The 72,089-nt window shown below is 39.8% G+C and overlaps 2 protein-coding genes and 1 pseudogene across 2 annotated transcripts; all 3 read left to right on the top strand.

The window, feature by feature from the left end:
• Nucleotides 1-20,184: 20,184 nt before the first annotated feature.
• On the top strand, nt 20,185-20,740 carry LOC100015722 (calmodulin-alpha-like). The gene has a single exon (XM_016429284.2). The coding sequence runs from the start codon at nt 20,249-20,251 to the stop codon at nt 20,696-20,698; it is 450 nt and encodes a 149-aa protein (XP_016284770.1). The 5' UTR covers nt 20,185-20,248; the 3' UTR covers nt 20,699-20,740.
• A 20,049-nt stretch (nt 20,741-40,789) lies between these two features.
• LOC100015679 (26S proteasome non-ATPase regulatory subunit 5-like) lies at nt 40,790-41,721 on the top strand (annotated as a pseudogene).
• A 2,416-nt stretch (nt 41,722-44,137) lies between these two features.
• Nucleotides 44,138-66,118, top strand: TMIGD1 (transmembrane and immunoglobulin domain containing 1). The gene is made up of 7 exons (XM_007485727.2): nt 44,138-44,344; nt 50,523-50,625; nt 51,891-52,166; nt 57,135-57,413; nt 64,544-64,647; nt 65,053-65,093; nt 65,995-66,118. The coding sequence occupies exons 2-7, from the start codon at nt 50,544-50,546 to the stop codon at nt 65,996-65,998; spliced, it is 786 nt and encodes a 261-aa protein (XP_007485789.1). The 5' UTR covers nt 44,138-44,344; nt 50,523-50,543; the 3' UTR covers nt 65,999-66,118.
• Nucleotides 66,119-72,089: the final 5,971 nt, after the last annotated feature.

Genomic DNA, 72,089 nt, shown 5'->3' with positions numbered 1-72,089 from the left:
GAAGACTCAGGGAATATATCATCACTGTATTCATTTGCTTAAGGGCCATCACATGGAAGAGAAACAGACTTATTCTATGTGGTCGCAGAGGATGGGGTGAATTATGGGAGGACATTGGAAAAGGGCAGATTCAGTCATAATTTAGATAAATAATTTTAAAAGCTAGAGCTTCCAGAAACCTCTTTATCCCAGGGAGATCACTTCAGCCCTGGAACTCACACCTTGGAAATACCCTGTGGCCCTGAGGTCCCTTCCTCTGATGGAGAAGGCTCATCCAAGAACCTCCATTTAAGAAGGTCACCCAGGCCAACTATTTCCATGGGAGAGGGGAGTGAAGGGAGGAAAAGAGAAAAATCTGAATCCTAAAATGTCAGAAAACAACTGTCAAAAATTTTTTCTACAAAAGATTAATTTTTTAAAAATCAAATTAACACAAGAGTGATATGCTAAAACTTACATTCCCAGAACAAGAAGGGGACACAAACTTTCTATTAGCATGCCATACCATGGCATGTGAAACAAAGAAGAATCTCAAAGGAATAGACTATATTAATGCCTGCACTCTAAGGTATTCTCACAACTTGAGCTGCCAAAATCTGTTGGCTTTGAGGAGCCCATGTTATCTGATAAAATATTACATAAAAGGACCAGAAATCTTTGCAAAATTATACATTTGTTTACAAAAGTTTAGATTTGTTTTCTTCCTTTGCTTTTTTTTGGCGGATGGAGGTGGGCAGGCAAAGGGGAGCAGTAAAGGAAGTAGGCAGACCAGTGATTTCATATTCTTAGGTGGGGAGCTCTCCACAGCAACTCATCCATAATTTATGGTCTCAAAAACTTGTCTGGGAATCACACTACCAAAAGAATATTTTACAGTTAGGAAAAAAATAACAAAATTCATTTAGAGGAACAAAAGAGCTAGATGAAGAAGGAATAGCGCTTTCACACTTCATACTATAGCAGAAAAGTAGCAATCATCAAACCATTTGGTACTTGTTAAAAATAGAAAAGTAGATTGATGGAATAGACTAGACAAGGGAGAATAAAAAATTCCCTTGATTCAGTATTTGATAAATCCTTAAAACAGAAAGTAACCAAGAAGTTGCTAAAAATCACCAGGAAAACTGGAAAGCAATGTCAGAAATTAGGCTTAGGTCAAACCTTACACCATATATCCCATAATTAATTCAAAATGGATAATTTACTTGAATATTAATGATCATAGTGTAAAAATAGAAGAGAAGCAGATTATGTGCTTTTTACAATTATGGGTAGAGATGAATTTCTTAAGTAATATAGAAATTCTCTCTCCAAAATATAGAGGATAATTATAGAAAAGATTATTTTTGATCATGTGAAATAGAAATGCTTTTGCACAGATAAAAGTTAGGCATCAAAGATAAAAAGGGAAACAGTCAACTGGGGGAAAATCATTGTATCAGATATTTGATAAGGATTTTATATCCAAGATATGCTGTTAACTAACAGCAATAGACTGAAAGCAATTTCCCACTGGCAAAGTAGGGAAAGGATACAAATAGTTCTCAAAAGAATTGCAAACTGGAGATATAGTAAGGTGGCTTTGTGGACTGAGAGTCAAACCTACAGATGGGAGGTTCTGAGTTCAAATCTGAATTCAGACACTTCCTTGTGACCCTGGGCTTGCTTAACCCCCATCGCCTAGCCCTTACCCCTCTTTTGCCTTGGAACCAACATACAATATTGATTCTAAGAAGGAAGGTAAGGGTTTAATAAACATTTTTTTAAGAATTGCAAACTATTAGCAACCATGAAAAATGCTACAAATCAAAACTAATAAGAGAAATGCAAATAAATACGATGCTGAGATTTTTACTTCATACCCAGCAAATTGGCTAGGATGACAAAAGATGACAGTAGTGTATGTTAGAGGGGCTATAGAAAAACAGACACACGAAGAGTCACATAATGACCAAAACAACTGAACAACAACTTCATTGTTCATTCAACAAAATTCTACATTTTTTGCCTTATTTTGCTGTTCTTTTTTTTTAAGAGATTGCAAGGGGGGGCAATCTTGAATTATACCCAAAGAGTTATAAAAGTATGTATATCCCAAGGTGATCAGGGAAAAAGGAAAAGGACCTACACATTCCAAAATATTTATAGTAGTTCTCTTTGTGGTGGCAAAACAACAACAACAAACAGCAACTGGAAATTGCACAGATGCTCATCAATTGGGTAATGGCTAAACAAGTTGTGGTATATGATTGTGATTCTTACTGCATAGTAAGAAATGACAATAAGATTAATTTTAAAAATGGTAAAACCTACATGAAATTATGAAGAATGAAATTAGCAGAACCAAGAGAACATTATATGCAGCATCAGGAATATCGTTTGAAATTAACTGTGAATGTCCACCTCCAGACAAAGAACTGAAGAATAGAAACATTCATGATATAGTTCATATATATGGATATTTTTTTTAATTTGTGGCAAATAATACCTTCTCTAATGCAGGGAGAAAAAGGAGAGAGGGAGATACCCAGGAACTTTAATATAACAAATTCATTTTAAAAAATCACAACAGCCATCCCAACCTTCAGCAAACACTGTCGTGATCGTTCAGCAGCCATCAACCTGGAGGTAAGACCAGCAAAAACATTACGACTTGCTGAAGGCTTGGATGATGGTTAGCATTTCTTCATAGCATTTTTAAATTAAGGTATAGACAGTGATTTTGAAAGGTGTAATATTATTAAACATTAGACTACAGTATAGTATAGAAATAATTTTTTTTAACCCTTACCTTCCATCTTGGAGTCAATACTGTGTATTGGCTCCAAGGCAGAAGAGTGGTGAGGGCTAGGCAATGGGGGTCAAGTGATTTGCCCAGGGTCACACAGCTGGGAAGTGTCTGAGGCCAGATTTGAACCTAGGATGTCCGGTCTCTAGGGCTGGTTCTCAATCCACTGAGCTACCCAGCTGCCCCCTATAGAAATGATTTTTGTAGATAATGGGAAAACAAAAAATTCCTGTGATTTGCTTTATTATGCTATTTACTTTATTGTGGTGGTCTAGAACCAAACCCTCAATATCTCCAAGGGATGCCTGGACTGTATGTACTCTTTATGTTTTCTCCCCTGGATAAAATATAAACACCTCAAGGGTTTTTGTTTTTTTTATAAAGAAAGGAATCTCCCTTTCTTTATATCCCCAGCACCTAGTGGAGTGCCTAGAATCTAGTGAGTGCTTAGTTTTTTTTTTAATATATTTTATTTGATCATTTCCAAGCATTATTCGTTAAAGACATAGATCATTTTCTTTTCCTCCCCCCACCCCCCATAGCCGACGCATAAGTCCACTGGGCATTAGATGTTTTCTTGATTTGAACCCATTGCTTTGTTGATAGTATTTGCATTAGAGTGTTCATTTAGAGTCTATCCTCTGTCATGTCCCCTCAACCTCTGTATTCAGGCAGTTGCTTTTTCTCGATGTTTCCACTCCCATAGTTTATCCTTTGCTTATGAATGGTGTTTTTTTCTCCTGGATCCCTGCAAGTTGTTCAGGGACATTCCACCGCCACTAATGGAGAAGTCCATTATGTTTGATTATACCACAGTGTATTAGTCTCTGTGTACAATGTTCTCCTGGTTCTGCTCCTCTCGCTCTGCATCACTTCCTGGAGGTTGTTCCAGTCTAGTGAGTGCTTAGTAAAGGCTTGTTACTTTACCTTTTTCATAAATAAAGATGGAAAAGCAAAGCTTTGTTGTCATTGCTCAAATAAGAAATATTAACCACTTCCTTGAGTCTTAGTTAATATATACTTTATTATATGGATGCACCCATGATCAAAACAGTGGCATCTCATTGATTACATCATTGTATGCCGTTGAGACATCCAGGATGTACAGATCAGCAGAGCCATGAGAGGAGCTGAATGCTGGACAGACCACCAATTGGTTAGAGCGACTCTTCAAATGTACATTGCGCCTCGCCATCCAAAACGCGCCCAGACAGTTCGCGCATTTTACAACGTGAGTCATCTTAGAGATCCATCTTATTTGCAAACATTCCAGTCCTGCCTGGATGACAAGCTGTCTGCCAAGGGACCACTCACTGGAAGCTCAACTGAGAAATGGAACCAGTTCAGAGACGCAGTGAAGGAAACATCAAAGACAGTCCTAGGCCCCAAACAACGCAACCACCAGGACTGGTTCGACAAGAACAACACTGCTATTGAAGACCTATTGAACAAAAAGAACAAAGTTATGGAGTGGCAAAATAACCCAAACTCTGCTCCTAAAAAAGACAGATTCAAGTCTCTCCAAGCCACGGTGCAGTGTGAGATCAGGAAGATGCAAGACCAATGGTGGGGGAAAAAGGCAGAAGAAATCCAGCGCTTTGCTGATACAAAAAACTACAAACAATTTTTCAGTGCCCTCAAGACTGTCTATGGGCCATTAAAACCCATCACCACTCCCTTGCTATCCTCTGATGGTGACACTCTCATAAAAGATAAAAAAGGCATCAGCAACAGGTGGAAAGAAGACTTCAGTCGGCTTCTCAACCGACTCTCTTCAGTCGACCAAAGTGCCCTTGACCAGATCCCCCAAAACCACACCTTTGAACAACTTGACGTCCCTCCTTCAATAGAGGAAGTCCAAAAAGCCATTAAACAAATGAGTGCAGGCAAGGCACCCGGTAAAGTCAGGATCCCAACCGAGGTGTACAAGGCCTTAAATGGAAAGGCGCTCCAGGCATTCCACATAGTGCTGACCAGCATATGGGAAGAGGAAGGCATGCCCCCAGAACTCAGAGATGCCTCCATCATAGCCCTATACAAGAACAAAGTCACACGAACAGCCTGTGACAACTACAGAGGCATCTCACTACTCTCCACTGCTGGAAAGATCCTCGCCCATGTTATACTCAACAGACTCCTGTCATCTGTTTCAGAGCAGAACCTGCCTGAATCACAATGTGGCTTCCGACCAGATTGCAGCACCATCGACATGGTCTTCACCGTGAGGCAAATGCAGGAAAAATGCCTTGAGCAGAACCCGAGTCTCTACATTGTCTCCATAGACCTGACAAAGGTGTTCCACACAGTGAACAGGGACGCATTGTGGGTGATCCTTAACAAGCTCAGTTGCCCAGCAAAATTCGTCAAACTGATCCAGCTCTTTCATGTGGACATGACAGGGGAAGTCCTATCTGGTGGAGAGACTTCTGATCACTTTAACATCTCCAATGTCGTGAAACAAGGCTGCATCCTTGCTCCAGTGCTATTCAACCTATACTTCACCCAAGTATTACAACATGTTGTGATGGATCTAGACCTGGGCATCTACATCAAATACCGATTGGATGGATCACTATTCGACCTTCGCCGCCTGACTGCAAAAACAAAGACAACAGAGAGACTCATCCTGGAAGCTCTCTTCGCAGATGACTGTGCTCTCATGGCCCACCAAGAAAATCATCTCCATTGTGGACAGGTTCTCTACAGCAACAAAACTGTTTGGCCTGACTATCAGCCTCAGCAAAACAGAGGTGCTGTTCCAACCTGCACCAGGCAGGCCAATGAACCATCCATGCATTACAATCGACGGCACACAGCTTTCTAACGTCAACACTTTCAAGTACCTGGGCAGCACCATCGCCAACAACGGGTTCCTAGACCATGAGATTAATGCCAGGATCCAAAAGGCCAGCCAGGCACTCGGGAGGCTGCGCTGCAAAGTCCTCCAACACAGAGGTGTAAGCACTGTGATGAAGCTCAAAGCATATAACGCCGTGGTCCTCAGCTTGCTCCTGTACGGTTGTGAGACATGGACACTGTACCAGAAGCACATGAAGCAGTTGGAGCAATTCCACCAACGCTCTCACCGGTCAATCATGAGGATCCGATGGCAGGACCGAATCACCAACCAGGAAGTCCTCGACAGAGCCAACTCCACCAGCATCGAAGTCATGGTCCTCCAAACCCAGCTACGATGGTCTGAACACATCATCCGCATGGACCCACAGCGAATACCAAGACAGGTATTCTATGGTGAACTGTCAGCTGGACTCAGGAAACAAGGCCGACCAAAGAAAAGATTCAAGGATCAGCTAAAGTCCAACTTGAAGTGTGCTGGCATTACACCAAAGCAACTAGAACTCGCTGCCTCTGTCAGAAGCAGCTGGCAAACCCACATTCACCATGCCACCACCACCTTTGAAGATGAGCGACGTCGACGTCTTGCTGCTGCGCATGAACGCCGACACCAGGCCACAACCACACCTCCCGTAACAACTGGTGTCCCAGGCCCCATGTGCCACAAACTCTGTGCCTCAGTCTTTGGACTTCAAAGCCACATGAGCGTACATCAATAGATGATAATGCACAAAGACAATTGTCATTCTCGGTCACCGAGAGACAATCACTATACTATACTTTATTATATAATATATATATTATATATAGGAGAATATAATTTCTTGGGTTTACCAACTGATTGAACTGAAATACACCCCAACAGATAGGTACTAGAGGATGACAGGCACAAGGTGGGAATGGTGACCAGTATACTGGCCTAATCCCTAATTTCCTGTGTATTCCACTCCCCAAACTAATCTTCTTTTTTAAAAAGTGCTTTGCTTGGCTACTCTCAGCAATACAATGATCTGGGAACAATGAAGGACATATGACAGGGAATGCTCTCCACCTCAAGAGGAAGAACTGTTTGTTGGGCCAAGCTGGGCCAGAGCAGTCCAAGATGGCCAACTTGGGGGATCGGGTGTCTGATGAGGAGGAGGTATGGATAGATGCTAAGTTCATCACTCATGCTCCCCCAGGAGAATTTAATGAAGTGTTTAATGCTGTCCAGTTACTGCTTAACAATGACAATCTTCTCAGGAGGAGGAGGAGGAGGAGGAAGAGGAGGAGGAGGAGGAGGAGGAGGAGGAGGAGGAGGAGGAGGAGGAGGAGGAGGAGAAGAAGAAGGAGAAGAAGAAGAAGAAGGAGAAGAAGAAGAAGAAGAAGAAGAAGAAGAAGAAGAAGAAGAAGAAGAAGAAGAAGAAGAAGAAGAAGAAGAAGAAGAAGAAGAAGAAGAAGAAGAAGAAGAAGAAGAAGAAGAAGAAGAAGAAGAAGAAGAAGAAGAAGAAGAAGAAGAAGAAGAAGAAGAAGAAGAAGAAGAAGAAGAAGAAGAAGAAGAAGAAGAAAGAGGAGGAGGAGGAGAAGAAGGAGAAGAAGAAAGAGAAGAAGGAGGAGGAGGAGGAAGAGGAGGAGGAGGAGGAGGAAGAGGAGGAGAAGGAGAAGGAGAAGGAGAAGGAGAGAAAGAAAGAGAGAAAGAGAGAAAGAAAGAGAGAAAGAGAAAGAAAGAAAGAAAGAAAGAAAGAAAGAAAAGAAAGAAAGAAAGAAAGAAAGAAAGAAAGAAAGAAAGAAAGAAAGAAAGGAAAGGAAAGGAAAGGAAAGGAAAGGAAAGGAAAGGAAAGGAAAGGAAAGGAAAGGAAAGGAAAGGAAAGGAAAGGAAAGGAAAGGAAAGGAAAGGAAAGGAAAGGAAAGGAAAGGAAAGGAAAGGAAAGGAAAGGAAAGGAAAGGAAAGGAAAGGAAAGGAAAGGAAAGGAAAGGAAAGGAAAGGAAAGGAAAGGAAAAGGAAAGGAAAGGAAAGGAAAGGAAAGGAAAGGAAAGGAAAGGAAAGGAAAAATAAAAGATTCAAAGTATGGCCTTTTATAAGTAAGTGGTTTATAGACAAGTGCAGTATTTTGCTAGGGCTTTCAAAGTTAACAGGTTTTCTAGCCTCTTGGAATAATACTATTGAACCAATAGCATTGTCTTAATGTGTGTGTGTGTGTGTGTGTGTGTGTGTGTGTGTGTGTGTGTGGTCCTTGCCATGTAACTTCCTATTGTGATTGTATCTACTTGTAGGATTTTTTTAAAAAATTCAGTTATTTTTAACATTGTAAAAAGAAAGAGAAAGAGATATGTCCTGGAATTTATATACTGGTTAGAAAATTCCCTAGCCATGAAAGCCCCTCTCACAAACAGGCAGGCAATGTTTTCAATACTTAACCTACCCTTACCTTTAATAGCCCTTCTGGTATACCAGTGTTTTTGTTTTTGTTTTTAAACCCTTACCTTCCATCTTGGAGTCAATACTGTGTACTGGCTCCAAGGCAGAAGAGTGGTAAGGGCTAGGCAATGGGGGTCAAGTGACTTGCCCAGGGTCACACAGCTGGGAAGAGTCTGAGGCCAGATTTGAACCTAGGACCTCCCATCTCTAGGCCTGGCTTTCAATCCACTGAGCTACCCAGCTGCCCCCACCAGTGGTTTTTACTGATCAATGGATAGCTAAAGATGCTATGCTACAAAATATATCTGCATACATCCTTTCTCTTCTTAATGCTGATTGCCACTTGATGGCATCCTGATAACTGTAGATTTCTAAATATTTGGAATAGGGTTTTAAGTCCCTTTGGTGGAAAGGGAGTTTTCTGGAAATTCCATGATAATCAGTTTCTCTGGGAAAAATTTGGGGGTTTTGTGTTGTTTATTTTTTAATCTAAAGACTTGAACCACATTCCCTCCAAGTGAACTTGTTTGCTTTCTTCCTTTCCCCAATGTAACATGGTTGTTACAGGTATCTGCATTTTTAGGATGTAGTTACCCACTATATATTTCTTTTATATTCAAGAACTGCTGACATAATCTGGATATAGAATAAATATTAAAACTTGAAAAATGCAGATGCCTAAGGAATAATAATAGGCATATTGTGCTTTAATGCTTTGTGGCAGGTGACTAGAGTTTGTACTGTAAGTGTATGAATCAGACAAGTGCATAAATCACAAAGAAACAAAAAAGATTTGCACCAAAGTGAGAAGAATAACTTCTAAGTGGTGTCTTTCTATTGTTACTGTTTCTTAATGTACTTAAAGGGAACACCGGCAATTCACTCTAAATAGTTTGTAAAACTTGTTTGACATTCTTCTCCAGTCCTGCCTGCCAAGAACTCAAGTCAGACAGTGATGCAGCAGCCCTTCCATGAGGGTGAGTGAAGGTACGTGTTCCAAAGCTCTCCAAACACAGAGCCGCCATGGATTTGTTATAGTTAGTATCAGACCTGTGTATGGTGACTTTATTCTACATTGTTTACACATAGGTGACAAGGTCTTAACAATGGGTCATTTTTTAAAAAGAAAAAAAAACAAGGGCTGTCTTTCTCTCTCCAAACACACATCGAAGAGGAGGAGGTTTGTGCTGAAAGTGGCATCGTTTTTGTTTAGTAATATGGTTAAGTAAGAGTGTTTCCAAAGTGTCCCATTTCTTATGTAAACTTTTTTTCCAAAATAAAATATATTTGTATTATTTGCTATTCATAATATTCATCCATATTACAAAATTCTCTGTACCTACTAGTAGAAATACAACTGTTTTGTTCTTAAAAAAAAAAAGAACTGTTTGTTGGGGTTGGCTTTCATGAAAATCAGTGTATTTTGGGGGTTTTATTTTGGGGTTTGGGTTATGTACGAGTGTGCTCTTCCAACGATGACCAATATGGAAATGTGTTTTATAGGCCAATAAAAAAACATGTATGTGTGACAATGTCTTCCTCCTGCCACATTGATGATCCATTATCTCTCTGCAGAGAAGGGGAAAATATGTGTCACTGTTAGTCCTTTGGAGTCTCCACAATTGGTCATTTCACTGAGCAGAGTCAATCTATCTTTTCATCGCATGTCATCATAACATGATGAACATGAACCTGTGTGCCAGGGGTATAAAGGGCAACAGAGAGCACCCATCTAAGACCCAACTCCTTCTTTAAAGACTTATTAGCTATTGACTTCTCTACTAGCAGCAACGCAATGATCCAGGACAATTTGGAGAGATTTATGAGAAAGATGCTATCCATATCCAGAGGAAGAACTGTGGGAGCAGAAATGCAGACAAAAAACAACTGCTTGATCACATGGGTTGATGGGGATATGATTGGGGATGTAGACTCTAAACCATCACCCTGATGCAAATAGCAATACTATGGAAATAGGTCTTGATCAATGACACAAGTAAAACCCAGTGGAATTATGTGTCGACTGGGAGGGGGGAAGGGGAGGAAAAGAACATGTAATCATGTAAAAGAATAAATATTCTAAATTAATTAATTAAATAAAAATTTTCAATTAAAAAAAGACTTATTCCTCAGACACTTCCCAGCCGTGTGACCCTGGGCAAGTCACTTGACCCCCATTGCCTAGCCCTTACCCCTCTTCTGCCTTGGAGCCAATACACAGTATTGACTTCAAGATGGAAGGTAAGGGTTAAAAAAAAAAAAAGACTTGTTACTTAACTGGGTGCAGAAGAGATTGTCACCATCATTTTCTATGACCATAGTGATTACTGATGTAGCATATGTGGCAAAATGATGAGCAGGAATCCATATTAGGTAACAGGAAACTTCCCACAAATAATAAATTACCAAAGACTGAAATGTAGGTATATTTTGGCCCCCATATGAAATGAAGACTTCTAAGCAGTAGCCCTTCATCTAACAAATGATTCCTTCTTCTCTCTATAATACTCAAGCTACCCTCAAATTATGATAATAAAAGATGTTGCCAATTCTTTAAAAAAAATTTTTCCCCAGATTACATGTTGGTACAATTTTCAATAATTTTTTCTGACATTTTGTGATCCATGTTTTCTCCATCTTTCCCACCCCTCTCCCTTTCCCAAGATGGCAGATAATATGACATAGGTTGTACATATGGGATATATGATACATATTTCCATGTTTGTGTTATAACAGAAGATACATATTGCTTACACTAGAGAAAAATTCTCAGAGGAAATAAAAGTGAAGCATAGCATGCTTCAATCTATTTTCAGACTTCATCAGTTCCTTCTATATCAGTAGATAGTTATTTTTATTAAAAGTCCCTTGGAGGGGGCAGCTGGGTAGCTCAGTGGATTGAGAGCCAGGCCTAGAGACGGGAGGTCCTGGGTTCAAATCTGGCCTCAGCCACTTCCTAGCTGTGTGACCCTGGGCAAGTCACTTGACCCCCATTGCCTTGCCCTTACCACTCTTCTGCCTTGGAGCCAATACACAGTATTGACTCCAAGATGGAAGGTAAGGGTTTAAAAAAAAAAAGTCCCTTGGAGTTCTCTTGGATCCTCCTGTTGATGTTAATAGTTAAGCCATTCATAGTTGATAATTTTACTTTATTTGCTGTTTCTCCCGGTTCTGCTCACTTCACTTGGCAGCACTTCATGTAAGCCTTTCCAGGTTTTGTGATCATCTTGTTTGTCATTTCTTATGGAGCCACAGTATTCCATTACAATCATATGCCACAACTTGTCCAGCCATTCCCCAATTGATGGACCTCTCTTCAGTTTTCTAGTTCTTTGCTATCATAAATAGCTGCTCTAAATATTTTTGTGCAAGTAGGTCCTTTTCCCTGTCTTTGATCTCTTTGGAATACAGATCAAGTAGTGGTATTGCTGCATCAAGGTGTATGCGGTTTTATGGCCTTTTGGGTTCAGTTCCAAATTGCTCTCCAGAATATTTGTATCAGTTCACAGCTCCACTCACAGTGTATTAGTGTCCCAATTTTTCCACATCCCCTTCGACATGTATTTCCCCTTTTTTGTCATATTAGCCAATCTGATAGATGTGAGGTGATACCTCAGAGTTGTTTTAATTTTAATTTCTCTAATTAATACTGACGTGGAGCATTATTTCCATATGACTAAAAAGATTTTTAATTTCTCCATCTGAGAAGTGCCTATTGATATCATTTGACTACTTATCAATTGGGGAGTGTTTTATATCTTAATCCATTTGTTTTGAGGCTTTTTTTCTTTTGTGATTGTTTGGAGGTGGGTTTGGGATAACTTGGGATATTCCTTACCATCTTGGCTGCCAGACCAGAAGTCCCTTTCTATTTCCTTATTCAGGGTGACATCAATGTCAAGGTGCTACTAGCATGCAAGAAAATATATTAATTTCCTTAAGAACAGGGTATGTTTTCAATGTTGTCTTTGTGCCCCAAGGGCCTCACACAGTGGGGTAGGTAGGTAATAAATGCTCTGTCTGTAAGAAGGGGCCTTAATTTAAAGACTCTTTCCCAGTGGAGTCAGGATGGCAGCTTAGAAGTAGAAGCAGAAATCTCTATAATTATCCTTCCACACCAATTTTTAAAAAGTGCTTCAAAGGGGGCAGCTGGGTAGCTCAGTGGATTGAGAGCCAGCCCTAGAGACTGGGAGGTCCTAGGTTCAAATCTGGCCTCAGACACTTCCCAGCTGTGTGACCCTGGGAAAGTCATTTCACCCCCATTGCCTAGCCCTTACCACTCTTCTGCCTTGGAGCCAATACACAGTACTGACTCCAAGACAGAAGGTAAGGGTTTAAAAAAAAAAGTGCTTCAAAAAAGACAGAAATCCAAACCCAACAACAAGACCAGAGCCACAGGCCTGTCCTACTCAATACAACTTGAAACACCACAGAGAAAAGTTGAATTCCAGGGAGCTGGATCTACAACCAAGAATCAACTACCTGGTAAAACTGACCACACTCTTTCAGAGGACAGTATAGTCATTTAATAAAATAGAAGCATTTGTAAAGAAAAGACCAGACCTGAACAGAAAATTTGAGGCCCAAATACAAAATCCAACAGAAGCACAAAAAAGTAAACCAGAGGAAAAATGTAAAGGTTTCAATAAGGTCAAATGGCTTATATTCCTATATGGAAAGATATCTGTAATTCTTAAAAATTGTTATCATTGTCATAGTAGTTAGAAGTAGACATAGAGAGGGTAGTAATTAGCTGATTAGGATGATATGTTAAAAGAATAAAAATAAAAACTGGGAAAGGAAAAGAGGGTGATACTAAAAGAAATGGGAAAAGAGAAGCAAAATGGGGCAAAATATATTATATAAAGAAGCATGGGAGGGGTTCAGTGGGATGGGGGAGAAGAAGGGAAGAAGAAGTTGATGACAGGTAATATTTAAACCATACTCTTATTGGAAAAATAACAAATAAAATAGATAAATATTTTAATCTAATTTTAAAAAGAAAAAGAATCAAATAAATGGTATCAAAAATGAAAAAGATGCTATCACCTCTAACGAGGAGGAAATTAGGGCAATTATTAAGAGTTATTTTGCCCAATTAAATGACAAAAAATATGAAAATCTAGAAGAAATGGATGAATATATACAAAAATATAAATTGCCCAGATTAACAAAAGAAGAAATAGAATACTTAGATAATGCCATATCAGAAAAAGAAATTTAACAAGACATTAAGGAACTCCCTAAGAAAAAATCCCCAGGGCCAGATGGATTCATAAGTGATTTCTGTCAAACATTTTTTAAACCCTTACCTTCCATTGGCTCCAAGGCAGAAGAGTGGTAAGGGCTAAGGCAATGGGGGTTACATGATTTGCCCAGGGTCACACAGCTAGGAAGTGTCTGAGGCCAGATTTGAACCTAGGACCTCCCATCTCTAGGCCTGGCTCTCAATCCACTGAGACACCCAGATGTCCCCCTCTGTCAAACATTTAAAGAACAACTAAATCCAATACTACACAAGCTATTTGACAAAATACGCAAAGAAGGAGCCTTACCAAATTCTTTTTATGATACAAATATGGCACTGATTACCAAGCTAGTAAGATGAAAAACAGATAAAGAAAACTATAGAACAATCTCCCTAATGAACATAGATGCAAAAATCTTAAATAAAATACTAGCAAAGAGACTATAGCAAGTTATCACAAGGATTATTCACTATGATCAGGTGGGTTTTATATACCAGGAATGTAGGGATGGTTTAATATTAGGAAAACCATCCACATAATTTACCATATCAACAATGAAACTAAAAGCCTTTGACAAAATACAATATCCATTCCTACTGAAAACACTAGAAAGCACTGGAATAGAAGGACGTTTCCTAAAAATAATAAACAGCATATATCTAAAACCATCAGCAAACATCATCTGCAATGGGTATAAACTAGAAGTCTTCCCAATAAGATCAGGAGTAAAACAAGGATGCCCATTATCACTTCTTTTACTTAACATTGTACCAGAAACACTAGCAGTAGCAATTAGAGAAGAAAAAGAAATTGAAGGTATTGAAATTGGCAATGAGGAGACCAAACTATCACTCTTTGTGGATGATATGAAGGTCTACTTAAAGAATCCTAGAGAATCAACCAAAAAGCTAGTCAAAATAATCAACAACTTTAGCAAAGTTGCAGGACACAAAATAAACCCACATAACTCATCAGCATTTCTGTATATCTCCAACACAAAAGCAGCAAGAATTAGAAAGAGAAATTTCATTTAAAATCACCCTAGACATAAAGAGATAAACCAATTGTACAAAAAATTAAGCCATTCTCCAATAGATAAATGGGCAAGGGACATGAATAGGCAATTTTCAGTTAAAGAAATCAAAACTATTAATAAGCACATGAAAAAGTGTTCTAAATCTCTTATAATCAGAGAGATGCAAATCAAAACAACTCTGAGGTATCACCTCACACCTAGCAGATTGGCTAACAGGACAGCTATGGAAAGTAATAAATGTTGGAGGGGATGTGGCAAAGTTGGGACATTAATTCATTGCTGGTGGAGTTGTGAATTGATCCAACCATTCTAGAGGGCAATTTGGAACTATGCCCAAAGGGTGACAAAAGAATATCTGCCCTTTGATCCAGCCATAGCACTGCTGGGTCTGTACCCCAAAGAGATAATAAGGAAAAAGACTTGTACAAGAATATTCATAGCTGTGCTCTTTGTGGTGGCCAAAAATTGGAAAATGAGGGGATGCCCGTCAATTGGGGAATGGCTGAACAAATTGTGGTATCTGTTGGTGATGGAATACTAATGTGCTAAAAGGAATAATAAAGTGGAGGAATTTCATGTGAACTGGAAAGACCTTCAGAAATAGATGCAGAGCAAAAGGAGCAGAACCAGGAGAACATTATACACAGAGACTGATACACTGTGGTACAATTGAATGTAATGGACTTCTCCATTAGTGGCAATGCAGTGATCCAAACAACTTGGAGCAATCTAAAAGAAAAAACGCTATCCACATTCAGAAGAAAAACTGTAGGAGTAGAAACACAGAAGAAAAAAACAACTGCTTCAATACATGGGTAGAGGGGGTATGGTTGGGTATGTAGACTCTAAATGAAAGAACGTCCTAATGCAAACACCAACAACATGGAAATAGGTTTTGATCAAGGACACATGTAATACCCAATGAAATTGCGCGTTGGCTGTGGGGAAGGTGTGGGGAGGGGAGGGAGGGAAATAATACAATTCTTGTAACCAAGGAATAATGTTCTAAACTGACTAAATAAATTAACTTAAATTTTTAAAAAGTGGAAAAATTAAAAAAAAAAAGCAATATTTATTTAAAACCATCAGCAAGTATCATCTGCAATGAGGATAAGTTACAAACCTTCCCAATAAAATCAGGAGTGAAGCAAGGATGCCCATTGTCACTACTACTATTTAATATCACACTAGAAATGCTAGTAGTAGCAATTAGAGAAGAAAAAGAAATTAAAGGGATTTAAAAGTAGACAGTGAGGAAACTAAACTATCAGTCTTTGCAGACGATATGATGGTATACTTAGAGAATCTGAGAAAATCAACTAAAAAACTAGTGGAAATAATAACTTTAGCAAAGTGTTCAGAGTACAAAATAAACCCACACAAATCATCAGCATTATTATATTTCCAACAAAACTCAACAGCAAGAGATAGAAAGAGAAACTCCACTTAAAATCACTCTAGATAATATAAAATATTTGGGAATCTATTTGCCAAGACAAATTCAGGAATTATATTAACACAACTACAAAACACTTCACACAAATAAAATTAGATCTAAATAATTGGAAAAACTTTAATTGTTCATAGGTAGGATGAGTTAACGTAATAAAAATAACAATCCTACCTAAATTAATTTACTTATTCAGTGCCATACCTATCAAACTACCAAATTTTTTTTTCCATACAATTAGAAAAAGTTATAACAAAGTTTATCTGAAAGAACAAAAGACCAAGAATATCAAGGGAACTAATGAAAAAAAAATATGAAGGATGGTGGCCTAGCAATACCAGATCTTAAACTGTACTATAAAGCAGTGATCATAAAAACAAAGAGCTAGAAGGGTAGATCAATGGAATAGATAGGGTAATGACCTCAGCAAGCTAATGTTCGATAAACCCAAAGATCCCAGCTTTGAGGATAAGAACCCACTATTTGACAAAAATTGCTGGGAAAATTAGAAAACAGTATGGGAAAAATTAATTTTAGATCAACATCTCACACTCTATACCAAGATAAATTCAAAATGGGTAAATGACTTAAATATAAAGAGGGAAATTATAAGTAACTTAGATGAACATGGAATAGTATACCTGTCAGATCTATGGGTAAGGAAAGAATTTAAGACCAAGCAAGAGATAGAGAACATTACAAGATGTAAAATGAATAATTTTGATTATATTCTATTTAGAAGGTTTTGTACAAAACAAATCAATGCAACCAAAATAGAAGGGAAGCAACAAACTGGGCAAAAAAATTTTTATAACAAAAATCTCTGACAAAGACCTAATTTCTCAAATTTATAAGGAAATAATTTATAAGGAACTAAGTCTAATAATCAAACCATTCCCCAATTGAAAAGTGGTCAATGGATACAAATAGGCAGTTTTCAGATGAAATAAAACACAATAATCATATGAAAAAAGTGTTCTAAATTCCTTCTCATTAGAGAAATGCAAATAAAAACAAGTCTGAGGTGCCACGTCACACCTAGAAGATTGGCCAATATGACAGTAAAGAAAAAATAATAAATATTGGAGGTGATGTGGCAAAATTGGGACACTGATGCATTGTTAGTGGAGTTGTGAATTGATCCAACCATTCTGGAAGGCAATTTGGAACTATGCCCAAAGGACTTTAAAAGAATACATACCCTTTGATCCAGCAATACCACTACTAGGTTTGTACTCCAAATAGATGATAGTGAAAAATGTCTGTATCAAAGTATTCATAGCCACACTGATTGTGGTGGCAAAAAATTGGAAAATGAGGGAATGTCCCTTGATTAGGGAATGGCTGAAAAAAATTATGGTATATGATGGTGATGGAATACTATTATGCTATAAGTAATGTTGAACTGCTTGATTTTGATATGAACTGGAAAGACCTCCATGAACTGATGCAGAACAAAATGAACAGTACCAGGAGAAGGTTGTACACAGAAATGGAAACCTAATGGGATAATTAAATATAACTGACTTTGCTACTTATAGCAATGCAATGATCCAGAACAAGCATGAGGGACTTATGAGAAAGAATGCTATCCACGTTGAGAGAAAGAACTGTGGAAATAGAAACACAGAAGGAAAACATATGATTTATTACTTGTTTATACAGGTATAGAATGGGTTTTGGTTTTTAAAAGATTACTCTATTACGAAAATGAATAATATGGAAATAGGTATTGAGTGATAACATGTATAACCCAGTGGAATTGCTTATCAGCTCTGGGAGAGAGGAAGGAAAAGGGGAGGGAAAGAATATGAATCATGTAACCATGGAAAAATGTTTTAAAATAAACAATGATAAAAAATAAAGACTATTTCCCAATTACTTAGTCCTTAACAAATATATGTTTACTATATTAGATTCAGGAATATTTTCTGGCAAGGATTTACCAGACATATCTTTGACATCTTTTGACAAGTATGACATCTTTTGCAGAATGAAGACAATCTTGACTCAAGGTATTTTCCAAATGAAAAGAGAAATCCAGAATTCCCTAGGAGGCGCTAGTGTAGTGACTAGGCAACTAGGCTTGGAATCATGAAGCCCAGGATTCATATCTCATTTCCGATACTGATTGTGCAATCATGGGCAAGTCACTAACCTCTTCGCCATTTCCTCATCTGTAATTTGACGAGGTTTGGAATTAGGATCTTAGATGGCCTTGAAGGTCCCTCCCAGCTCTAGACATGTGCTCCAATAGGTTACTTCACCTCCTTGGCCTCAGTTTCCTCATCTATAAAATGAAGATGTTTGATTACATGGTCTCTGAGGTCTCTTCCAGCTCAAGATCCATGATCTTTTTTGATCACATAACCTCCTGATCCTTAGTTTCCTCATAAAATTAGGTATTCCAACTATATCAGGGGTTCTTAACTTGGGGTCCATGAGCTTGCTTTTTAAATATATTGATAAGTATATTTCACTATAGTTGTTTTCCTTAGTAATCCTATGTAATTTTTTGTTTTTCACTTAAAAATATTCTTTGGAGAAGGGATCTACAGACTTCATCAGACTGACTGCTCAAGAAGTCCATTACATAAGATGAAGAATCCCTGGTGTAACATTTAAAAGAGTAGGAGCCATAAACTGTAATAATTAAAAGAGTGGGAGCCATAAATTGTAGTAGATATAAGAGTGGGTGAGTAAATTGTGACCGCAGAAAATTTGTTTTAACTACAGTGTCTTGTTTTTAATCAATATATAAGGTGGTTGCCAGGGAAATATTCCCAATTATGAATATACCCAAGTCAACTGGGTTTTATAGAGAATTTAATTAATAATACAATGAGGAATTAAAGAAAGAGAGAAAGAGAGAAAAAGAGGGAATAATGAGAAAGGGATAAGTCGGCCCTTGCCAGTCCTGGTCAACCCAGGCCTAAGCTCTAAGAGAAAAGATCAGTCAGTCCTTAATCACTCACCACAAGATCTGTCCAAGCAAGGATTCTAGTGACACCAGGCTAGCTCCATCTCAGCTGCCTTCACCAGCTCAATCCTCAATCTGAAATGTCCCCGAGAAAGTCTCGAGAGAGACCCTTCAAGGCAGCCTTTCCCAGCTGACTGTTTCTAGAGAGAGCTTCTCATCTCCTTTTAAAGGGCATTTTCTCCTTTGTCACCTCCCCTAAATTCTTACATCTACCAATCACAGTAGACGGTTTTCAAAGGACAGACCATTCTTAGTTGACACCTAAGTAGACTAAACTTTTGATTAATCCACACCTGAGTAGACTAAAATCTCTGAGTAAGTTCTCACCTCTTTGTTCCTTGTAAATTCACAAGTTGCTTGACCTTTATAGGTACTTAGTACCCCTTTGTATTAGTTCTTAAAATAGGCATGGCTTAAGTATGGGTTTAAGTACTTTTCATTGTTCAACAAGGAGTTTTCTCCCCTAAAGCAGGCTTAAGTATGGGTGGAGTAGAGGTCTTCACATTTCTGATCTAAGTAGAGTTCACTGCCCAAATGGGGAATGGTCTTAATCCAATCTTATGAAGTAGGGTCTGGGAATTTTTAAGGTTCACACTGGACTAGATGTTCCTTAACATCTCTCCTTGCTCTAAGTTTGTGATTCTAGCATGTTCTTCCATTATAAGGCTTGCCCCAGAGACTTATTTTAAAGAAACATGATATAATGGAAAAGAGTAATGGTCTTGGCATTGGTTCAAATCATGATTCTGCCATCTATTAGCTAATAAATCTTGGGAAAGTTTCAGAGAATTATGATTAGTCTTGGGAAAGTCCCAGAAATTCTCTTAGTCTGCATTTTCTCTTTTATAATGGGGCTAATAATACTGGAACTCCTTACTTACATGGAAGATTATTGTAAAGGTTGTGATTCATGAACTGGAAAGCGATTCTATAAAAGAGTAGCTGTGAACAATCTCAGGGCATTCACTTAACCCTTCAGGGCTTGTCCCCGCAAGCTGGAAAAAAGTGCTCCTCCTTAAGGCTTTCATACAGAATAAGGTAAATAATTTTTTCAGGGCATATGATAAATAAAATCACAGAACTGGACTTTGAACATGCATCCTCAGATTCCACGTCTAATACTCTATTCACTGAATCACACTGTTTTACTTAATTTATTTGTTATTTGGTACCTTGAATAAGTCATTTCCTTTCTCAGAACTTCAGTTTCTTCATCTGTAAAAATGAGGGGATAGCATTGATTGGAACACCTTCTAAATCTCTTCCAGCGGAGTATCTGGGCTCCTATGTTTGGATAGTTGTCAGTGAGGATTTATTTTAGCTGTGTATTTTTAAAATCCCAATTCTGACAGCATCCGAAGGCTAAAGTCGTCGTCTAAAAGGTCACAATCCACCATTCAGTTGCTAAGATACTAAAGGTTATGTGAGTCCAAGTGCAGCCACTAAGTATAAGGTTGTCTAACAGGAACTTAAGGCCTAAGCACTACCATCATGGCCGACCAACTAACAGAAGAACAAATTGCAGAATTCAAAGAAGCCTTTTCACTGTTCGACAAAGATGGAGATGGCACCATAACAACATCGGAACTGGGTACCATAATGAGGTCACTTGGGCAGAACCCCACCGAAGCTGAACTACAAGACATGATCAATGAAGTAGACACCGATGGCAACGGCACAATTGACTTTTCAGAATTTCTCACCATGATGGCCCGAAAAATGAAGGATACCGACAGTGAAGAAGAAATCAGAGAGGCGTTCCGCGTGTTCGACAAGGACGGCGACGGTTTCATCAGTGCCGCAGAACTTCGACACGTGATGACCAACCTTGGAGAGAAGTTAACAGATGAGGAAGTTGATGAAATGATCAGGGAAGCTGACATGGATGGGGATGGTCAAGTGAACTATGAAGAATTTGTTCATATGATGACAGCAAAGTGAAGACACCTTGTACAGAATGTGTTAAACTTCTTGTGCACTGTTGTTTATTTGCCTTTTCTTTGTGTGTGTAACTTATCTGTCAGTGGTCTTCCCCTCACTAGGACTTTATTCCTCTATGCTTTTCCTCTCCTTTTATCATCCTGTCCTAGTCCTGAAGCTTTATTTTGGAAAACTGGTCAAGTAACACGTTGCAGTTAGCTTCCTCTGGGGTAGATCTAAACATCTAAACTTAGTTGGAATTAGTCAAATGAGGGAATATCTGGGTTTTGCCTTTCTTTGTTTCTTTCTTGAAGTTTTCTTTAGGACCTGCCAGCATGTTGTTGAAATGTGAAGTTGTAACTCTGCACAGACTCTGGAGAGTCAACAAGTTGCGCAATTGTAAAATGGTATATTCTCCAGGTTGTTGTTGCGTAGTGTCAATTGTGTTTGAATCACTGTGATCCCATTTGGGGTTTTCATGGCAAAGATTGGTTTGTCATTTCCTTTTCTAGCTCATTTTGCAGATGAGGAAAGTAAACAGGGTAAAGTGACTTGGTCAGGGTCATGCAGCTAGCCATTCGCCAATGGATGGACATCCCCTCAATTTCTAATTCTTTTCCACCACAAAAGGGACTTGCTATATTTTTTATCATTTATATTTGTATAATTAAGTCCTTCCCCCTCCTTAAAAAAGCTCTTTGGGATACAGAAGTACATTAGTTGCTTTTACATTTTTGTTGTTACTTTTTAAAGAAAATCTGCTTAAATTGGTACACTAATGCATTGCTGGTGGAGTTGTAAATTGATCTAACTGTTCTGGGAGGCAATTTGGAACTATGCCCAAAGGGGGCTAAAAGAAAATCTGCTTCATGGCACAATTTGCCTCAAATCCACTCCAAGTTGCAAGAAAGAGAGATGGAGAAGTACCAAGGGTGATTTTTATATTTCAAATTTATGTAACTGGAAGGTTGGTAGGGCCCTTGAGAAAAATGAACAAGTTTGGAAAAGGGATGGGTTGGGTGAAAAACAATCAGATCCATCTTGAATATGTTGAGTTTGAGAATTTAAGCAGTATTTTCCCTCACTACAACTCTGTAGAACAAGATGTCTCCCAAAATCTTAGTGCAGTTTTTTTTTTTTTTAACTCTTACCTTCCATCTTGGAATCGATACTGTGTATTGGTTCCAAGGCAGAAGAGTGGTAAGGGCTAGGCAATGGAGTTAAGTGACTTGCCCAGGGTCACACAGCTGGGAAGTGTATGAGGCCAGACTTGAACCCAGGACCTCCCATCTCTAAGCCTGGCTCTCCATCCACTGAGCTACCCAGTTGCCCCTATTAGTGTAGTTTTAAGTTATTCACGCCCATGTATCTTCACCTGTCCACCTGTCAGCATGAGGAAGGGCTGAGGGTTTGATGATCTACCTGTTAATTAGCTAGTTACCAATTAGAAATGCCTTGGGATGTTTGATGGAGGGACTAAATAGTGAGCTCCTAAAATTCTATTTGTTAAGACCTAGCTTCTGGGCTGGTGGTCACTCGAAAGGACCATAGACCTATGTGTCTGTATGCCTTGTGAGGTGGCATTGAGGACCGTGAGGGATGAGGGACCATGAGAGAGATGGATGGAGAAATGTACTCAGTAAGTGAGTTGTAAGTGTGGGCATTAAAATTGAGGTTCCATGTTGAAATCTCTGTGTTGGATTTAGCTTCTCAAGAAAAAGACATGCTTGAGAAGAAGCAGGGATGCAGGAGGGGTCCAGAAACTAGAAGAAGCCGTTATGCTGTCCTGAACCCAATAGAGTTTTTAATTAATTGGGTTTAGTCACAATTTTGTCTACTCTTTTACATGTGTTTGTGAGTGTGTGTGTGTGCATGTGTACGTGTTTATCTGTGAGGTTAGTTCAATTAAAGGATGAAAGAAAAAGTTAGTTTTCAGGCACTAGTGGTGGTGGGGAGAGAATGGTTTTTAAAGTAGACAACTTTTTTTCTCTTCCATCTGCCAGAGTTAACCTCTATAAATGACCTGGCTAGAATAAAAGACTTCAATTAGAATTTTTTTTAACCCTTACCTACCATCTTAGAATCAATACTGTGTTTTGTTTCCAAGGCAGAAGAGTAGTAAGGGCTAGGCAATGGGTGTCAAGTGACTTGCCCAGGGTCACCCAGCTGTGAAGTGTCTGAGGCCATATTTGAACCTAGGACCTCCCATCTCTAGGCCTGGCTCTCAATCCACTGAGCTACCCAGATGCCCCCCATTTAGAATTTTTTAAAAAGCCTTCTGAGTTCAGGTAAGCAATTGAACTCTGTCACAACTCTGATCTGGGAAATTGTCTTTTTTAGTGATATATTTAAAGTTTGAATTTTTTTAATTTTAGATTTCTTTTTTTAATTAAAGTCTGGTATTGTAACATCTGATGAAATCTTTAGCTGAGAATTTATTCTCATAAATTTAAATAAAATTTATTTTTGAGATAGATAAAAAATTAATCTAGCAAGTATATATTCTGTTGATTTGGCATTTACCATCAAATTATGGAAAAGCAAATTATTTTTATTAAGACTAGTCTATTTTCTGTCTGTGGGTATAAACAGCAAGGGGAGGCTGTCGATTTTTGGCTCCCTTGCTAAAGCTAAACCTGTTTCATCTTGTCTCTCTTCCAACAGACAGGGGAGAGGCCAATTTTAAGGTGCTTGTGTAAGTTTAAAATTTTTCCTGTTAGAAAAAAAATTCTAAATTTTGGTATGAGTGATTCCAGTGTAAATAGAGGTGAAAGTAGTAATAAAACCTAGATTTGATTTGGTTAACCGCCCTTTGAAATTCATCTTTATTAGAACAGCTCAGATTGGCTTTAAGGTAATCAGCATTGTAAAATTAATGCTAAAATTCTAGGTATGATTACTTGAATATTCTGTGTGATATCATTTAAACCAGGTTGTATTGCTGTGATCTTAGTGATGTATTTGGGATAAGTCAAAGTTCTGTTATTCTAAATTAAAGCAAGGTCAAATTGTCTCAGATTGCAATCTTGTTACTCAACATGATTGGGATACGTTGTAATGGATTGAGTTGAATCCAGCCTTGAGTTCTAGCATTGAGCCAAACTGTCTAGAAATCTGCAATTTATTGAAGGTGAAATAGGAATAGATATTTCTAGAACTTAGAATGCCCAGAGACTTCAGGTGGGCCACTCACCTTGCCAGTCCTAAATCAAAATTCCTTAAGCCAGTTTGGAGAAAGAAGATCTGAGACTGCTCATTTGAAACAAGTCAGAGAGTTTCTGCAAGATGATTAGCAGGGCAAATATTGGTCCAGCTCTTTAAAAAAAAAGAAGAATGCGGTTATAGGTGTGGGTGAATCCAGATTTGATGAGATGCCAAAACTAGATCATGCTGTGGGCTCATTGACAGTGAAGTGTGTTTTCTTACTGAGTGGAATATGTAGTTTTACTAAAATCAAGACTCAGTGTAAATAATAATGATAATAAATATACTACTTATTGTTATTTATTTAATGAAATCTAATTATTATTTCTTTAAATGAACTTAACTTCTTGATATTAGATCATTTTATTCAGTTTTAAATTGTGATAAAGCAATTCTATGTAAAATAACTTGAAAATCTGGTAATAAATTTGTTTCACATTTTAAATTCTTAAATGCAGTTTATGATAAGGTGAAATTTTGTGAACTATTATAAAGATATAATGTAAAATTATTTCTTATTCTTGATGTTGTTAATTATGAACAAAACTCAAAATAAATTATATATATTCTGGAAAAGTTGTGATGTTATTATCAGTCTTATTTATAATGTGTTGTGATATCCTATAACATTTTGATTCAAAATCCCAATTTGGAAGTGTTAAGTTTTACTATGGATTTATTTGGCTATTTGTGGAAATGAAAAGTTAATTTGTTAAAGTTATTGCTTAATTGGATATTCCTTTCAAAGGAGAAATTGAAGAAATTCATTTCAATCTCCTTGTTTCCTTGAAATCTATAACAGTAAGAATGATTCTTAGATTCTTTTTTCATTATTGCTACTCCTTGACTATAGAATAAGGATGAGGGGGCAATTAAGAATTAATTTATCTTGTGGAGCTGTTTTATTGTGAATTATTAAGTTATATTTGCAGTAGAATCATATATATATATGATTTTCAGCAATTGGATGACATTTTTCTGGAGTTTTGATCATTTGAGATGATTGGAATATAGTGAATCTGTATTTTTTAATCTACTATTTACTCTGTAAGTTTGTATTAACGTTATTCTTACAACAAATCAGTAGTGTCAACATGGAATCTAGAAACCCCAAACTGGTGGCCTCGTGGGATCTGGAAACCCCAGGTTTTGACCTTGTTGCACGAGAGTCCTACTTCACTGCCTCTTAGACTAACGATAGACTTTAAGATGTCAAATGACTCTCCTTGTCTCCAGAAGCCTCTCCCAGTATATCACACCCTCCTTCTGAGTACTGAACTCTGGACCTTCAGCTTGTGAGACTGATGAGACTGACGCACTGCCTATTGCGCCAAGTCTTAAAGTTTATTGTTAGTCTAAGAGACAGTGAATACTGTGCCAATACTGTGTATTGGCTCCAAGGCAGAAGAGTGGTAAGCGCTAGGCAATGGGGGTCAAGTGACTTGCCCAGGGTCACACAGCTGGGAAGTGTCTGAGGCCAGATATGAACCTAGGACCTCCTGTCTCTAGGCCTGGCTCTCAATCCAGCTGCCCTCCCTTCCCCCCCCCCCCCCCCCATCACTCATTTCTTAAAGGGAACTGCCTTGTGCTTCTGCAGTCTAAGGACTGTGACTTGGATGACTTGGATGGGAAGGTGAAGGTAGGATTTCCTTGATTCCCATTGGGAACAGGGCTGTTTAAATCTTGAAAGCACCCTAGAAATGGAAATGAGACTTTGTGTGGAAGTGAGCTGCAGCTCTTTCCAAAAGTCAAACAAAGCATTCTGGGTCCTTAGGACCTGTTTTGATGCTGTGTGCTTTTTGACCCTGCCTTTTCCTCTCATAGCAAATTCCTCTAACTCAGGGCATTTGATCAGATCAGTGAACGATATGAATGTTATATTAAATCTTATGTCTTCGTTTAAAGCTGAACTAGCTAAGCTATCGGCATATAACATCAAAGCCATTCAACCTAGAATTGTAATTTCTTTTGAAATCCCCATACACAACCAAAATAGATTAGTATTTAGCCTTATTATTTGTCATTAATTATTGAAAATCCTTCCAAACCTCAAAAAAGAGTGATTAGGCAATGATCTGGGAACATCTAAATCAGTATATAATTCCACTGTTTTATAAGGTTCCATCAGAAACATTTTGTTTATTTGTTTTGAGTTAGAAGAATTTTAGGCAGTCACTTATCTTAGAACAATTATTTATTTTCTATCTTTTGTTACTTCTAAATGACATCTTGATTTGTTATTTGTTGTAACATTATTATTGCATTGTTGTAACATTAACACTTGTTTATGGGATGTATCCTGTAATGCTAGCAAGGGTATGGAGAAGAGCAATACTCTGTGTAAGTGTAATACTGAATTTATTTGAGCATGGCTAGAAACTGGTTATGTTTGACTATAAAGAACTTAGTTGATACAACGTAGAACAATTTGCCTAGCTTTTTATCAATCCCATTCCAAGTGTCTTGTTACAATAGCAAGGTGAAAAATCTTTTGGGTCATTTCATTTATGTTACCATCAGACCTGGGCATAGAAGCCACTTGTTTGCAAAGTGTTGTCATCTAAGGCTTTTGTAGAAGGATGAGATCCTTAGCAGAATCTCATCCCAGGGGTGGATTGAAAATTAAAACTGGAGAAGATTAAAATAAATAATAAACAATAACAATAACATAATGGATGTGAGATAATTGAAGTAAAAGTTTTTGAAGAAAGTAGGAAAGATCAGATGATTATATGTGTATATATGTACACACACATATATATATACAATCTGTTTCTAATTGTTTCTAAGGCATTAAGCATGTTCTAACGCCAAGTTGGAAAAACATTTTTTTAAGAAAAGCTAGTCCTAAATTCTCATAGATTTTTTTGAATTTCCATTTTATTTTTTAAAAAACCCTCACCTTCCATCTTAAAATCAATAGTGTATATTGGTTCTAAGGCAGAAGAGTAGTAAAGGCTAGGCAGTGGAGGTCAAGTGACTTGCCCAGGGTCACCCAGCTAAGTGTCTGAGGCCAGATTTGAACATAGGACCTCCCATCTCTGTGCCTGATTCTCAATCTACTGAGCTACCCAGCTGCCCCCCTCAGTTTGTTCTTAATGATTTTCCAAAGCAAGTATCTGGTTCAGATTGAAGCAAAGAACAACAAAAAGTAAAAGAAATGTAAATTCCTTAGTGTAGAAGTTCATAATTGGATATCCTTTATATTAATAACATTTGAATCCCAGGTTTGAGTTAGCTCTCACCATCTGGCCTAACTATTGGCAATGTGAATTTTAATGGCCATCTTAAATTGTATTAAGATCTATTTTAAAAGCAATTTTTAGGATCGGAAAATGAAGGGATGCCCTTCAATTGGGGAATGGCTGAACAAATTGTGGTATCTGTTGGTGAGGGAATACTATTGTGCTAAAAGGAATAATAAAGTGGAGGAATTCCATGAAGACTGGAACGACCTCCAGGAAGTGATGCAGAGCGAAAGGAGCAGAACCAGGAAATCATTGTACACAGAGACTGACACACTGTGGTACAATTGAAGGTAATGGACTTCTCTATTATTGACCCAGGGCAATTCTGAGGGACTTATGAGAAAGAACACTAACCACATCCAGAGGAAGAACTGTGGGAGCAGAAACACAGAAGAAAAACAACTGCTTGATCACATGGGTCGATAAGGATATTGTTGGGGATGTAGACTTTAAGCAATCACCCTAGTGCAAATGTCAATACTATGGAAATAGGTCTTGATCAATGACACATGTAAAACCCAGTGGAATTGTGCTCTGGCTAGGGGAGGGGGGTGGGAGGAGGGGAGGGAAAGAACATGAATCATGGAACCATGGAAAAATATTCGAAATTAATTCATGTTTTCCAAATTAAAAAAAATAAGAGTAATTTTTAGGGGAAGATGCTATTAATGTGACCTGGACCAGGAAAAACCAGATCTGCCCAAGGAACTGCTCTGTAGACCAGCATGACTTCAGATGACCTAAAAGATGACAATAGAAGATGCTGAAATTTTTAATCCTTGGACATAACTGACTGGATAGTGGGGGGGTGGTGGTCACGTATCCCTTTCATGTTTCTCCTATGTACCTTAATTTTATTTGTGTATAACACCCTTGTGTCCAAAAGGGCAGGGGTCCCCAATGGCTCTCTGTCCATGTATCTACCAATCACTTTTTAATATGTTGAGAAACAACCAAGAGTCCTAGTTCAGTCCTCCATGTAATGTATAGTCATCTTATTTGGGGTGCTTCATGGGGGAAACTAGGGCCCACTTTTCCCAAAAAGCAGAAGGGGAGATTGTGTGAACTTATCTTTCATATACTCTTAAATATTATAATAGGGCTCTAGAGTAGAAAGACCCTAAATCAATTCCTGTATATTAGATTTACTGTATATTTCTGTGTCTGAAGTCTGGGTCAGAGATTCCATCCAGTCTACTGATTTTTACATTTTCTTTGTCCTTAGGAATCCCTATGAATGTCTTCCTTTTTAAACAGAACGTGGTTAATAAATGAAGGGGATAAAGGTTCTTTTCCAACATACATGCAACTTCATCTGCCCACATGTCACTGTGAGAAAGGGCTGATCTACCACCTCTTAATTAGCTTGTTCTCGATTAGAGAACCCCTTGAAAGGGAGGGGTTGAGTGATGAGCTCCTAAAATTCTGTTTATTAAGCTGCCTGACTCAATTTCTGGATTGGTGATCATTCAGGAGGACCATAGACTTATATGGCACTTTATCAGTTATGATGCTGGGCTAACCAATAAAAACATACATTTTCTTTTTATTTAGAATAATTTTCCATGGTTATATGATTTATGTTTTTTCTCTCCTCTCCTCCCACCCCTCTCTCGTAGCCAACAAGCAATTCCACTGGCTTATATATGTATCATTGTTCAAAACCCATTTCCATGTTATTCATATTTGCATTAGAGTCATCTTTAAACATCAAATCCCCAATCACATCCCCATTGAACTATGTGATCAAGCAGTTGTTTTTCTTTTGTGTTTCTGCTCCCACAGTTCTTTCTTTGGATGTAGAGAGCATTCATTCTCATAAGTTCCTCAGGATTGTCCTGGATCTAGTCTATTATAGTCAATAAATATATATTTCAATAAACATATTCTTACCCAAAAATCAATCTCTCAAGATAATTTTTATTGTAACAGGCACATGTCAACCCAAAGGAAATGGGATCTCATCAATTGCCCATCAGGACTTATTTGATCTTTAAATTTCCTTTCCTCTTCTCTGAAATTCTACTTCCTGAATTCAGATTATTTTTACAAAAGAATTTGGACATTTTCCCAGGGAGCTTGGAGACCATTATGCATTTTAAAAAAAACAATTTTCCAGGATGGGAGAAAGCAAATGCCCAGCCTCTCACTGGCAAAAAATAAAATCTAATTTAGCCTGGCCTCTGTGGATTTGTCCAGTTTACTTTGCGGAGGTTAGTTTACCCTGATTTATTACACTGGCACCACTCTTCCATGCCATCACTCTGTTACTTGATACATAATGGATCCATTATACTTATGGCATGTACCAGTGTATCCGTCTTGTCAAAGCCAACTTTTAAATCACTGAGTCTTGATGAGCCCTCTAGTGGCCGGTCTCCAAGTGGGCATTGCTGATGAAGTAGCCTCTTTAAAAAGCCAGGTTCACTCTGGTCTACCAGCTGCTGAGTTGGAAAGACCCTCAGAGGCTGCTTAGTCCAGCCTGTGAAACAGTAAAGAGTGGTGCTGTGGAAAGAATGGACTAGAAGTCAGAAAAACCTGCATTTGTGACCTCAGGCAAGTTGCTTAGCCTATCTCTGCTTTGCTTTTCTTATCTATAAAATGGGGACAATAGTAGCACCTATCTTTGAGAGTTGTTGTTATAAGGTTAGGGCAGAGGTAGTGCTGGGGCTAGATCATGGACCCTGGAGTCAGGAAGACCCAAGTTCAAATCTGGTCTCACACTCTCTGGCTGTATGATCCTGGACAAGTTACTTTACTCTGCCTGCCTCAGTTTCCTCATGTGTAAAATGAGCTGGAGAAGAAAATGGCAAACCAATCCAGTATCTCTGCCAAGAAAACCCACTGAGAGTTGGACAGAACAAACAACAAATGGGGATCAAAAGATAGCATATGCCCTTAAAGCATTATCTACATGATGATAGTGATGCTAAGGTTTAATCCTTTGGTTTCTTGGGAAAAGATCCCGAGCTTAAAGGAGGATCTTCATGTTTGTCCAGTCTAATCAATCAGTTGACAAGAATTCATTAACTACTTATTATATACTCAGACTGTGATCCTTGGAGATCCTTAATCCTCAGTGCTCCAGATCACTTTCTTTTTTTTTTTTTAAACCCTTACCTTCTGTCTTGGAGTCAATACTGTATATTGGCTCCAAGGCAGAAGAGTGGTAAGGGCTAGGCAATGGGGGTCAAGTGACTTGCCCAGGGTCACAGAGCTGGGAAGTGTCTGAGGTCAGATTTGAACCTGGGACCTCCCGTCTCTAGGCCTGGTTCTCAATCCACTGAGCTACCCAGCTGCCCCCTCCAGATCACTTTCTATGACTGCTTGTGGCAAAGCAGATGCCAAAGTACTTTTCATAAATGGAGATATTCCCTGGGTTTCCTCTTTTTTTTTTTTTACTTCAAAGCCTGGATGAACACTTAGTGGGCATCTTACACTGTTGGACTAGATAAATGCCAACATGCTGGCCTAGTCTCACACTGGGATTCTGCATTTAAAAAAAAAGGCAATCACAGGTCTGGTTTAAAAAAAAATTATGCCAGGAACTGTGCTGGGGGCTGTGGACCCCCAAAAGGAAAGCAAATTAGTTCCTGCCCTCAAGGAGTTTATATTCTTTCAAGAGAGATAATTGCACATAAAAAATATACTGAAACATATAAAATAAACCCAAAGCAACTTGAGGAGAAAATACTAGGCCTGGAGGGGGTGGGAAAGAGGTCAGGAAAGTTTTGTGCAAAAAGTGGCATTTGAGCTGAACTTTGAAGGAAGTGAGGGATTCATTTTTTTTTAACCTTTTCTTCTGTCTTAGAATCACTACTATGTATTAGTTCCAAGGCAAACGAGCAATAAGGGTTAGACAATGGGGGTTAAATGACTTGCCCAGGATCACACAGCTAGTGTGGAAAAGAGAGAAATTATAAGAAAATTCAGCAAGACAAGAAGCTGGAGATTGATCAGCTGTCAATCAAAGCAAGATTCCATTTGGAATGTGACTGGGAAACAGTTGAAGGCAAGAGCCAACTGCTTGACTGTTTTTTCTAGGACTTGGTTGTGGGTTTTTGGCTGATGGTGGTGACTTTGAAGGAAGAAGCTGGGTTTATCTCTGGGATTTGGGATAATCAAGTTGGAGGTGACCTGGCTGATTTGAAGGCAGAAGAAAAAGGACAATAGTCCACATCTCTCTCTCTGACTAGCTCTGTTTCATGGTAGTGACTGAATTGCCATTTCTCTCAATATCCTCCAACCTAAGACTCACTGTAGATAATAGGGAAATCCCACCCCTCTTACCTTCATCCTCCATCTTTCCTGTTTCCCCCAATAAACCCTTATATGAGATAAAGAAGAGAAAATAGTATTTCCTCTGAAACATCATAGTTCACCCTGAGTGACTTAGAAGGAGGCTGAAGAAGAAGGGGGAAGGGGAAACTAAAGGTAAAAAGAGGGGAGGAAGGGAGATTGGAAGAGGAAGGGAAGTATAAAAGGGAGGAGGGTAGGCAAAGGAAGATAACTACCTGATCCATTAGTTATCTAATATCCATCGAATATACCCTCCAATATCATCTATTACAATTTGGCACCCCAGATGGGACTTGAACCCACAATCCCTGGCTTAGGGAAGGCTCAGAGGCTAGATTTGAACCCAGAACATCCCATCTCTAGGCCTGGTTCTCAGTCCACTGAGTCACCTAGCTACCTCAAAGTTAGAGATTCTAAGAGATGAAAGTGAAGATGGAAGACATCCCAGGTTTGGGGAGAAATTATTCCCAGGTACAACCTCTATCTGTAAACTTGATTCCATTCTGTCTTCTCTCTCCTCTTTGACATTGTGTTCCATTGATCCACCTTCTCTCATACACAAAGGTACAGGAAATGAAACTTTATGACCTGGAAACCAAAGTAGCTGAGGCCAAGAGAGTCCCAAGACTGAAGGGTTCCGATGTAAAAAATAGACTCGAATACAGGACTACAACCCCCATGAGCCTTTGCTCCACTTCCCCAGAATGCCTTGTAATCTCACCTGGGCTGAGATCGAGAAGGTATTTAAGCTGATTCAAAGGCTTTTGAGGGGCTCTTGGCTCTTTTTGGACTTCCGTTTTGGAGCAGGCGGTCTCTTGCATGATGTGAGGTTATTTTGTCTAGGCCTCTGGCCTAGGCACATGTTTCTTACTTGTATATTCTTTAATCTTTAACCTTTAATAAACCTCTAAAAATATAATACTTCTTGCAGAGAGAAACTAATTTCTACCTGCCTCAGTCTCCCCATCTCCCCTAAATTTTAACTGTTACACCCAGAAGCTTAAGGTCTCTTTGAAGAGCCCCCTTCAGCCTTGAATATTTTAGAAAATACTATCTAACCACAGGGAAATGGAAAGAAGGCAGGCAAGCAGCTGGACATTATGGTTCCTTACCATAATGTACATAATGTGCCCATCATTGTGTCCTTTCATATTTGGTGATGCCTTCACAAACCCTTTAGCTTCTCCCCTTGAGCACAATTGAAAGGTGCCTGACTTATAACTAGGGTAGGATGATCAGAGCTTGGCCCCAGGGCACTATACAAATGTATATAAAGTGCTAGTAACATTTTTAGACCTTCACAGAAGACTCTGGAGTCAGAAGACCTAAATTCAAATCTTGCTTCTGATAGTTACCTATCTATGTGATATAAGGTGGATCACTTCTCCTCCATGGGACTCAGTTTTATCATCTGTAAAATTGGGGTTGAATTACATGCATTTTTCTGGTTCCTTCCAACACTAGCTCTATGATCCAGAAAAAAAAAAACGGAGCTTAAATCTCTAATAGTTAGAATCATTAGTTAACGTAAAAACCTACCATGTGGTATGCTTCCTCTTCCTAGTCACCAAACCCAGATAAACTAGACCCCATCCCAACTTTGCCTTGTTTCCCATCTTCCAAAGTGTTCTGAGGACATGTTTCAGGTTGCTTACCACAGCTCTTAGAGATGTCTATTGAGAGCAATCATTGCTAAAGATTGCTGGAGATGTGGGAGAAAGAACTGTTTTCAGCTTAAGGGAGAGGGGACTAGCATTTTAAAATGTGATGAGTGCCAAGGAGGAAAAAGAAGATAAGACAAAAATATTTATAAAGCTCCAAAATAAGTTTGATCTGAACATCCATATAGGAAAGACTAAATGAATAAAAAATGGCTATTGCCCAGATTTCAGCATTTGGACAGGTACCATTAAAAGCTTGACCCATGAGTAGGTATATTGGCACCAAACGTGCAGATGGACAGTAAACCAGGATTTGAATTGAGCAAGAGAAGAGAAGTTTGAATTGCCTTTAGGAGACTGCAAACCTCTGTCCTACCCCCTGCCCCCAACTTCCTATGAAAACAAAGGTTTGTCTTTTTTAGTATTAACATTCTACTAGCATTGCTAAATCAATCAATAAGTAAAAAGATATTAAGCACCTCCTTTCACCACATGGCAAGGAGATGTGGAATATAACTACCTCCAAGGAACTACAGATGAGCATTATAGATAGGGAAAGGAAAAGATGGTGGTTGTGGACTGGTGACAACATATCACTCATGAAGAATTTCAGAGAACAGGAGAGAAATATATCATCAAAGAACTGTATGATGGGAAGAGAAGAAGGGCTTGTCATGAGACAAAGGTGAGTGAGGAAGAGGAAGGTAGGTGTCTCCAGACACCAAGCCTGAAGATGGAAGGTCCTGGGTTCAAATATGACCTCAGACACTTCTTAGCTGTGTGACCCTAGGCAAGCTGCTTCACCCCAATTGCCTTGCTCTTACCTCTCTTCAGCCTTGGGATCAACATCAATTCTAAAACAAAACATTAAGGGTTTAAAAAAAAGAGTAAATGAAGGGTGACAGGTGAACTGCTGGAGTGCTCCAGTGAGACCCTTTCAATGGCAGGAGGAAGTAGGGAAGGCTTCTAGTGTGTTGGGTGGGCTCTCTATAGGGACCTTATCTACACAATCAGTGGGTACGTCTCATAAATCCATTGAGAGTATTTAAATATACCCAGTTTCTAGCACAATGCCCTTGACTATGTATCCCTAGTTTCCTCCCTCTCACAGTATCTGGTGCATAGTAGGTGTTTGATGCTGATCAAGTCCACTGAAGCATGTTACCTATCTCTTGACAGAGGAGAGAAACAAATCTATCATGTGCCAGGCATTTCACAAACATGGTCTCACATTAACTGGTGGGGGGGGGGGCAGATGCTATTATATTACTCTTTTTACAGTTGGGGAAACTGAAACAGAGAGTGGCAAAGTATTTCTTGCCTAGGTTCTGAGGCTAGATTTGAACTTAAGTCTTCCTGATTCTAAGCTTACAACTCAAGAACACTGGGTAGCCCAGCTGCTGCTTTTCAATTCAAGCATTGAGTCAGTCCTGAATTTAGGCATTGTTCAGTTTTTAGCTTTGTATCTCTGGCTTCCAGGCACAGAGTCTGCCTTCTCTTTAGAGGCTTGTTAATTGGTTGATTGATTGTTTGGAAGAGAAATAAGCTTCCACTCTCCCTCCCTCATTTCAGTTGTAAAAGAGGAATCTATGATTCTTTAATCATGGTGGGATTTTGCTGGACCCCAGTCCCTCCTCTCTTCCCATCATACAATTCTTTGATGATAAATTTCATGCCTTTTCTCTGAAATTCTTCATGGGTGATATGTTGTAACCAGCCCACATTCACCATCTTTTCCTTTCCCTATCTATAATGTTCAACTTTAGTTCTTTGGAGGTAGTTATATTCCATACCTCATTGCCATGTGATGAAGTGCCTAGCACATAGTAGGTGCTTAATATGTGTTTACGGACTGACTGAATGGCAAGCTAAAAAATATTGATCGATAATAATCACTCAGAAAGGCTCAACTTAGAGCAAGGGGGTATGGGGACCCCCTTCCCATATCATACTATAGATCTGGGTTGATCTACAAGAATCAACAGAGTATACTCAAAGGAGGGTGGCCTCGCAGTACCAGATCTCAAACTATGCTATAAAGCAGTGGTCATCAGGGCAGTGTGGCTAGGGGACAGAGGGGAGGATCAGTGGAATAGACAGTGGAATAGCAGGACAGTCTATGATGGGCCCAGGGATCCCAGCTTTTGGGACAGAAGTCCACTGTTTGATAAAAACTGTTGGGAAAATTGGAAGACAGTATGGGAGAGATTAGGTTTGGATCAACACCTCACACCCTACACCAAGATAAACTCAGAATGGGTGAATGACCTGAATATAAAGAAGAAAACTATAAGTAAATTAGGTGAACACAGAATAGTATACATGTCAGATCTCTGGGAAAGGAAAGGTTTTTAAGACCAAGCAAGAGTTAGAAAAAAATCACAAAATGTAAAATTAATAATTTTGATTACATTAAATTAAAAAGCTTTTGAACAAGCAAACCCAATGCAACCAAAATTAGAAGGGAAGCAACAAATTGGGGGGGAAATCTTCATAACTAAAACCTGTGACAAAGGTCTAATTACTCAAATTTATGAAGAATTAAATCAATTGCACAAAAAACCAAGCCATTTCCCAATTTATAAATGGGCAAGGGACATGAATAGGAAATTTTCAAATAAAGAAATCAAAATTATTAATAAGCACATAAAAAGTGTTCTAAATCTCTTATAATCAGAGAGATGCAAATCAAAACAACTCTGATGTATCACCTCACACCTAGCAGATTGGCTAACATGACAGCAAAGGAAAGCAATTGTATAAATGGAGATTTTGAGCCTTTGGACTTCATCCCCCAGAAATCCCTTACTATTTCCCCAAATTCCCTTTTCCTGCATCCCCATGTTTTGTGTGACTGTATTTAAGTGGCTGTAACTCCTCCCTCTCTCTCTTTTTGGACCTGCAACAGGGCTGAATTCAGATAGTTCTTTTGCCCTAGTTATTATTAATAAAACTTTTAAAATATTATTAGTTATTGAATATTAATTTTAAAATTCACACAATGAATGTTGGAGGGGATTTGGCAAAGTTGGGACATTAATGCATTGCTGGTGGAGTTGTGAATTGATCCAACCATTCTGGAAGGCAATTTGGAACTATGCCCAAAGGACACTAAAAGACTGTCTGCCCTTTGATCCAGCCATAGCAATGCTGGGTTTGTACCCCAAAGAGATAATAAGGAAAAAGACTTGTACAAAAATATTCATAGCTGCACTCTTTGTGGTGGCCAAAAATTGGAAAATGAGGAGATGCCCTTCGATTGGGGAATGGCTGAACAAATTGTGGTATCTGTTGGTGATGGAATACTGTTGTGCTCAAAGGAATAATGAACTGAAGGAATTCCATGTGAACTGGAACGACCTCCAGGAATTGATGCAGAGTGAGAGGAACAGAACCAGGAGAACATTGTACACAGTGACTGATACACTGTGGCACAATCGAATGTAATGAACTTCTCTACTAGCAACAATGCAATGATCTGAAACAACTCTGAGGGATTTATGAGAAAGAATACTATCCACATTCAGAGGAAAAACTGTGGGAGTAGAAACACAGAAGAAAAATAACTGCTTGATTACATGGGTCAAAGGAGATATGATTGGGGATATAGAGTCTAAATGATCATCCTAGTGAAAGCATCAACAACATGAAAATAGATTTTGATCAAGGATACATGTAAAACCCAGTGGAATTGCACGTTGGTTACAGGAAGGGGTGGGGGGGAGGGGAGGGAAAGAATATGATTCTTATAACCAAAGAATAATGTTCTAAAGTGACTAGTTAAATAAAATTTTCCAAAAATAAAAAATAAAATAAAATAAAGAATATGTGGGGGAAAAAAACCCAGAGTATATGCAAATAATGGTTCTAGGATGTTCCAGAAAAACTCAAACTAGTTGGGATTAAGTGAGCATGGGTCCCTGAAGTTGCAAAAACTGTATAAACCATCTCCCACTTACTGGGTTGACCTTGAAATTCCTTTCATGAAAGACCCAGTTTTTCATTTTTGCAGTATTATTTCTCAAGGTGAAGCCAAAAGGAGAAATGGATTGAGTACCAGACATGGGGTCATCAGAAACCTTGGTTCAAGCCTTTGTTGAAAAATATCTTGATTCCAACCCCTCATATTCCCAGCCCTATGGATCAATCAGTGTTGTCAGGGGGAAAGCCACATTCAGCCTGTACTTCCTGAGATTACACACTCCACCTGTCACAACTGTACAGTGTTACATACTGGGGAAGGAACTGAGCTGCAAAGGCCCCCCTAGTGCTGATAAGAACCCATCAAAATCTATCTTATGATAAAAATTTTAGTTAAAAAAAACTGATCTATCTTGAAATCCAGGTTGCTCTCCAATGATCAGCACACCAGCGTATTGACACCTTAACATATTTTTAATTAAACTTTTAATTTCTTAATATGTTTTACTTTGTTAGTCCAAAAGAGAAATAATTTTTCTTTCAATACCTTGATCCTGACACTTGCTGGCTGTGTGACTGAGAGCAAGCCACTTCTAAGCCAGTTTCCTCTCCCCTTCTCCCTCTTGTACCTCAGTCTTCTTTGCTAGATTTTCACCTAGACCATAATCATTAACCCTGGGTATCCTCCAAGGTACTTCCTGGGCTCTTTTCTCTTTTCTTTCTATACTAGTTCACTTCGATGATCTCACCAACTCCTCTGGATTCTATTATCATCTCTGTGCTGATGATTTTCAAATCTACTTATCCAACCCTAACCCCTCTGATGACCTCAATCTTGAATCGCCAACCACCTTATTGACATCTGTGAATTTTAAAACTACTCCACCCTACTTAGACCATACTTTAGAAGATCTGATTTAGCTATTTCCTGATTAGTAACAATGGAGATACTTGGTCTAACAGAATCAAGTCTTGGAAACTCTACATTTCTTCACTCTACTTAGTTTAACAAGGTCAGGAATGTCTGCATCATACTCAAGGATTAAGTTTTTGAGAAAATGGCCTTCAACAGACATGTGCAGAAACAGCAGACAGACACCTGGGCTGTCCTAAGTCAAGCTAAGCTAACATTGGTACAGATGAGATGCAGGAAAGTGATATAAAACCATCTATATAGGGCACATCACTTCCTCTCTTCAGCCTCTTTTTCCCTGGAGAGGCGTCTGGCTAGCAGAGTGCTAAGCATTTCTACATCTTGGAGTGGTGGCAGCTATTTGTCTGGGTTTTGGCAATGAGTTTGCCCTTGAGCTAATTCGGGTTCAGGCATCTTGGCTGAGCCCTCTTGGAGTTCAGGCTGATTCCTTCCTCTTTTACTCTCCAAAACCTTACCTTCTAAAGCCTCTAATCTTCCTGCCTGGCACAAGTCAGGCAGGAGAAATCCTACACCCTTTCCTTCTCCCTTCTTCTTAAATTTCTTTCCACTATATTAATTAAATCACCATAAATTTCCAGACTGACTTAGGTAATTTTTAAAATTATTTGGGATCTCCATGGCAACCAATAATTAACATAGTTTAGGTCACAACGCTAAAATTATCCTTTCCACATCTCAAACTAGATATCCTGTAGACCTCTTAATCAACATGTCCAAAATTGAACGTATCATCTTTCCTCCCAAATTCTCCTTTCTTCCTAACTTCTTTATTGGTGTTGAAGGTACTAACATCCTTGGGACTCACTCAGGCTCACAGCCTAAATGTCATTGACTCTTCACTCTTTCATCCCCTATATCCAATCTGTTGCCAAGACCTGTTGATTTCACCTTTTCATCATCTGTCAAATATACTTCCATCTCTCCTTTGATGCTACCACCACCATGGTACAGACCTTCATCCCCTCATTCTTGGATGATTATCACCTTCCCATTTTAGTCCATCCTTCACATAGCTGTGTGAAGACTGGATTTGGCTCTCCCCTGATTGTAACAATGAAGGTACTTAGCTCTTCCTTTATTGTAAAGATTAAATTGTAATCCCCTATCTATTTTTAGATTTTAATCCCCAAAGTGTAAACCCAGTATTTAAAGTAGATCTACCCATTTTAACTACAAAAAGGTATGAATTAACTACAAAAAGGTGTGAACTAACCACAAAAAGGTAAGAACACCCATTTCATACATTGAGTGGGAGTTCTGTGACCCACATGTGAAAGAGTGGGCAGTCCTGGAGAGAAGCATTGGCTATGATTAGTAGATATAAAATTTAGAGGAGGCGATACAAGAGAAAAAGGCCTTTAAATAATGGAAACAAAAACACACAGGATGAATTCAGTCACTCGGAGTTGGACTGAAGGATAGTCACTCTGGCTTGGAGTGAAGAGCAGTCATTCAGAGCTGGAGGGAAGATAGACACTTGAGGAGAGACTGGAAGACAGACACTCAGACTTGGAGTGAAGACACTTGACTGTGGAACTGAACCCCTGGAGGAGCTCATGCAGGAGATCTCAGACTGCTTACCTTTTAGATGGTCACCATGGTGAGTGTAAAGGCTGACTTAGTTCCTTGCCCTTTTTTGGAGGTATGAACCTCTGAGAAAGACTCCTTTTCCCTGACTGGTGCCTTAGAACTTCTACCTGGCTCAGAGGAAGCCAGAGCGCTCTCTCTCTCTCTCTCTCTCTCTCTCTCTCTCTCTCTCTCTCTCTCTCTCTCTCTCTCTCTCTCTCTCTCTCTCTCTCTCCTCTATTGTAAAATAAACTACCATAAATTCCATTTGACTTTAGTAATTCATTTTGGGATTTAGAAATTAAAATCCCATAGGAGGCAGCTGGGTAGCTCAGTGGATTGAGAGTCAGGCCTAGAGACAGGAGGTCCTAGGTTCAAATCTGGCCTCAGATACTTCCCAGCTGTGTGACCCTGGGCAAGTCACTTGACCGCCATTGCCTAGCCCTTGCCACTCTTCTGCCTTGGAGCCAATACACAATATTGACTCCAAGATGGAAGGTAAGGGTTTAAAAAAAGAAAGAAAGAAATTAAAATCCCTGGTAACCACCAATTAAATCTATTCAGTCCAACCATAACAAACTAAACAGCTGTCAAAGTGGTTCTCTTAAACTCCAGGAGCTCTCTCTCAATTCCAGAACTAAATATATTATCTTCTGTTTGTCCTTTCATAACCTGTCCCCCAACTTTCCCAGTGTTCTTACATCTCACCCACCCTATCTCCCAGAGTAGTCTCCTTGCTATTTCTCCAACCAGACATGCCATCTGCTGACTGAGCATTTTCTTCCTCATCTCTGCTTCTTGATTTCAAGTCCCAGCTAAAATCCCACCTTCTTCAGGAAGCCTTCCCTGAATCCTCTTGGTACTAATGCCTTCCACCTGTTGATTATTTCCAATTTATTCCTTCTATAGCTCCTTCATTCATAGTTGTTTATTTATGCTCCTATCCCAACCCCATTAGATTGTGAGCTCCTTGAGAGTACAGACTATCTTTTGTCTTCAGCACTGTATTTGGTATACAATAGGCACTTAATAAATGTTTGTCGTGGAAAGATTGTGGCCTGGATTTTAGCTTTGCTTCAGGAGGTGGCTTGGCTGGAGGCTCCACTGGAGGAACTCTGGGCCTTGCAGGCTGCCCTGCAGTCCGTGCCGCTCAGCTCACTCTGGGAACAAGTGGCCGAGCTTTGGCAGACTACCTTGTGTGTCCATTCTGGAGAGATTTCTCCAAGCTATGGAACCAGTCTACATGGCCCGAAACCTTAGGGATGAACTGCACAGGGGACTATCTCACCCTGATGATGCTGTGGTAATCCTCGCTCTGGCCCAGGTGGAAGAATTGTAGAAAATTCAGAGGCTGTTACCGAGATTCTCAATAGTTCTGAATTACTGAAGGACATAATTTATTGCATTGGTGGAGAAAAATTATCTATAGTTAAGCAGCTATCAAGTCACTGTCAAGAATAGCCCTAACTCAAGCCGGATTAGTCTTTTTTTGGAAGCAGCCTGTTAGATGATTTTGAAAACGTAATGAAATCAAGTGACAACGTACGGTACAGGGTCTATGAGCTGATTGTGGAGATTTCCTCTGTGTCATCAGAATCCTTAAAATACTGTACTGACAGCGAATTAGTAACCCAGCTCATTAGAGAGCTGATTGGTGATGATGTTCTAGTCAGAGCCACCTGTAGAGAAATGGTGACATTACTGGCACACACTCATCATGGACGACAATATCTTGCCCAAGAAGGAATAATTGATCAAATTTCTAACATCATCGTTGGGGCAGATTTAGATCCTTTCTCCAATTTCTATTTGCCAGGATTTGTCAAAATTTTTGGCAACCTGGCAATAGTGGATAGCTCTCAATAGATATGTGAACAATGCCCAATCTTCGTAGAAAAAGTCTTTGAAATGGCAGAAGGTCAGGGTCCTACCATGATAGGAGTATCTGTGGACACCTTAGGGATCCTGGGCTCAAATGTGGAAGGAAAACAGGTTTTACAGAAAACAGGAAGTTGGTTTGAACACCTGCTGAAGAGAATAGGACACCCAGCAAAGAATGCTTCAACAGAATTAAAAATTAGGTGTTTAGATGCGATTTAATCTCTTCTTCATTTATCACATGATCAACAGATTGAAGATCTAAGAATGACAGAATGCTGGTTCTCTTTTTTAACTTGGGATCCACTGGAACATTTTATTTTATTTTATTAAATTTTATTTTATTTTATTTTTTAAAACCCTTACCTTTCATCTTGGAGTCAATACTGTGTATTGGCTCCAAGTCAGAAGAGTGGTAAGGGCTAGGCAATGGGGGTTAAGTGACTTGCCCAGAGTCTCACAGCTGGGAAGTGTCTGAGGCCAGATTTGAACCCAGGACCTCCCATCTCTAGGCCTGACTCTCAATCCACTGAGCCACCCAGCTGCCCCCCACTGGCACATTTTAGAGGGATCAGCACCCAACCTTTCTCTGAACTGCATTGTGCTGCGTTAAAAGTATTCACAGCCATTGCAAACCAACCGTGAGCTCAGAAACTTATGCTTAACAGCCCAGGGTTTGTGGAATATATCCTGGATCGATCTGTGGAACGTGTCAAAGCTTCAAAAGATGCCAAATATGAGCTAGTGAAAACTCGAAAACAATTACAGAAATCTTTGGAAACCAATATTGCTTAAGACTAAGAGCATACCTGAGCGAAGGCCCATACTTTGTGAAGTCTGCTTCAACTACAGCTGTGGAAGGAGCAGAATGAGTTCCACACAATTCAGCTTAGGGGACCAATCTTCAAGACCAAGACATCTTCCATCGGCCTGTGGGTTTTTGTTTTGTTTCTGTTTGTTTGTTTGTATTTAACAGACAGAAAATAATTTTAGCTAGAATTGCACTTTGAAGGTAGACCAACAGCTATACATTTGTTGTTATTGTTTTCAAGGTACATTGTGGAACAGGGATTTGGAGCTCTTTGATTGCAAAAAAGAAAAATATTCCATATTGCAGAGGATTTGGGTCATTATTTGAAGTATTTTTCTGCTTCCCTAAATATATGTGATTTTGCCAAAGCTGCATACACTTAAATATATATATATATGTATGTATGTATATAGTATATATATGTAACCACAAATGCTGGGAAATTCTTTGCCCTAGAGATGCCTAAATGGAGAATAACCCCTGCCACAAAGAATCCTACTTTATTCAAAAGGAAGAAGCAAGTTACATTAGGAATTCTCTTCCACTCTTGGCAAACCTTTTTGTTCTCTAACCCACTACCTCCCCACTATTGGATGTTCAAATTCTTTAGCTTATAAAGTCGTGTGGACCCCTGAAATTATGTGTTCTCATCTTTATAATACAAGTAAGCCATTTTTAATAAGATCTCTTTGGTGAGCTTTTGAGATGAGTTGTTTTAATTGTCTTTTGTAAGAAAATGAGACATTCTGTAACTAAGAAAATTAAGAAAAAGCCTCCCGGGGGCTCAGTGGATTGAGAGCCAAGCCTAGAGACGGGAGGTCCTGGGTTCAAATCTGGCCTCAGACACTTCCCAGCTGTGTGACCTTGGGCAAGTCACTTCACCCCCATTGCCTAGCCCTTACCACTCTTCTGCCTTGGAGCCAATACACAGTATTGACTCCAAGATGGAAGGTGAGGGTTTTAAAAAAAAAGAAAAAGAAAAAGCCTCCCAACGAATTTGAAGTCTTATTTTGATACCTCTTTGCAATAACTAATGAATTATATCTATTCTGTTTTTATATCTGTGACTTTTCCCATTTTTTCCCCATTGTACTCGATTAAAAAATTCTTGTTGGCAACAACAACAACAACAAAATGTTTGTCGACTCATTCCAAAGCCAGTGTTTTTACACTTAACCTTACACAGAGCTTACCTGGTTTGCTTGAATTTTCCTGTCATTGTTGGGTTGTTGTTGTTTTTGTCTCACTGGTAATAAGTAACATTTTTCAAGAATTACTTGAATTTCAGGGAGTCTGCCAAGGTTTTAACTATAGCGTAAGTTAATATTGTCTGAGCCACTCAGCTGAATTTTTAGGAATAGGAAGAGCGCTGGCCCTGGAGTCAGAGAGCTTGATTCAAATTCTAACCCTGCTAATTTACTTCCTGTGTGATGTTGAGAAAATCCCTTTATCCTCTGGGTTTCAGGCTTCAGTTTCACAGCTTCACTGAGATGGTCCTTGTAGATCATTAGCTATCATTTTAAGATGAGAAAACGGAGGCACTGAGATCTTAGTTGACTTCCTGAGGATCGCATAGCTAATAAGTGCCTGAGATGGGATTTGAACCCAGCTTTTCCTCTGTTTCTTATTCCACACTGCTTCTATCAAATGAAGGAATTCAACTTTTGCCACTTAACTACATGCATGACTTTAGACAAGTCTTTTCACTTCTACAGGACTTAATTTCCACATCTGTAAAATGAGGGGGTTGGACAAGTTGGTTTTTAAAGACCCTCCCGGTTCTAAATCTATCCAATGATTTCTGCTGACTAAAGTATGGCCATGAAGTTGAAGGTTTTGTGGGATGGGCAGCGTGTTTTTGCCAAAGGTCGGCCTCTCTAAGTATGGTTACATTCCCACCTAGTTACATATAAAAAGCAACAGCTCTAATTATACCTTCCTGAAGATGTCTTTCTGGAATCTTGTCTTCTCTTGGACATCCATAAAAGGAAACAGACTTTGACCCCAATTTCCTTCATTTACTTGACACCAATACCATAAAAATATTAAGAAGCAGCCCTTATATATCAGAACAGTGAAAAGGTTCATGTGATTTCATAGGAGAAACTGTGGTCGAAGGAAGTCAGCTTCCCAAAGATAATCAAGGTAAGCAGAAAGGCTTTGAATTGCCCAGAAAGAAGAAGGATGGAAAGACAGATTAGAAACTAGTGACGAGGCTGGGAGAGTGGGAAGCTTTGCCGTGGGATGGCTATCTTTGAGTGGGGGCTCAGAAAGTGGGGATGTCATGAGCAGAGACTTTCTGATCTGATGGGGGACTTCACTACTGTGGAAACTCCTCCCACTGGTAAATATCTGTCTTGGATTTCAAGGCCCAGAGAAGGTGCTCAAATGGCTAAACGTATCGCTTCTCAGCCTTTCAAGTGTAGTATCAAAGGGTTAAAAGTCCTGTCTAGGTTACTTAGAAAGGAAAGGCTTATAAAAATGGAGTGGGGGCAACTAGGAGGCACAGTGGACAGAGTACCAGGCTTGGAGTTGGGAGGACCTGGGTTCAAATGTGATCTCAGATACTTCTTAGTTCTGTGACCCTGGGCAAGTCATTTGCCTAGTCCTTGCCCTTTTGTTACTAAGACAGAAAGTAAGGGTTAAAAAAAAAAGTCTTGCCCTAAGTCATCTATTCTCTGTACTAGGCTGCCTCCTGGTGAGTAGCTATACTCTGGTTCCATTATCTGTGTGACCTTGGGCAAGTCATTTAAATCTCTCTGGGCACTGGTTTCCCCATATGTAAAATGAGAGAGATGGACTACATGACCATGGGCATAGATCCTTGGCCCTATAACTAAAGTGTGTGTACATGATATGTATACATGCATATAAACATGTACATCTGTCATGTGTGCAGGTATATATATTTCTATATGTAGTGATACAGATTTTACATTGTGTGTTATGCATATAGAGGGCGCTAGGTGGCGTAGTGGATAGAGCACTGGATCTGGGATCAGAAAGACCTAAGTTCAAATCCAACTTCAGATATTTACTAGATGGGTGACCCTGGGCAAATCCCCTGTTTGCCTGCCAGAGAAGTTTCCTTCTCTGTAAAATGAGTGGGAGAAGGAAATGGCAAACCACTCTAGTATCTCTGCCAAGAAAAACCCAAATGGGATTTCCCTCTCTCTCTCTCTCTCTCCTCTCTCTCTTCCTCTCTCTCTTCGTCTCTCTCTCTCTTCTCTCCCTCTTTCTCTCTCCTCCTCTCTCTCTTTCCCTTCCTCTCTCTCCCTCTCTCTCTTCTCTCTCCTTCTCTCTCCCTCTCTCTCCATTTCTTTCTCTTTCTCTCCTCTCTCCCCCCTCTCTCCCTCTCCTCTCTCTCTCTCCATTTCTTTCACTCCTCTCTCCCCTATCTCTCCCTCTCTCTCCTCTTTTTCCTCTCTCTCCCCTCTCCCCTCTCTCTTCTCTCTCTCCCTCTCTTCTCTCTCTTCCTCTCTCCCTCTCCTCTCTCTCTCTCCATTTCTTTCTCTCCTCTCTCCCCTATCTCTCCCTCTCTCTCCTCTCTTTCCTCTCTCTTCCCTCTCCCCTCTCTCTTCTCTCTCTCCCTCTCTTCTCTCTCTTCCTCTCTCCCTCTCCTCTCTCTCTCCTCTGTCTCCCTCGCTCTCTTCTCTCTCTCTCCCCTCTCTCTTTCCTCTCCCTCTCCTCTTTCTCCCTCTCTCTCTTTCCTCTCTCTCATCTCTCTCTCATCCCCTCTTTCTCCTTCCTTCTCTCTCCTCTCTCTATTTCTTTCTCTCTCTCTCCCTCTCTCTCTTTCCCTTCCTCTCTCTCCCTCTCTTCTCTCTCCTTCTCTCTCTCCCTCTCTCTCCCTTTCTCTCTCCCTCTCTCCCTCTCCTATTTCTCCCTCTCTCTCTCTCCTCTCTCTCCCCTCTCTCTTTCCTCTCTCTCCTCTCTTTCTCTCTCTCACCCCCTTCTCCCTCCCTCACTCCCTTCCTCTCTTTCTCTCTCTGCCTCTCTCTCTCCATTTCTTTCTCTCTCGCTCCTCTCTCCCTCTCTCTCTCCCTCCTCTCTCTCTGTCTCTCTCTCCATTTCTCTCTCTCCCTCCCCCCTCTCTCCCTTTCCCTCCCCCTCTCTTTCTTTCTCTCTCTCTCTCTCTCTCTCTCTCTCTCTCTCTCTCTCTCTCTCTCTCTCTCTCTCTCTCACACACACACACACATATACATAATGAATATAAGTATGTATGTTTCTGTGTATGTATGCATATAATGTCAAGCTCCCTGAGAAGGCTCTCCCTTTATCAATATGGCCTGGGCTCCTGATGTGGGATTTATAGCCTTAGAGAGGTGCCTGAACCCCTGAGAAAGGACATGACTTACTCAAGAGTCACAAAGCCAGGATGTTTCTGAGGGACAATTCGATCTTCTTTGCTCTGAGGGGAGCACTCACCCCTATCTACCATGCCAGGCTGTTCCTCTTACTTTTATATGAGAGACAGTGTGGTAAGTTGGATAGAGAATTAGCCTTAAAGCTGATAAGACCAGCTATCAAGTCCTTCTTGACACCTACTGGCTATATGACCTTGGACAAGTCACTGCATGTTCTCCTGCTCTGGGAATTCTTTTAGATTAGAAGTTGGAGAGATGCAGACCTACATTGGTAGAGGGAGTTCTCTACAGCAGTGGAATCACAGGTCCAATCCCTATCCCTATTTGGGTATATGTGTGTGCTTACAAACATATGCATGCATGTTTATCTCTTGACGTGTTATTGTGGCACAGAAGTGACCCTCATTTTGTAAAGGCTCTTCCGGCAGCTCTACCAAAGATTTGTCAGGCTGTACCAAGCTGTAAAAGCATCGCATGGAGGACCCACGACAGTCTCTGCCTGCCATCTGTCAAAGGGAGATCCACCTACCCAAGTTCAGTGAGGTTCATAGACAGGCTGAGCAGGGGTGATTGATTTTTTTAGCCATGAAAAAAGCCTATTGCGTCATGGAAGAGTTTTAGTCTCCATTAGAGGAGAGAGGAGCCTCACTAATGAATAGTGCTGAAAACACTAAAGTGCTGAAACACTTCAATATAGATGCATGTCACAACTGGTAAATAATGGCAAGGGCTCACGTCATGTGGACTGGTATTATTCAGGAAAGACTGCCTGGAAGAGGGAGGCTTTAAAAGAAAGAATTTAATTGAAATGTATAAGGATGAGACATTTCAGGGGATAGGAGCAAGCAAAACCATAACTAGGAATTCTGATGTCTGGGGCTATTTCTGCAGTGAGGACCAGGTCATGGAGAAGACAATCCATTTGGTCAGGCACAGACATATCAAGCCATTCCTTGGAGTGATGGGGAGAGAGATAGCAGGTGGATGGAAGCAGGGATGAGGTGAGGAAGGAAAGAGACCTTTGTGTTAGAAGCCAGGTTCTGGGTGGGGTTATCCTTGTGGTTCTAGAAGGCATAGGACTTGCAGAAGAAGAAGAGTGAAATATGGAACCACCACAAGAATGTTGGCTTTCTTATGGTTCTACTTAATCTTGGGTTCTTGCTACACTATCCTGGCCCCCGTATTAGGAGAAGAACCTAAATTCTCCTGGTTTTGAACCCAGTGCTCTTGCCTAGATGGAGGTGGCAATGGAATGGGAGGGGCCATAGGGCTTGCAGAAGAAGAAGAGTGAAATATGGGACCACCATAAGAATGTTGGCTTTCTTATGGCTCTACTTAATCTTGGGGTTCTTGCTACACTATCCTGGCCCCCGTATTAGGAGAAGAACCTAAATTCTCCTGGTTTTGAACCCAGTGCTCTTGCCTAGATGGAGGTGGCAATGGAATGGGAGGGGCCATAGGACTTGCAGAAGAAGAAGAGTGAAATATGGGACCACCATAAGATTGTTGGCTTTCTTATGGCTCTACTTAATCTTGGGGTTCTTGCTACACTATCCTGGCTCCGTATTAGAAGAAGAACCTAAATTCTCCTGGTTTTGAACCCAGTGCTCTTGCCTAGATGGAGGTGGCAATGGAATGGGAGGGGCCATAGGACTTGCAGAAGAAGAAGAGTGAAATATGGGACCACCATAAGAATGTTGGCTTTCTTATGGCTCTACTTAATCTTGGGGTTCTTGCTACACTATCCTGGCTCCGTATTAGAAGAAGAACCTAAATTCTCCTGGTTTTGAACCCAGTGCTCTTGCCTAGATGGAGGTGGCAATGGAATGGGAGGGGCCATAGGACTAGCAGAAGAAGAAGAGTGAAATATGGGACCACCATAAGATTGTTGGCTTTCTTATGGCTCTACTTAATCTTGGGGTTCTTGCTACACTATCCTGGCTCCGTATTAGAAGAAGAACCTAAATTCTCCTGGTTTTGAACCCAGTGCTCTTGCCTAGATGGAGGTGGCAATGGAGTAGGAGCGGGGAAAGTGCATACAAAGAGAGTCATGGAGACAGGAGCAAGTGTACTTTGTCCCAGTCATAGCATTTCAGAGCTAGAAAGAAATTTAGCATTCATCTAGTCCAACTTCCTCATCTGACAGATGAAGAAACTGAGGTCCAAAGAGTGAGAAGTGACTTGTTCAGGAGATCATAAAGAAAATATCTTGGCTAGAATAGAGAAGCCATGTTGAAATTGCCTCTATTCCAAGGCACTATCAGCTGAGTTGTGGATTTGGGGGCATTATGGAAACTCTCTTCTAACAAAGCCCCTTTGACAAAAATGATCCAACAGAGGATTCTTTTAGGATCTGCAGTGATTTCTCACAACAGAGCTTTAACTCACAAGCTTTACGCTGAGGGCAGCAGAAACTAGGAAGGGACAACACCAAAAACCGTATTCCTCCTCTTATCCCCAATTCCCAATGCCATTCCCAATGGCCCCTACTGGGAATTGGGAAGAACATGAATTGGGGAAAGAAGGAAAAGGTGAGGTTTGACTAGGAAGAAGCACACGTCTGATATCTTCCTATGGTAATTCTTTTTGCTTTTTGTGCTATATTCTCTTTCACTGAAGGATGGGAGATGCTTTTAACATCCTTTAGATTTGGAATTCTATTGGGCAGATTTTTAATTACTTCCTACTAACCTCTCTGGGCCTTAGTTTCCTCATCGGTATAAGGAGGGGTTTGGACTACGTACGGTCCTCCAAATCTATGATCCTAGTATTTCCATTTCCCACCATTTCTGGGGGTTTTCTACAGTGAAGAAGAATGTATTTGTTACTATTTCCCCATATTTGTCCTATCTCGTGCCTACTTTCTTCAAGGCAAAGCTTTAATTTTATGGTTTTTTTTGTAACAATTTCTCAGGTCTGACAGTACTTTGGACTTAAATCTGGAACAAGCTTGTGAAACAAAACTCCAGTTGTATACTTGTGGGCTGGGATGACTCAGCTGGACTGTTTTCTGTTGAATAAAAAGCAATTATAGGTAGCCTATCATAGTGTCCAGAGCACTGGGTTCAAAATCAGGAGAATTTAGGTTCTTCTTCTAACACAGGGGCCAGGAGAATGTAGCAAAACATATGCTGGATTGGAGAATAAAAGACTTGACTCTGTCACTTACTCTTGATCATTTGCATGATCTTGGACATTATTTAACCTCTATGGACCTCAATATGACTTTCTTCACATGTTAAATAAGAAGGTTGGAGGGGGCAGCTGGGTGGCTCTGTGGATTGAGAGTCAGGTCTAGAGATGAGAGGTCCTGGGTTCAAATCTGGCATCAGACACTTCCCAGCTGTGTGACCCTGGGCAAGTCACTTAACCCCCATTGCCTAGTCCTGACCACTCTTCTGCCTTAGAACCAATACACAGCATTGACTCCAAGACAAAGGTAAGGGTTAAAAAAAAAAAGTTGGGCTAAATGGGCTCTAAGGGCCTTTTCAGGTTTAAATCTATGACCCTATGAGTCCATATATCTTTATATACTGGCTGTATGACCTTGGGCAAATTACTTAACCTTTCAGTGAGCCAGGCATTTTCTCTTTACACTATAAATTTCAGGGGCAACTAGGTAGTTCAATGGATGAACCAGGCCTGGAACTGGGAGGACAGAAGTTCAAATCTAGCCTTAGATACTTCCTAGCTGTGTGACCCTGGGCAAGTCACTTAAGTCTGATTGCCTATGCCTTGCCAGTTTTCTGCCTTAGGATTGATATTAAGAGAGAAAGTAAGGGTTTAAACAAAAAATCAAAAACAAAAATGCTTATACATTTTAGAATTTTGAGAGAATTCCCTTTACAAATGGAATCCCAGGTTTTATCAAGAAAAAAAAAAGAAAAAAGAAAAATCAAGGCCCATTGGTATATAATTATGTTACATCTGAAATGTGAAAACTTTTTTTTTCATAGATATTACTGATATTACAAAAGATGGCCTGGAAGAAGAACAGACTAATACAAAGCTTTGGGTCACTCCTCTTAGTGATTTTACTTCTGCCATGTGCATTAATGAGTAAGTTAAAGCCTTTTTTTAATTCTTTTTTTTAATTGATAACTTTCTGTTTTTATATGTCACCTCTCAAAGGACCTTCCTTTGTCACAAAGAAAAATAGTTAACTAGCTGATGCAGAAACCACATCTGATAGCCTATACAATTCTCTACTTACAGGAGAGAATCTATTCTCTGGGGGGGAAATCATCTGGGCATAGTCTTTATTAGGAAATAGGTTGCCTCATAATGTATTTATCATTTGTGTAATTTTAGCCACCCCTAACTGGGGGCCCAGAACTATTATGATGGTATTACTAACTTCTCATCTGATGTAAACTAGACAAAACAACAAAGGAGGGGACCACTGTGAACCCAAGGGCCATATATTGCCTCTAGACTAGAAAGGGGACTAATTGTTATAATAGGATAAAGGCTGATTAAATCTCCAGAGAGAAAAGGTGGTCTTTTTGACCATAGAAAGGATCCGACTCTATACTACTCACCAGGGAGAAGATAAGAAAGTCTTGGAAAGAATTCAATTCTGCTCCTCTCCAGAAGGAGGGAAGAAATGGAAAGCATTGACTATAAGATGGCCAGGGTGGGATAAATTCATAGCAATGACATTGCTGAACCAGAGAGTAAGATCAAGTTTGAATCTTGACTCTGCTCTTACTCTTGTGGAAATCTTGGATAAGCTATTTGTATCTCTCTGCCTCAGTTTCCTAATCTGTAAAATTTTGGGGTTGAACTAGCCTCACAATGGTGTCAAAATCAAATAGAAAAGGGATCACTAAACCATATGTAAGAATTCCTCCAGGCTGAATGTTGACTTGGAAAACCACATATTAACATTATCTATGTTCTGTAAATATTTCCTGTTAGAGAAAGAACTGTGGGAGTAGAAACACAGAAGAAAAACAACTGCTCGATCACATGGGTCGATGGGGATATGGTTGGGGATATAGACTCTAAATGAACATCCTAATGCAAATACCAACAACATGGAAATAGGTCTTGATCAATGACACATGTAAAATCCAGTGGAATTGTGCATCTGCTATGGGAGAGGGTTGGGGGGCAGGGGAGGAAAAGAATATGATTTTTGTAATCCTGGAAAAAATACTCTAAATTAATCAATTAAATAAAATTTAAAAAGAAAGGAAAAGAAAAGAAAAGAAAAAATATTACCTGTTAGCATTTAACTTTGGATATTTGATACCTGTGAATTAGAGAATCTTTAATATCTCTTTCTTGATCCTTTTTCTGTGGTGTGTCTCTATTTCCAGATGTCATCCTAACTGTGAACAACAACCCTGAAAACTTTGTTCTACCTGCCACAGTTAACTCTTCAAAGTCTCTATTATGTGCAGTTCAGAATCACAGCCAAGGGGAAGAGTTACTCTGGTTCCGGGAAGATGGGAGAGTAGACCTGAGAGCTGAAAACAAAATCAACTCTAGTGCCATCTGTGTCTCTGTCAGGGAGGATGACAATGGAGTCACCTTCACCTGCAAGTTGCAACGGGACCAATCCATGAGCATCTCTGTGATTCTGAATGTCACTTGTGAGTGGAGGGTCCAGAAGCCCTAAACTTAATCACAGTTAGTCAAAAAGTATTTATTAAACACCTACTATGTGTCAGGCACTGGGGTAGACAAAAATGGAACCATTTCTGTCTTCAGAAAGCTTACATTCTCTGGGAGGGAGAGATGACAATGCATACACATGAAGCAGAAATGTGATATTCAGATGCCAAATGAATGCAAAGTGGTTTTGGTAGAGAAGGCACTAGCAGCCCAGGAGGATGAAATCAGGAAAGGCTTCTTGAATAAGGTGGCACTTTGATATAAGTTGTGAAGGAAGCCATCAATTCCAAAAGGTAGAGGTGAAGAGGGAGTATCTTATAGGAAGAGGACACATCCAGGTCAAAGGCACAGGTGGGAGATGGAATATAGTGTGTATAGAATAGCAAAAAGACCAATATGCTAGATGGCAAAGTGCATGGAGGGAAGCGATATATAATAAAACTGGAAAGTGTGAGATTTAAAATGGTGAAGGTCTTAAACTGTAGTGATTAAAATAGTGGAAGATATAAATTGTGATAGATATAAGAGAGGGTGAGTAAATTTGACCGCAGAAAATATGTTTCACTACAGTGTCTTGGTTTTTAAATCAAATATAAGGTGGTCACCAGGGAAATATTCCCAATTATTCAAATACCCAAGTCAACTGGGTTTTATAGAGATTTTTAATTAATAATATAATGAGGAATTAGAGAAAGAGAGAAACAGTAGGAAAGGAATAATTATGAAGGGCCTCAAGCCAATATGGCCTAGACCTGAGTCTTAAGAGAGAGAATCAGTCAGTCAGTCTTTTAACACTCACCACAAGGTCTGCCTAAACAAGGATTCTAGTGACACCAGGCCAGCTCCATCTCAGCTGACTTCACCAGAGAGAGCTCCAGTGAGACCTCCTTAGAGATTGTCCTCCAAGAGCTTCCCTTCTCCAGAGCCTCTCTCAAAAGATTCTTCCCAAGCGATCCTCATCAGAGATCCTCCAAAAGGATTTCTCCAAAAGGATATCTATCTCCTCAAGAGATTCTGCTTTTTCTTATATAGGGGTTTTTCTCCCTTGTCACCTCCCCTAAGTCCCTACATCTACCAATCACTGTAGATGCTTTCTAAAGGACTGCCCATCTAAATTCCTGCTAAGTCGACCAATCTCCTCAGTAAGTCTGAACAAGAGAAAACACAGCTGAGTCAACTAATCTCATCAAGAGAAAACTTGCCGACCCTTTTAGGTACCTAGCATCCCATTGTATCAATTCTAAAAACAGGCCTGGCTCAAAGAACTCCTTGCCTTATTATAAGCATGGGTCCAAGTACTTTCATTGTTTAGCAAGGATTTTTCTCTCCTAAAGCAGTCTTAAGTAACGGTAGAGTAGGGGTCCTCCCATTTCTGATCCTGGCGAGTTCTCACATCAAAATGGGGACTGTTTCTCAGTAGGGAATTTGTTCCAATTAAGAATTCCCCGATGGGGAGATTTTTAACATTCACAAGTCTGAGAGATTTCAAGATTTACAAAAGGTAGAGAGGAGCCATGTTGTGACTAGATTTTAAATGCTAAGGAGGGTTGTTGTTATATTTGATTGTTGAGTCAATAGGAAGACAGTTACATGGCACAGTGGGTAGAGCCCTGGTTTTGGAGTCAGTGGGACCTGAGTTCAAATTCAGCCTCAGTTACTATCTGTGTGTATTCTTAACCAAGTCATTTAACCTTGTTTGCCTCAGTTTCCTCTTCTTTAAAATGAACTAGAAAAGGAAACAGCAAACCACTTGACTTTCTTTGCCAGGAAACCCCCAAAGAGTCAGTCATGATTAAAAATAACTCAACAACAAATTATGTTCAAATCAGATGATATTCGGTGCCTTTCCTGGTTTTACCTTTTTTTCTTGCACTTTGCTGAAGGCTCCCTCAACTTCTTCTCAGGTGACAAGGAAGGAAGGAAGGAAGGAAGGAAGGAAGGAAGGAAGGAAGGAAGGAAGGAAGGAAGGAAGGAAGGAAGGAAGGAAGGAGGGGGAAGGGAGGGAGGGAGGGAGGAAGGAAGGAAGGAAGGGAGGGAGGAAGGAAGGAAAGAAGGAAGGAAGGAAGGAAGGAAGGAAGGAAGGAAGGAAGGAAGGAAGGAAGGAAGGAAGGAAGGAAGGAAGGAAGGAAGGAAGGAAGGAAGGAAGGAAGGAAGGAAGGAAGGAAGGAAGGAAGGAAGGAAGGAAGGAAGGAAGGAAGGAAGGAAGGAAGAAACTAAAAATAACTAGTGGATCCTTTCACAATAAACCTTTGGAACCCAACAACATAGAGCATTTGGGAACTATCTGCCTTTTCCCAGCAATATTCTACACATCCAAAAAATATATATGTAACATTTCTGTTAGGCTGAGTAGAATTGAAACACATTTAGCAGAACTCTGAAATGCCAAGTCTTCAAAGAAGCTATTCATAGCACAGCCAGTCCTTCATTTTTCCTGGGGTAATTATCCACTGTATACTCTTTCTACCTCTTTTTGCTCTTCAAACCTACCACTCTCCTTTTTGGCCTCTCTATTGCTAGTTTGGGCCTCTATCATATGATGTAGAGAAATGAAGGGGAAATTCGAATTAGCCAATTCTCCTGCTTGTTGAAACTTGTGCTTAGAAGCAGTGATTTAGAGCAGGAAGGGACCTCCCAGGCCATCTAGTCCAACTTCCTCATTTTAAAAGTGAGACAACAGAATAAAGGGAGGTTAAATGACTTGCCCAAAATCTCATAGGTAAAAAAATAATCAGAGTCAGGATTTGAACCCAGTTCCTCTGGCTTTAAAGTCTTTCCACTGTACACTACTGAGGAAAAAAATAGAATTGTTTAGTAGCATAAGGCTTAAGTATAATGTCTATTTTAGCCTTAAACCCGGGGCTAGGGATAATATAAAGTAGGCAAGGATCCTAGGTTTAAAGCTACAAGGGATATTGGGAATAATTCAGTTCAATTATTTCATTTTCTAGATTAGGAAACTAAGGCCCAGAAAGAGGAATGGAATTGAACACAGTAGAATTAATTAATTTCGATTCCTTAAAGATAGTTGTTATTCCTTTTTTTTTTTGGTCTTTGCATTTCCCAAGGGGCTATCTCTTAAAGGGTACAAAATAAATGTTGTGGAGTTGAATTAATTTACAGGGTAGCAAGTAGAATCATAAATTTAGATATGGACGGGCCCTTTGTTATTTTCATTCTGCCATTTCAGGTGTACCCAAATCTGTGACCTTATTTTGGGGTTTTCTTGGCAGAGATACTGGACGGGCCCTTAAACATCATCTAATCTAAGTCTCATCTTTTACAGATGAGGAAACTGAGGGAGATCAGTGACATATTCACATTTGCACAGGAAGTAAATGACAGTAATGGAATTTGAAGTTAGGTTCTTCAGTGTCTAAATCCAGTATTCTTTATGTAACACCAATCTAGCAAAATGAAATTTAAAATAGTAGGACCTCATTTAAGGTAAACTTGACACACATAAGTTCATATATAGGTGACTGCTAATCAAAAAAAAAAATAAAGGGAGAAAAATACATGAAATAAAAAATTTTAATTACATCCTCAATCCCTGCCTTTTCCCCAAGTGGAATAAAGTCTTACAGCAGTTCACCCATTCATGCTCAGTCTAGTTCTGAGAAGTATTAGCATGTCATTTCATTGTTTTGCACCAAACATTTGCTCCCCTAACAGTCTTTGTCTGGGATTTTCTTTTGAAACAAGCCGTACCCATGTCAGAGCAGGGCTTCTCTTTGTTTCATTAATTTTAGTTTTGATTAATGGCCCCAAAGTACAAGAGTAATGAGTGATGCTGGTAGTTCTGATAAGGCTAAGAAAAGTTGTAAAGTGCCTAAGTATGTTTGTATAAGAAATTCTTATTAAATAGTGGAGTTCACTATCATGGATGGTTTTCAACGTGGCAAAAGGTATTAGAATATATTGGTCATGTCAAATGAGGTCCTACTGTATGGATAAAGGTGAAGACATATTTGGGTTGAAAAAAATTAACTTCACAAGTACAAGATGGGGAATTAGGGCTGGACAATAACTCATCTAAAAAGATTTGGGGGTTTTAAATTATAGATGGCAAGATCAATTGTAGACGATCTTAATTTAATTTAATTAGAATTTAGACAACTTTAAGTTGTAGGCTGTTTTTTGAGATATTGTTGGCAAGATTAAAGGGAGCAAAAAATGGGATATAGGGGGCAGCTGGGTAGCTCAGTGGATTGAGAGTCAGGCCTAGAGATGGGAGGTCCTGGGTTCAAATCTGGCCTCAGACACTTCCCAGCTGTGTGATCCTGGGCAAGTCACTTGACCCCCATTGCCTAGCCCTTACCACTCATCTGCCTTGGAGTCAATATTGACTCCAAGATGGAAGGTAAGGGTTTAAAAAAAATGGGATATAACAGCCAATGAAGTGGATAAAATCTTAGGCTCCATCAAGAGGGGCCTAATATCTAGAACAAAGTCTAAATGGTTTCTGAGATCCCTTTCTGCTTTAGATGCTATGATGCTATTGGGAAACCCTCCTGCAAACTTCCAGGGACAAATGGAATCATTCTCTGGGGAAAGGGAGAGTTTGGGTCCATTTCATTCATCCCTGGAAGTTTGCAATAGATTATAATCTTTGGACACCAAATGCAGCACTCTTTCTGCTTTGCAGGGAAGCAAATTTAAGTTTGTACCTAAGGAAAAGCATGCAAATAACTAAAGCACATGAGAAATCCAGTGGGCTGCTTTGGAGCTCAGTGGAGGTCTTTGAGCAAAGGTTATTGGCCTCTTGGTGAGAATGTTGAACATAGAGGGAATTCTCATTCAGGTGCGGTCCCTTCTAACTCTAATTTGAGAAGAATTCGATTCATCGGATGGGGATAACTTTGCAGGGTCAACAATACTCTGTTATAGGTTTAAGCAAGACCTTGGTCATCTACTAACTAAACCCGTTTGACTGTACTGTGCAGATAGTCCTACTCTGAGTGGGAAAGATGTCCAAACAGTGGAGGAAGGAAGCAACGTGAAATTAGACTGTAATGTGAAGTCGAATCCCTCGGCTGAAATGACGTGGTACAGAAACAACGATGTCCTGAATCTGGAGAAAAACCATCACCAGATATATCAGACGAGTGAGCTCTTCCAGCTGTCCATCTCCAAGGTCCAGAAATCTGACAATGGGACATATAATTGCCAAGCAAAATTTCTTGAGAAAACGATAACCAAGGATTTCCACCTGATCGTTGAAGGTAACTAACTAATGGGTCAAAGAAAGAGACTAAAGACTTCCTAGGTAGAAGGCTGACCCGTGCCCTATCTATGGTAGATACTTGGTTGTTAGTTAAGGATGATGAAGATAGACAGAGGTCTTGCTACCCCCTAGGAATTCAACTCTGAAGTCTAGGAAAAAGAGCACCAAAACTTGGAAACAATGAACCTGGGTCCAAATTTTGCTCTGCCTCTTAATAGCTGATATGATGGAAAGAGTTCTAAACATGCAGTCAGAAGGCTCAGGTTTAAATTTTGGTGTTGCTACTTATTACCTGTCATAGCAGAAAGCGCACAAGCCTAGTGGCAGCTAGGTGCCTCAAAGGAAGAAGAAATGAAAGAAGAAGGCTTGGAGTTGGGAGGACATAGGTTCAAATCTAACCTCAGACACTTCCTAACTGTGTGACCCTAGGCAAGTCAATAAATCTCACTTGCCTAGCCCTTGCCAACTCTTCTGTCTTAGAATTGATACTAAGACAGAAGGTAAGGGTTAAAAAAAAAGGAAGAGAAAAGAATGGAAAGAAGATAGAAAGAGTGATGGCTTTGAAGAGCTTGGGTTCAAATCTTGCCTCTGAAACTTAATGTAGCCTTGGGCAAATTATTTAATTTCTTTGAGCCCTCAGTTTTTTCATCTGCAAAAGGAGGAGGTTGATTAGATGGAACCTGATATTCCTTCTACCTCTAAATTCTACCTGTGTGACTAAATAAATCCCTTGGACCTCAGTTTCCTCATCTGTAAAATGAGGTGGTTGAACTAGCTAGTGCCAAGATCTCTTCCAGATTTAACCCTATGATCCCATGAGCTAAGACATATATCTAGCCAAAGACATCTGGCATCAAAGACCATAGTCATTTTTCTAAAGAAAAAACATCCTTTGTTTCTAGCTCTCTTTTGGCCAAAGGCTCTCTTCCAAGTGGAGTTAGTGTGGGAGGATAAATACGTGTCTTGAACTCTAATGAGAATATTCCCTTGAATTACTCTGGACACTGAAGGAAGTAGCCACTGGAATTTTCAGGTCCAAGGTCACTGAGCAAAGGGAGAGACAGGAAATAAGGGGAGGGAATTGTGATGCAGGAGAAAGGACATTTGATTTGTAATAAGAGGACCTTGACTCCATCATTTACTCTCCGGTAACCTTGAGTTCACTTTTCTGCAACTCAGTTTCATTCTCTACAAAATGAAGTCATTGGATGTGAAGTTGTCTCCAGGTCAGAATCTATGATCCTAGGAAAAGGCAAACAAACAAACAAAAAGAAAGAATTAGAATAGACGATGTCTTCAGTCCCTTCCAAATCTGACCTTGGATTACTCTTGGATTGTGAATCATAGAGTATCCAGAGTGTCCTAGTTAAATTGCTCCCCAATAAGCTTGACTTGCCAGGTTTATGGCTGGGCAAAGAGTCCACCTATATGGTTTTTTTCCTTATATTTCTTTCTTTTTTTTTTTTAAACCCAATACTGTGTATTGGCTCCAAGGCAGAAGAGTGGTAAGGGCTAGGCAATGGGGGTGAAGTGACTTGTCCAGGGTCACACAGCTGGGAAGTGTCTGAGGCCACATTTGAACCCAGGACCTCCCATCTCTAGACTCATATTTCTTGAATGAACAAAGGGAAAGGAGATATACCTAGTGGAGGAGAAACTGAAAACAATGATGCACATTTTTCCTGGTTTGGGACTAGTGAACTACTTTCTTCCTTCTTCATGACAAGAACAGATATGTCATTAATTGCATACTTTGTCAGTACCTGGATGGCCTTTCTGGGCCCTTTTGCTTTTGTCCATCAGTTGGCTTGGTCATGGGGCTTGGATCTTTTTGTCTCTCTGCGTAGCCATATGGTTCTGGTGGGAAGCTGAGGTGACCTGAGTGGTGACCCATCTTTTGAATTGTTCAGTGGGAAAAGAAGTGATTGCCCCTGGGGAATACAAGCCTTCCAGATCTGAGGCAAAAAGAAACAAGACACCCACGGGATCCACAGAAGAGTAGGAAATGCTTAAGTCTGCCAGCTACCATCTTCATGCATAGTTTTTTGGTTTACAAAGGCCTCAGGATGTAATATCCTACCAAGTAATAGACTAAATCCACACTCAGAGACAGGGAAATTAGACAGTGACACAATTCCTTCAGATTAAAAAAACAATGGTGTAGGTGTTGCTTCATGCCATGCAAAAAATATGAGGTCTGTGTGTCACGTAGATTGCCAGGCTGGCTTCCAGGTGTGTAGGATCTTGCTTTGGGTGGAGACTTGTTTTTCTTATTTCTGTGTAACCTAGTAACCAACCTTCCCCTCCTCCTCAGCCCCCTTATGAACTGTCATTGTTGGATGCCCTCATAATAAAACCCCTTGTTGTTAGTGATGGGCTCGAATGCCAAGTAGTCCATAAACACCTTCCATTACACTTATGCACTGGATTTCCCAGAATTCAGTGTTTAATGAAAGCTAGACTGGCTGACTAAAAGGGCATCTTTCTTGAGCAAGACTCTTGCCCAAATATTTGGAAATGATTTTCCAAGAAACAAAGTTAAAGGGGACCACACAGTTCTGTGTGGGCAGGTATTAATGTGAGTTTAAAAATCAGGCACTCTGAGGTGATGTGATCTCATTTAAGGAGGGAAGACTTTACAAGCCTGGTCCAGCAGAGATTCTTTTTTTTTTTTTTTTAATCCTTACCTTCTGTCTTGGAGTCAATACTGTGTATTGAATGGCTCCAAGGCAGAAGAATGGTAAGGGCTAGGCAACGGGGGTTAAGTGACTTACCCAGAGTCACCCAGCTGGGAAGTGTCTGAGGCCAGATTTGAACCTAGGACCTCCCATCTCCAGGGCTTGCTCTCAACCCACTGAGATATCCAGCTGCCCCCACATTTGTTTATTTCTTTTTTTTTTAAACCCTTACCTTCCGTCTTGGAGTCAATACATGGATTGGCTCCAAGGCAGAAGAGTGGTAAGGGCTAGGCAATGGGGGTCAAGTGACTTGCCCAGAGTCACCCAGCTGGGAAGTGTCTGAGGCCAGATTTGAACCTAGGACCTACGTCTCTAGACCTGGCTCTCCCCCATCCAGCAGAGATTCTTAACAGAAACCTGAGATACAGATTTCTAGCAGCTAGAATGACTGAGATTGGAGAGGGTGGCTAGAATCACAGATGGTTTTCTATTTTCTGGGCTAGTCACTTTTCCAGAAGTACCCGCTTTTCTTGCCTCATATCCCTGACCGAGCTGTCCCTTCCAGGATGGGAATCTTCTACCCACCAGCAAAGAAAGGGCATTCTTTCTCCTCCCAAACTGGACAGATCGAGAATCAGAGTCACCAAGGGAGCTAATGGTATAGCTGTTCTAGAGGGCCCATCCAACCTGCCTTCCTATGAGATGATTTTAGGAAAGGAACAGCTGAAGAATTTTGACTTATTTATTTCATAAAATTATCCATAGTAGGAAAGGGAGGATGAATGTGGAGCTGGAGGAACTTGGGAGACCTTAGTCATAAGGACATAGATCAGAGGAGACCTCAGGAATCACTGGATAAGAACATAAACTCATAGAGGATGAAGACTTATCTTTTGGCATCAGGGCCCCTATTGCCTGGCACATTGCCTGAAAAACACATAGTAAGGGTCTATATTGATTGATTTAATCTAACCCCATCTGAGACCCAGAGAGGACTTGCCCAAGATCACGCAGGCAAGTAAATATTGGGGACAGGATTTATTTGAACTCTAGAGCCAATGTTCTTTCCACAAAAGCAAACCCCCCCAAATGGAAAATGGGTGGGAAAGAGAATGAATAACCACTAGTTGGCATGTTCTCCTGATTCCAGCCAGGAATCTATATCCATCGTGTATTTCAAGGGCCTATGATTGTTGTTGCCACCAAGGCTGACTGTTACCTGTCTACAATTTGTAGTCTTGATGCCTCTTTATCTAGCTTTGTTCCTCACCACTTGACTGAGACATCTCTCTCCAAGATCACCATCAGTCTCTTCATTGCTAACTCTAGTGGCCTTTTCTCTGCCATGCTTTACCCTTCCTTGACCATGATCATCCCCTTCCTTCCACATACTCTCTCCTCTCTGATTGGCTGTGACCTAGCCCTGTCTTGGTTCTCTTCCTCTCTGACCAACCAACCAATCCTCCTTTGTCTCTTTGTGGAATCCCGATTTATGTCCTTCTGTCCTATTTATGAGTTTACCCTCAGAGCTCTATCCTGGGCCCCTTTTTTTGTCTCCAAGTGCTTTCATTTCAGCTCTCCTGGATTTGACCAGGACCTTCAAAGCAAATGACCTCCAGATTCATATATTCAGCTGACATCTTTCTGCGGAGTTCTGGTCCAGCATCTCTAACCGTTTGCTGGATATCTCCATTCCTATGTCCCACAGACATCTCAAACACAACTCATTTATCTCCCACCTTAAACCCTACCTTCCTGATTTCTTTCAGGTTTCTATAATTTCAATTTAGGAGCATTCTTAATTCTTTACTCTTGCTTTCCCTTCATATGCAGTCAACTGCCAAGTCAATCAATTTTACCTCCTGAGAAAGTTTTGCACCCATCCCTTTCTCTACTCATGTTATAACTATCCTTATTGCTTTCTGCCAGGATTGTTGTAGTGGTCTTCTTCTTCTTCTTTTTTTTTCTTTAACCCTTATCTTCAGTCTTAGAACCAAAACTGTGTATTGGTTCCAAGGCAGAAGAGTGGTAAGGGCTAGGCAATGGGGGTTAAGTGACTCACTCAGGGTCACATGGCTAGGAAGTATCTGAGGTCAGATTTAACCCAGCACCTTCTATCTCTAGGACTGGCATTCAATCCACTGAGTCACCCAGCTGCCCCCTGTAGTGGTCTTCTAATTGGTGCTCCTAAATCCATTTTCTTCCCTCTCCCATCTGTCCTCCACACAGCTGCCAGATGGATATTCTCCCAAGGCAGAGGTCTGACTGTGCCACCCTCCTGCTCAAGAAGCTCCAGAGGCTCCCTATTGCCTTAGGATAAAATTCAAACTGCCCTGTTTAGCATCAGGAACTCTTTATAATCTGACTCCAGCCTCTCCTTCTAGGCTAAATATACAGCAATCCTCCTCACGTATGCTATATTCTAGTCCTGTTAGATTCCTTAGCTTTCCTCTTATGTGATATTTCCAAGATGACACCCCCTACCTGCCCTGCCCATGCTTGGAATGCTCTTCCTCCTCAGCTCCATCTCTTGGAGCCCCTAGCTCCCTTTAAGGTTCAGTTCAAGAGACCTTTTCCAAGTCACAAACTGTTAGTAGTCACCCCCCCCCCCACTACCTCCTCATGGCCAAACAAATAATTTATTTTATACATCATGTTTACTTACCTGGGAACATTTTGTAACCCTCTTCAAGGGGACTGTAAGCTTCTTGAAGGCAAAGAGCACAACACATGGCACATAGCTGATGTTTAATAAATGCTGATTGATTATACAGTCCCTTAAAGTTCAGAGAGGTTAAATGATTTTCTGAGGGTCACTCAGCTAGGAACTGTCAGAGGTGGAACCTTTACCCAGGTCTTTCTGACTCCTCATATACCCATTATGCCATATTTCTATCTGCCTGCTTTGTCTGTCTAACCATCTATCTATCCATCCATCTATCCATCTATCTATCCGTCTTTCCCTATTCATCCTCCCATTCATCTATCCATCTATCTTTATCTCTAACCATCTCTCTATCTATCCATATGTCTATCCATCCATCTATCTATTCCATCTAGATCTCTCTTATCTCCATTCATCTGTCTATCTGAATCTATCCATCCATTCATTCTTCTGTCCATCTGTCTATCTGTATCTATCCTTATCCATTCTTCTATTCATCCATCTATCTATATAGCTATCCATTTACCTACCTCCCTATTTGTCTAATTATCCCTAGCAATGGTGGTATAGTAGGCAATGACTAGAGAGCTGGTCTTGAAGTCAGGAAGACCCGAGTTCAAGTCCTGCCTCTGACACTGACTGTGTAATCTTGCATAAATCCTATAAACTCTGAGGAGTTGCCTTAATGAAGAACTCTTTACATTTACACTGATGAAGCCAAGGGTCCAGACAAAATATATGTGCACACATGAAGATGTACATATTTTTTAACTTCTGATCCTGGTGAGAATCCTACTGCCCTTATGAAGATGGACATCCTTGCCACAATTTATAAACTTTCCAAAGTTGTCTGGGATCCTAGGAGGTTGGGGAATTAACTCAGGAGTCAGCTAGCCAGTATTGGAGGCAGGACCTGAACACTAGAACCCAGGACAGTCTGACTCCAAGGCCAGCTGTCTTACACTAACTTATCATATGCTTCTCATAGACCTAAGTGGGGCTCTCCTCTACACTAAAGTCTTCTCCTAGTGCTTTGGAGAGGCCGTGTGATACAATGGGAAGAACTCTGGACTTGGAGGGAAAATATTTAGGCTCAAGTTCCAGCTCTACAACTTACTACCTGGGTGCCTCTGGCTTGCAGCTTCGCCTCCCTGGTACTTGGCATCTTTTCCCATAAAACAGTAGTTTTGCAAGCTGACCTCTAAAGTCCCTACTAGACCTAGTCAGCCAATTAACCAATAAAACAGTTATTTTAAACATTTCCTCTGTGCCAGGCATTGTGCTAAGCACTGGAGTTATTTAAAAAAAAAAAGGCAGACAGAGCCTGGCATCAAGGTACTCACAGTTTACTAGAGGAGAGGATCTAGAACCCTATGGTCAGGGGAGGAAGGTGACCCCTCAGTTCTAGAAGAAAACGACACAGAAAAACACATATAGTGCCATATCTCCCAAGGCTGGAAAGGTTTGGAGCAACCGATCTGGAAACGGACAGTGAGTCAATAACCTGAAAACCAGCCTAAATCTGGAAAGGTTTATCATCAGGCTGGCCCTGGGATGCTAATTCTTTGGGATACAAAAGTTCTCAGAGAAGGAGCTAATGCTTTCTGGTGGTGGCAATGCCCATTCTAATTACCTTATGGGTCCCTCAAGGCACTGAAGGGAATACATATATGTATGTGTGTGTGTGTTCTCGACTCTTCTTGATTCTAGAATCTTCTTGATTCTAGATATTCCACGATCTCACCCTTTATTCCTTCTTGTGGTCTATATCTCAATTTTTAACAGATAAAAAATTCACAGTTCCCATCGAACCCATTATTGCGGCATCTGTGGTGGTTTTCTTCACCATAATGTTTGGACTGTTTGCAAGAAGACAAAAGCTAATGAAGGTACTTGGGAATTCTAGGATGGAGCAGATTACCCAAAGGAAGTCAAAAATTACCCAAAGGAAGTCAAAGCACTGTGATTGTACAGAACTAGAAGCAATTTTCTATTGTTTCCTTTCCAAAGGGAGGGGTATGGTAGAAAAAGCACTGAACTTAAAGTCATAAGACTCGAATTCAAGCCCCAACTTATTACCTGTGGGAATCGTTTCATCTCCTAGAAAAGGCCTAGAAGCCTCTGCTTCCTCATCTGTAAAAAGAGAGGATTGAGTCAATGGAGAGGCCTCCAAGGTCCCTTATAGCTCTAGCTCTAAAAATCTATGAACTTTATCTCCCTAAAACCCTAAATGAGATGACTGAAATTACTCTTTCTTCAAACATGCAAAATCATTTTGTTGTGTTTGCTTTTAGCTCTGCATTAAAGACCAGAGTCCTCAAAGCGAAACCCCTCTGTAAGTATTTGGGGAGTGATGATTTTCCATAAGCAGACCTACTTAGGGGAGATGGTAACCAAAGCTGTAACTAAGGTTGGGCAATGGGGCTTTGTCTCAGGGTCCCTGTGGAGGGGAAGGGACCATTTTTCTCTGTGGCTACTTGCTTTTCCTGCATGAATGCAGGTTCTCTTTTGTTCCTTGCCCTGGCTTCTTCCCCAGGGTCCTGTGGTCTTGCTATCCCTGTCCCAGGGACCACATTCCATACTGTTTTGCTCCTTTGCCCCTTCTCCTCCTAATTGAGGATTAGGAGAGATTAGCGATCTTTAGTTGAAATGATCCTTGGGTTGGTGTAGGTAATCCAGCCTCTCTATCGAAGGACATCACTTTCCCAAAGCTACAACTCTGCTGGTAACCCAAGTGGATGGTTTCCCTTGGAAAATCCTTCTGTCTGAGAGGTTAGAAAGAAGGAGGAAAGGAAAGGAAGGAGAACGTGCCTCATCTTAGTATGAATAGAAGTGAGGTAAGACTGCCAAGGCCAGGTTAGGTTGGCAAGGTGCCCAGACCCAAGCGCCACCTTCAGCTTGTGAGTAGTTCCTGGCTTATGAAACTGCCTTTTTATTGCCACATGGTGTCAATGACTGAGAGGGCCTGCCCCAAGGGAAGACACCCAGGTCGAACTCCTTCACATTAGGGCTGGAAGAAAGGCTGAGATTACAAATTGCATCCTCATTGCTAGATTTCTTTCCTCCTTGGAGCCCTTGTCAGTACTACTGGCTCTCATTAAAGATGAGAAGTCAATGAGCAGAGCAGATGAATATGGCATCCTCTGAAGCCCTGGAATTTCCTCCTGTTTGATGTGTAACAGTTTTCTATTGAGAGACTTCTTGGCTTTCATGTCTGCTTATTTTTTTTATTTTAGGTAAAGAATCGAGCTGCTAAAAAGAGAAGAGGGCAGTACCAGGGCCTCCCTGAGTGTGCAATCTCTTGTGTATTCCTTGCTTTTATTAAAAAATGCTCTCTGTGGATGGTCAGTGATAATGAAACGGTGTTGCGTTAATTATTTAATGCCAATCCATTTCTTTCAGCCAATCTGAGGCACCAGGAGGAGGATTCAAAGGGAAAGAGGAAATCTTAGAATTTGGACAATACTTCTCAGGGGTTAATATGGCAATAAGCCTTCAGAAAATCCCATTTCCCACCTCTACACCTTTGCATAAGTATCTGGAATGTATATTCCCTTCATCCCCTTTTCCTAGAATATCTGACTCCCTTCTAAGCAGAGCTTAGATGATATCTCTTAGAAGGGATCTTTCCTTCTCTCCCCAATTATCAGCACCCATTTACTCAGAATATGCTTTGTATTTAATTATCTGGATACAGTTGTATCCCTCCCTGTCCCCCACTCCTACCCCAAACTCCTCGAAGGCAGGGAATGTTTTAGTTTTTTAAGTCTTTGCATCCTCAATCACTAGCACTGGGAACTTAATAAAGATTAATTCAATTAAAATGAATTTCCATTTAGCTTTTATATTCTTGTACTGGGATTATGTGACCTTTATTCACTCATGAGAACATAAGACTAGCATGAGATAGGGCCAAAGAAAATGTCTGTTTACAATCTCCCCTCCCTTTTTTTTGCACAATTGGCAGAGCTGTGTATTAGTTATGAATCAATAAATACTTAATAGACACATTCAGACTAAAATTTCTGGATTTTCTTAAAGCTTATATATGGGTTTTCCCCTTCTATTCCTTGCCACTGTACATGTACCAATCCCAATTTCTTTTCTCCTTCCACTTTGTAGGTGTTTTTTTTTTCCTTCTGAAGTTACTAAGCTGCTTAAGCTGCCTGTTTGTGGATCACCTCTGAATTCTGTCTTTGTATCCTCACTGCTTACTTAACACAATGCCTGGCACATAGTAGGTGCTTAATAAATCCTTAATAAAAAATAAATAAATTGATTGCTTGATTGGTGAAATGGCTTCTTGCCTCTAGATGCTGCTTCTCCCACTATATCAATTTTAGATCATTTTCATTTTCTCCCATAGAAATATCTAGCTGCCAGCAATGAGGAAAAGGCCCTTATTGATGAGAGACAAGAGAAGAAATGGAACAGAATGCACGGAATCTTAGAATTATTGTTGCTAAACAGTCCAGGCCAAATCTTCCTTCCTTCTGGTTCCCCTTTCTTCTTTCGGAACTTCAGCCAGGCAGGCAGGGAGACAGATTGTGAGACAGTCTGGTCTAGGGCTTTTGTTACTGTGTTTTTATACTTTTCTGGGTGGCAACCGCCAGTGTAGCAAAGGGAGGCCTCCAGATCAGTGGATTTTAGAGTTGAAAGAAACTTCAGAGATTGTTATCTTAGCCAATTCTTTAAATTCACAGAGGAGGAAAATGAGGTCCAGATAAACAGCAATTTGTCTGAGGTCACCTAGATGGCTAAATCCAGATTCCAATTGAATTTGTTGTACCTCAAATCCACTGTGTCTTCCTCACTGGAGGTCTTCATGAAAAGCTTGGATGACCCCCTTGTCAGTTATGTGTTTTTATAGCTCTGTGTATATGTATATAATATTAAATAAAATCACGTAATGATATATAGTGATAAATAAAATGTTTTATATCATTAAATTCTATATATTTAATTTCATTAGATATTTAATTATACATATGACATATAATAATCTATTTATATTACATGAGTTTCCTGTATATATGGCATGTTCACATATATATGTATATAATACACGTTATAGGCTTCTATGTTATATTTAGATATAAATTGAACTCGTTGACCAGTGAGATGACATCCAATCCTGAAGTGCTTTGATTCTTTGACTCTGAGAGGTTAGCATGATGGAGAGAAGTGGCATGGATTCAGAAGAGACCTAGGTTCCAGCTGTATCTCTGACACTTGCTAATTATAGAGCTCTGAGCAATTTCTTTTACTCTTCTTAAGCTTTATTTGTCTCTTCTGTAAAGCAGAACTAATAATGCTGCCTGTGGTATCTACCTCTGAGGATTGTTGTGAGAGGCAAATAAATGAAGGAATAATTAAATGAATTAAATTGAAAAGCTTCTGGGAATTTTAGTGAGATGCTGGGAGCTGGCAAGAAAGGTTAGACATATAATCTTAGCCCCACCCCATGGAATTATGAATTCACTTTGTTCTAGGACATGGAATTCTCCCTATGAACTCATAAGTAGATTTATTCAACAGGAAAGAGTTTATTTACCCTTATAAAATCCAGTAGACTTGACTTATGGTGTCAAAGTATCATAGACAATTAACAGGAATTATAATATCACTATCTGCATTTTTATTTTCTCTGTAAGTTAAGGAAAGTCTTATCCTGTTTGGTTTAACGCTATTATTATTATTTTTAATGTTTTACAATAAATATGTTGAGTCAACTTAATCTGAATCAATCTAAGGAAAGCACCTGGAACTTTGGAACTTGGGAATTTTCCTACCACTATGAGAATTTTCTGCCAGTGATTTGGACAGATAAATGATTACTAATGGGTTGGAATTGTGAAACCACAGAATTGCTTCTTTGGTTTCTCCATAGCCACACCCAGCTGTCCTCTGGCTTAAGGAGTAGGTGGGTAGGTGGAGTAAGTGGGATCTGATGGTGATTTTTAATTCTGAACCTAACAAGGACTAAATAGAATGAACTTTTCATATACAACGGAGAGCAAATAATGAGAATTCTCATGAAACCATGTATCTTTGCTACAGTTACTCTAAATATGTAGTAAATTCAATATGTTACTTTCAAAGCTGTCTTGCTTATCTGGAATTTCCTGCTGAACTTTTTTGTTAACCTTATTTTCCTTTTTTTTAACAATACTATTTCAATCCCTTTACTCGTTCCATCCCATTGAGGAGAAACAATAGAAGAACAAAACTCATATAGCAAATACTAGTCAGCAAAAATGAATCCACATGCTGACAATTTAATTCTGCTCCTTGGATCTATTACCCATCAGTCAGGAAGTGGGTAGCATGCTTCATCCTTGGTCCTTTGGGGTTATTATGGGTAATTTCACTGATCAATTTCTTAAGTTTTTTTTTCAAAGTTGCTTTTCTTTACCATTGTATTGTTATTGTATAAATTGATCTGGTTCTGCACATTTCACTCTGCATCAGTAACTTTTCCTAGACTTTCCTGAAATTGTTCCCTTCTTCATCTCTAATGGCACAATAATATTCTATTACCTATTACATAATTATACATACTATATATTTGTTTAGTTATTTCCCACTTGATAAATTCTGTCTTGTTTTCCAGATATTTGCTACAACAAAAGTAGCTACTGGATTTTTGTATATATGGGTCCTTTTATTCTTTCTTTAGTTTCTTTAAGGTCTATCTCTAGGTCAAAGGATAAGCACAGTTTAAGAACTTTGGGGGCATAGTTCCATATTGCTTTCCACAATGGCTGGACCAATTTACAACTATACCAGTAGTGCATTGATGTGTTTGTTAATTCCTCCAACATTTGTCATTTTTGCTAATTGGATGGGTGTGAGATATACAACCTTGGAGTTGCTTTAATGTGCAATTCTCTAATAATTAGTGATTCAAAGCATTTTTTTAATGTGCCTACTGATAGTTGGATTTCTTTTTCTCAAAATTACCCATTCATATCCTTGTACAAATATTTACCTGTTGGTTAATGGCTCTTTTTCTTATATATATTGAATCAGTTCCTTGTATACCTTTGGTCTGGCATTTTAAGAGGTCCTGAAAAAATTGGAAAATGAAGGAATGTCCATGAATTGGGGAATGGCTCAATAAATTGTGGTATATGTTGGTGATGGAATATTATTGTGCTGAAAGGAATAATGAACCGGAGGAATTCCATGTGAACTGGAAAGACCTCCAGGAATTGATGCAGAGCGAAAGGAGGAGAACCAGGTGAACATTGTATACAGAGACTGATACCTTATGGCACAATTGAATGTAATGGACTTCTCTACTAGTAGCAATGATCCAGGATAATCCATAGGAATTTGGGAGAAAGAACACTATCCACATCCAGAGAAAGAACTGTGGAAACAGAAATGCAGAAGAAAAATATATGATCTATCACATAATTTGATAGGGATATGATTAAGGTTTTGATTTTAAAAGATTACTCTATTGCAAATATGAATAACATGCATATAGGTTTTGAACAATGATATATGTATAACCCAGTGGCACTGCTTGTCAGCTTTGGAAGGGGAAAGCGGGAGTGGGGGGAAGATCATGAATCATGTAACCATGGAAAAATATTCTAAATTTAAAAAAGAGATCCTGAAGAGACTCCCTCATTTCTTTCCCTCCTCCAAACCCCTTCCTCTTTCATTTGCTCATGCCTAATAATTTTCTCTTTGTGTTTCAGTCCTTTAGGTTTTTACCTTATAAAATGAATATACCCTTGAAAGAGGCAACTAAGGAAGTTTATTAATCAATAATACTTTAGTGTGAATGAATTTATTGGATTATTTCTGGAGTAGTAGTCTTTGACTAGGGAAGAGTCAGAAGAAGCAGAAGTGACTGAGTAGTTAAGGGGGTTGGAAAGGACATTGGAAAAAAAAAGAAATCAATATGAAAAGCTGGGATTAATGCTCATGCCTTGCCAAAGCCAGATCATTGTTAACCTCCACTATCTTCATTCTCCTCCTACTCATGAGCTCTCTACTGAACTCTACTGAATCTTTTCCTGGTGTAAGAAAACTCCTTCCATCAATGTTGATCACTAGCATCTGTAACTTAAGGGCAGCTAGGTGGTGCCACAGTATACAGAACATTGGGCCTAGAATCAGGAAGACAACTTCCAGAGTTCAAATCAGGTCTCAGACATTTATTGGTTGTGTGGTCTTGGGCAAGTCATTTAATCCTATTTTGTCTCAGTTTCCTCATCTGTCAAATGAGCAGGAGAAAGAAATGGCAAACCACTCCTGAGTCGTTGCCACAAAAACCCAAAATTGGGTCACAAAGGGACATGACTGAAAAGACTTAACAAGAAGTATCTTCAACTTAAGAGTGTTGAATGGTTTGCCACTTGTAAACCTTGAAATTTCTTAGACTTGTGAATGTTGGAAATTTCACCATTGGAAAGTTTCATACTTGGAAAAAATTTCCTATTGATAGTGGAACTCTATTGGAATGTGAAACCCCTTGGCATGGGAGGATCCTTCTCCTCCCTACTTGGGACTGCTTTAGGACAGAAACCTTTTGCTGAACAATGGAAAGGGCTTTGACCTATGCTTAAGCATAAAACGGAAGTCCAAGAGTCAAGAGAGAGCCTCAAAAGCCTTTGAATCAGCTTAAATACCTTCTCAATCTCGGCCCAGGTGAGATTACAAGGCATTCTGGGGAAGTGGAGCAAAGGCTCGTGGGGATTGTAGTCCTGTATTCGAGTCTATTTTTTACACACTTGGGGCACAGAGGAACAATGTATTAGAGAAGGCCTTGAATGAAGATCTTTGGACTCCAAGGTCACCTATCTACCAGGCAAAGAACTTTTACTCTGTGGCCCATGAGCTTAAACAAAAATTTTTATAACTATATTTCAACATATTATTTCCATTGCAATCTTATGTGTTTTATTTAATGCAATTAAAAACATCCCAGGAAGGGTTCCATGTGCTTCACCAAACTGTCAAAGAAGTCATGGCACACAAATAAGAGAAAGAGCCCCTATTCTAACCCTCCTGCCCCTCCTGCTTAGGGTTTTTTTTTTTTTTTTAAGGAGGAAGGGGAGTGGGGATATTAGCTTTTTGACTTTTGACTCAGGGGACTTGTGCTCAAAATACTCTGTTTACAATCTGTGTGACCTTGAGCAAGTCATTTTTCTTCTAGCTCAGCCTTAGTTTTCTCTTTCTCCCATGCTTCCCCCCTTTGGTGTTTACAATCTGTGTGACCTTGAGCAAGTCATTTTTCTTCTAGCTCAGCCTTAGTTTTCTCTTTCTCCCATGCTCCCCCCCTTTGGTGTTTACAATCTGTGTGACCTTGAGC

The sequence above is a fragment of the Monodelphis domestica genome, chromosome 2 (assembly GCF_027887165.1).
Source record: "Monodelphis domestica isolate mMonDom1 chromosome 2, mMonDom1.pri, whole genome shotgun sequence".
Classification (NCBI taxonomy): Eukaryota; Metazoa; Chordata; class Mammalia; order Didelphimorphia; family Didelphidae; genus Monodelphis; species Monodelphis domestica.
The sequence above is the reverse complement of the archived record's forward strand: the minus strand, read 5'-3'. Positions and strand labels throughout refer to the sequence as shown.

What these genes read in the sequence shown, in the direction of transcription:
- LOC100015722 (XM_016429284.2), top strand. Translation starts at nt 20,249, where the DNA reads ATGGCCGACCAACTAACAGAAGAACAAATTGCAGAATTCAAAGAAGCC.
- TMIGD1 (XM_007485727.2), top strand. Translation starts at nt 50,544, where the DNA reads ATGGCCTGGAAGAAGAACAGACTAATACAAAGCTTTGGGTCACTCCTC. An exon ending in TCTGCCATGTGCATTAATGA is followed by an intron (nt 50,626 to 51,890) that starts GTAAGTTAAAGC and finishes CTCTATTTCCAG; the next exon opens with ATGTCATCCTAACTGTGAAC. An exon ending in TTTCCACCTGATCGTTGAAG is followed by an intron (nt 57,414 to 64,543) that starts GTAACTAACTAA and finishes AATTTTTAACAG; the next exon opens with ATAAAAAATTCACAGTTCCC.